The 72,089-nt window shown below is 41.5% G+C and overlaps 1 protein-coding gene and 1 pseudogene across 2 annotated transcripts; one reads left to right on the top strand and one right to left on the bottom strand.

Moving 5' to 3' along the window:
- Positions 1-38,738: 38,738 nt before the first annotated feature.
- LOC147609818 (uncharacterized) lies at positions 38,739-40,530 on the top strand. Its single transcript, XM_086787292.1, has 2 exons — positions 38,739-39,554; positions 39,960-40,530. The coding sequence occupies exons 1-2, from the start codon at positions 38,961-38,963 to the stop codon at positions 40,389-40,391; spliced, it is 1,026 nt and encodes a 341-aa protein (XP_086643418.1). The 5' UTR covers positions 38,739-38,960; the 3' UTR covers positions 40,392-40,530.
- Positions 40,531-46,006: 5,476 nt separating this feature from the next.
- LOC147609817 (bifunctional pinoresinol-lariciresinol reductase 2-like) lies at positions 46,007-47,407 on the bottom strand (annotated as a pseudogene). The gene is made up of 5 exons (XR_015264211.1): positions 47,232-47,407; positions 46,941-47,088; positions 46,458-46,700; positions 46,160-46,363; positions 46,007-46,072 (listed from the first exon to the last, which is right to left on the bottom strand). The product of XR_015264211.1 is annotated as a bifunctional pinoresinol-lariciresinol reductase 2-like (transcript).
- Positions 47,408-72,089: the final 24,682 nt, after the last annotated feature.

The raw sequence follows: 72,089 nt of genomic DNA, 5'->3' as shown, positions 1-72,089 counted from the left end.
GATGGGAGTGCAAGATGCACATCTGGATGAGTAAATGGAAGATATAGAGTATGAGTTACCACCTACCCCAATGTAGGTGAAGGTGTTGCATGCATAAACGCACGACATGATGATGTTGTTGGGGATGATGATATTATTAATTGTGGTGATGATCATGATGCAAAGTCCACCACTAGCAATGTATTAAATCTCTTTGTTGACCCTGGATGGATATAGGTGGCCGCCGATAATGAAATGTGAGTTATCTAGTACATATACTTCTATTATTAATATGAGAAATGATGGATTATTTTTCAATGATATCCTCTTCCTCTGCTCGACGATATATGCTCCGTCTTCTCGTCTCATTGAGCCCACCTTCTAACTTCTTTGTCACCATCCATCTACACTCAACCTTACTCTCCTACTTAGATCAAAACATATTCATCGAGTTCTCTAGTCTCTCGATTGAGGGATCCAGGTGGCCTGGCTACACCAACTGCTTGATCGGCTCGTGACCCATTTGCTATTCCGATAATAGCGATGCAGAGCACACCCACAACTACTAGGTTGTCAATCATGCATGGGTAGGCCTCTATTGTGTTGTGTGTACTAGCACCATCATCATTAGGCCGACTGGTCTCATCTGTGCAGGCACATCCTCATCAACAGTAATCATCTAAGGGAAGAATGGGAAGCTAAGGGTCTGCATTGACTACCACAAGTTGAAGGACTCCACCATATCGGATTCACACAATTGAGCACATCATTGGATAGAGCAAAGGAATGCTAATATTTGTGCATCAACAAATGTATAAACTTATACTTTTTAGAAGCTTGTACGTGGTTGATATTCCTTAGAGAAGATTACCTTAAAAAGACAAGTAAAGTTTTACTTTATATAAAAAACTATTAATATAACTAGTTAAGCATTCAAGAGAGCATACAAGCATACAAGAGAGCAAGCAAGCATACAAAAAAAGAAAGCATTCTCCGGGGGGGGAGGGGGGGTCACTCATAAATATGAAAACGTAGCACCTGGGTTCAATAGAGAGGATTTTTAAAATCCCTTTCTTATGCATTTATTATCACAGGAGGCAAGCAAGCAAGCAAGCATCCTTAGAGGAGGGGGTCACTCATATGTAAGCGTAGCACCTGGGTTCAATAGAAAGGATTTTTAAAATCCTTTTTTACCACATTTCTTATACACACAAGGGTACCATTCATAGATTGAATAGAAAAAATTTTGTTTTATTCATGAAAAGTTCACAGATAAGGGTTCTTTAAAAAAGGCTTTGAACGCACGTGATATAGAGGGTTTACTTAAGGTAAACCCCCTCGAGCAAGGATCTAAGAGAACAAGCTTTACATTTGAGGCAAGCCTAAAACCCTAGAAATTAGTGCACTTTGAAAAAAAAAAGATTAAAGAAAAAAAAGAAGATAAGGATATGGTACATAGCCTGATATGGCTTGCTTGTGATGCTTGTAGAGGATGGGCCTTGCTTCATTGTGAATAGAGAGGAGGGTTTGTTGTGAAGGATGAATTTTTCTTGCGAGAAGGTGGCAAGGTAGAAGGGTAGGAGGCATTGTGAGGGAAGAGAGGAAAAGGGCTTGTGAGGCTTCTGAATGGAGAAGAGGAGAAGGGCTTATGAAATAAAGGGAGGTATTTTTAAGGGAGAAGGGATTGTAAATGGCAAGGGAGGTATTGTGAAGGGCTTGTGATCCTATAAAGTCATAACAGAGTTGTGAAACTGTATAGTGCACAATTGTCGAATTCGTGTCTTCATTGCCTTCCCTGCACTATTCATTATAGGTGCCCCATCCCTAATTGTTTATATCTTGTTGTTGTCATGGTCATATGCACCCTAGGGAGTGGAAGGTGAACCTATGGGTGTGCTATCAACAGATGAGAGCGAAGGATGACACTCACGTGGTGGTGGTGTCACAGCCTCTGTGGCACTACCACCACAACAACCTCCCCCTGAAGACCTACTACGTGAGCAACGTCTATGTGAAGAGGTGGTAGATCAAGCTGTAAGAGGAGTGGAAGGCTGTGTGGTATGAGGTGTGGGAGCTGCTGTCGTACCTACAGGTGTGGGAATTGCCGTCGTGAAGCCAGATGGTGAGGCAGATGTCCCTGCTCCAGAACCCCAATAAGTGTGAGCCATGGCTCTCTGCTCTGGAGTCATGGACGAGAAAAAACTATATAACTGCTCGGGACTCATGCCCTGAGATGTAGGGTTAAATGAGAAATCAGGACTGTAGTTGAGCGGCGGCGGTGAGTCATCACCCATGGCCTGTTAGACAAAAAACCATATGACAAACTTGTGCAAAATGAAAATTACATGGTAAACAATGAAAGAACCATATGACAAACATTAACAATGATAAACAACAATGGTAAACCATATCACTTTGCACCTGCACTAGTGATTATGACGGTAAACATTAACAATGGTAAACAATGAAAGGACCATATGACAAACATTAACTTCCCTAAACAACAATGGTAAACCATATCACTTTGCACCTTCAATGTCATAAAATCATTACAAATATTCATAACTATTTGCATAATCATTAAGATACATCATTTTTAAAATCAATATCTATTCTATCATCCTCATTAAGATCAGTAGCCCCAAAGAGATCTATGTCTATGTACATTTCAGCATCCTCATCATTAAAAGTCCCTTGATGAAGGATGTCCTCATCATCTATGTCTTCTTCCTCAACAGGTTTTCTAGCTTCATTGGTTTGCACCTCTTCTTGCTCTAGTTGCTCCTCTTCATTTGCTTGCTCCTCTTCATTGTTGATATCGTCTTGTTCTTATTGCTCCACCACCCTGTGAATCCACATCACCCTGTTGTTTGTAGCTCTAATTCTTCACAAATTTGCTTACTGCCGGGGGGCGACTTGAACCACAAATAGCTAGCGTGGATCTTTTGGATCCGTTTTAAAGACAACCTGCTCACAATGCTCTGGGTGCACAAAAGTATCTTGCTGATCGGTCCATACCTTTGTGGAGTCCACTTGGATGAGGCCACTCTTGTCTCTACATACAGTTGCATGTGGCCCATTTGTGATTACCTTGAACCACTTCACATCAAAGATAAACAACTCAAAACTTCTAAAGCCAACCTTTAATATGTCTTGAATGGTTCCAAAGTAATCAAGCATTCCACTAATTGTGTTATCATCACTTGCACTTGCACGACTTTCTTGAACAAACTGTGCTGTGACACCACAATCAAAGGTTGCTCTTCTTTGGTCTATTCGTTCTACTCGAAAATGAGGGCCATGTGACCAAAACACTCCATATTTGTGATACTACAAATAGCACATAAAGATTGTTGATGGACAAACAAAAACTGAGACATGTAGAGAAAAAAAAGAGAGACATGTAAAACTTAAACACTTACATGCCAATCGCATCCTTTTGTAAGCTCCTCCTCCTTCTCTGTTATAGTTAAACCAGCACGTTTGGCTTCTAAAATTGTAGCTTCTAGCCATCTACCTGTGGGAAAGTCCGGAAGAGCCTGCAAACCTTCTGGATATGGGGGATTTCTTGTAGTGTAATTCCTTCTGAAACTTAAACGATCTTGTACTCGCTATCGCTTGAGAGCTTCATATGTCTCAATCCACTTATCCATTACATGAGAGTTCAAGATGCAAAATTTGTTGATTTTTTCCCTCAAATTGTTATCCATCTTTCTCTTAATGCCTTGGCCTTGAGCTTCCTCACCAATGACTCGCCTGTTAGACTCTTGAGACCATAGTCGAGGTATCTCTGGATCTGAAGAACTTAAATATTCAGTGATGTAAACAAGGGACTCTTGTATCAGCCACCCTTCTGACATACTTCCCTCCGGGCGAGCCATTTGACGAACAAATCCCTTTAATGTCTTCATGAACCTCTCCAAAAAGAACATCCATCTTGAATGGACTGTTCCAGTAACTGCAACCTCATCTACAACATGAACTAGCAGATGCATCTGGATTTTTAATAAACTTGTAGGGAAAAACTTCTCTACCATGCAGAGTGCCTCTATGGAGTTTAAACGCACTGTCTCCAAACTGTCTCTCTTTATCTCTTTTGAAGAAATCCAACGCACCAATGTGCTAATATTATAGATAGTAGCTCTAATGTCTTCAGTGAGGCAATCCTTTATTGCTATGGGGAGCACAAATTGTAGAAACTTATGCCAATCATGACTCTTGAGGCCACTAAGATCATCATCCTTTGTAAATGCACTTTTCAAGCAATGCAACAACCTGTAGGAGTCCGAAACACTGAAATTGTCCTCTTCACTTGTTGTTCCTCCCCATCTTACTAAAAACCCGGGCTCTTGGAAGTAGCACCTTTCCATTGGGTCTAGTGCGAGCCCACAACTCTTGCATGCAACCTATCTCTTCTAAGTCGTCCCTTTGGCCTTTAGTCTCCTTTTTTCCTGTCATGGTCTTCCACAGAATGTCAGCTACATTCTTGAAAATATGCATCGGCGGGTCAAGCAAATGGTTTATAAGGAGATCACCCCAATAGGGAAGTTGGTGAAAGATAGAGAGCCTCTTCATCCCAGGACATGCCAAGTTGCCACATTCCTCCCATTTGATCTTCCAATCGCTTGCCTTCAGTGCACTTGTTGGAGGAGGTCTTCCTAGATTACCATCTCGCAATTCATGATTTTCTGAAAGATACCTAACATGTCCTTGGCAGACATTCTTTCATAATGCTTTTAAGTATCTTGAATCAAGTCGAGGACCACATAGAGGACATGCATTATAACCCGATATAGACAAACCTGAGCATTCTCCATAGCCAGGCCAATCATGCATTGTCCACATGAGAATACCTTGCACAGTTGCAAGTCTTTGGCCACTCTGCTGCTTTGACATGTCCTTCACTTCAATTCCATTCCACAAGGTGCGTAACTCATCAATAAGTGGTGCCAAATATACATCCATGTTCTTCACCTTATACTTTCCTAGAACTATTAATGAGAGCAACAAATGACCTTTCTTTATTGCTAACCATGGCGGAAGATTATAATTGAGAAGGCAAACAGGCCATGTGCTCCATGAAGAGCTCCTTAAACCAAAAGGGTTTACACCATCCATTGCTAGGCCAAGACGGAGGTTACGAGGATCTTCCCTAAAAGCCGGCCATTTCTCTTCAATGTGTCTCCATGCGGGTGAATCAGCAGGCACACGCATCACTTCATCTTTGAATCGAGTTGTGGCATGCCATGTCATGAAGCTTGCTATAGATTTGCACGTGAACATGCTTTTTATTCTTGGGATGATTGGAAAGTGCCTAAGAACCTTTACCGGGACAGCTTCCCCCTAAAAATCTTCTCTATATCTGTTAAAGCCACAATGGGGACATTCTTGCAAATGCTCATATTCATAGCGAAAGAGGCAACAATCATTGCAACAAGCATGAATATTATTGTAATCCATGCCTATGGATTTCAATAACTTCTTATCTGCACGAGATGGAGGCATCTCGTTGCCGTATGGCAATATCTGGTCTTTCAAAAGCCTGCAAGTATGGCAATATTTGATCGTTACTATTAAGATTTAGTCAAATACAAGTTGAAAATTTATCATTTCAACATTAGGTGTAATCTCCAAAAATCCCTTACTTGAAGAGTTCAGTGACACTTGTATTAGACCATCCAAAAATTGACTGTAAATTTAGCATCGTAAGAGATGCACGCAATACAGATATCTTGGCACCATTGTATAGTGGAAGGCGTGCAAGTTTACGCATGGCCTCTTCCTCTGGTTCATAATTTGACCGTTAAGAATGTCGTGGTTGATGATCTTCATGTTCATGCTCCTTCTTGTTGCTCAATAAAGGCATCCAACATTTCCTCCATTGGATCTTCTTCCATTCCCTGACCTTCTTCCATTCCCTCGGGTGCTGTTAATTGAGCTCCATCTATCACTCCCTCCTTCGATATTCTCATCCTTTGTTGGAGACGAGAATTCATAAGCGCAATGTTATCAAGATGCGGTTGCACACTTGCTTGGTTGTACGATTGAAACCGTAAATTTTGTAAGTGCTCCATTGGAAATATGCCAGCGTCATGAATATGCTAGTTGTAAATCCTTCGTTTTCGAAAGATTTAGTACTTACATCGCATACATGGACACGCTATTCTCTCTTCAAGATTGAGAGGCTCCATCTAGCAGGATAACATGTATATGTAGCTCATTAAATGCAAATCATTATGCATTACACAAAGCATTATGTAGACCATAAAACAAGGCTTCTTTTCCCCAACCGTGAGGGAGATTTTAAAAATAACATTTAAAGCGTCAAACGGGCTTCTTTTCCCCAGTCATTGAGGGAGATTTTAAAAATAACATTTAAAGCGTCAAACGGGCTTCTTTTCCCCAACCGTTGAGGGAGATTTTAAAAATAACTTTTAAAGCGTCAAACGGACTTCTTTTCCCCAGCCGTTGAGGGAGATCAAGTATACATTAGCGATATTTAGGCATATACATTAGCTTATGGATATGTGCTTTAGGCAATTACATTAGAGTATATACATATAGACATAGCGTTCACATGCATGTCTTAGACATTAGATTTCAAGTCGAAAAAGAGACCGAAACGCCTTGGGTATGCGCCAAAAAGAAAATCTCTCTCTCTCTCTCTCTCTCTCTCTCTCTCTCTCTCTCTCTTGCAAAGTGTGTGTGTGTAAAGACAAATATGCACATACATTAATTTCTTATGCACTCACATATATGCTAATATTAGCATATATGTGCATAAAACAACAAGCTTGCATACTCAATTTCAATTAAAAATTACAAATTGAGAACAAATTAAAAACAACAAGCTTGCATACTCAATTTCTAGTAAAAATTACAAATTGAGAACAAAAAGAGAAGTAATAAAACAACATAATTGGTAATATGCTTACCTCTCAAATGTGGATTGGATAGTGCGTGTTCGAAGCAGATCTGCAAGGTAGGACACACGTGGAAGAACAAACCTACACACACATTGCATACATTAGTAATAGATTCACATACACAAGCTCTCTCACTCTCTACATCTCTCACAACACACACATACAAATCTTCTCTCCATACATAATTAAGAAGGTAAGAAGAAGGATGGACAGAGGGGAATGAGATATACACACACATCACACATTTAACCGAATGAGATATACACACACATCACACATTTAACCGAATCTCCATTTACCCTAATCTCTCCACACACACACACACACATAAGAAGATGAGGAGAGAGGGAGAGGCAAAACGCCATAAGAAGATGAGGAGATGGGGAGAGGCAAACCACCCAAGGAGAGAGAGAGAGAGGGAGATCTACACACACACTTCACTAAGTCTCTCCACACACACACACACACACACACAACAAGAGTGGGTTGAATGGAAGAAGGCGAACGCTTGAGGGAGATGGACGCATACCTTCTCTGGATGCAGTTCGACGCCGTGCAAAACAAAGAACAATAGGTTCTCGGCTGTAAAAAACTTACGGGCATCGGTATATCCGTCGGTATATTCATCCGTATATGCATCGGTATATGCGTCAGTATATTCGTCGGTATACCCGTCGGTATAAGCATCGGTATAGGAACTTTTGAAAATTACCTGCCGACTTTTCGCCTCCAAATTTAGGACGTACATACTGACGCTCGACATTTGCGTCGGTGTTCTAACGTCGGTATGCCCTAAACCTCTAGTAGTGGAGGCACTCGTGTGAAGTCAACATGAGTGGTAACGTCAGAAGATTCCATGTCCATGTGAGAGATGCAAGGCAAAAACCGTGTGTTCATGACAAATCACTATAAAGCATGTGCAAGATTACAACCAATTCAAAGATGTACAACGTTCACGTAGTGCGACAAGTGTATATATTCTCTATCTCAAGTTCTAATGCACATGATTTTGGTATTCATAAGATAGTCCATATTTTTTAGGACGAGGACAAGGAAGAGACACGTCATAAAATGAGTGAGTCTATGCCTTATTACTCTTGTTTAGGATGACTACATAAAGGCTTTAGAGACCTCCATGATTCCATTGGGGTGAGCCCGCAAGCTCGATATGAGGAAGAAATGCCTCCACCAATGGCACATGAAGTCGATGAAGATTTGGGCATGGACGAGATGATAGATGACTTCTTTAAGAAACAAGGAGAGGAGATGCCCAAAGCCACACTTGACAAAGATAAATTAAAACAAGCCACTTGCACTCCACTGTACAAGAGATGTGCATACTCCACTATACAAGGGGAAAGTAGGAGAAATAAAGAAAGCAGGTGGATAAGAGAGATCCAAAAGAAACTTGTTTCTGAGAGGAGGGAGGGAGGCTTAATGTTATAGTCACTCTCAGCTAGGTGAATGCTCAAAAAGATACCTTTAGAATCTTCTACCTAAACAGCACCTTGGGTTTTTTCTTATTATTTGTGTGCTCCCACTTGGCCAAGCTGCCTCCCTCACACACGTCTCGAGTGTTTGAAACTAGGAGGGTGCTAGAGGTCTTTGTAAGGCTCATTTACAAAGAAACTTGCCACATGTGCATGTCATCCCACCAGTGCTCCACATTTCTCATTTATCAGTAAAAATAAAGGTCGACAACAAGAATTGATACTTTAAAAACCTAACTGAGAGGCTCAATTTTTAGCACGCCTTTTAAAGGCATCCCCAATATGGACACTCAACATGCAAAATTTGAGATGAATGAACAGGTTGAAACGAATAAGCACTAATATTATATTACTAAATCATATGAGATACAAAAATGATAAATTCATAAGCATGCCATGTGCTTGTTTGCAAGGGCGCCACGGCATGCCTATGCATAGTCAAGCCTACACACACGTCCATGGCTATGATAAGCCTACGCCTAAGCAGAAGCATAGGCTATGGCTATGTATAAGCATAGGCTTAGATATGCATATTCATGTAAATGCTTGGATATGGAGCCACGAAGAAGATGAGAGAGTAGTTTGGAAAGTGCCACAAGGAAGTAGCCTCGTAAGGACGATGGGACAACATGAAACAATGTATCATTACCCGATAAAATTTTAGAAGGAGCCAAACAACATGAAACCTACCATACCCTCAAATGTTGCACAACTACCCACCTTTCCTTCAGGCAGATGGCTTGATTTAACAATAGCACAAGCAAAACATGATGGTGAAGCGATCATTGAGGAGGAGGAGGAGCTTGCAAAAGGCTATGATTGGCATGTAAGTGATCGATCTCCTTGACTACTATCTTGTTAATAAATAAGAAAGTGTATTTATCATGCATCACCTTACAAGCTAATTCTTGGTGTGCTTGTAGTTTGTAAATATGGTGCACTATGGTCATATGGTTGACATTCTTGAGTGGAAAGAATAGATCACAAAAGAATAATGTTTGATGATGATGTCAAGGCTAACTTCATGGAAGAAATCTAGTGAAGTGCAATTGACTTGAATGTCGAAGTTGGTATGCTTAATTATTGTGGAACCACTCAAAAGATAATCAAAGTTGTTTTTAGAAGGTTTGACATGTTTATCTTTGATGTGAAGTGGTTTAAGGTAGTAAACAAATGGATGAAATATAATTGTAAGGAAAGACAAGAGTGGATTTGTTCAAGTTGACTTCATGAAGTTTTGGACAAACCATAGGGACACCTTTATGCTATCAGAACATTGTATAAGAACGAGTAATCATAATGATAGAGTTGATATTATCAAAACTCAAGAGCTAAATAATAGAGTTGATGTTGAAATCCAAGAGCCAATTGCGACTAATATAGTAGCTGTCATATACTAGGCCTGAGGGACAGATTCAAGAGCATAGGGAAGAAAGGTCATCAAGTTCTAATAGAGATCCAAGTATATGCGACGAAGGGCAACAAATAGATGATTTGATCCTACAGAAGAACGAGACATAATTTAACCAATTGGTTCAAAATTCCTTAAGTGATATTGCATTCCTTGAAATTGATCTTTTTGGGACCATGGATCTAGCCAAGAATCATAGAATAGATGATGATCTTTGACTTTGCAATATTAGTTTACATATGCAAGGTTTCACTTCTGTCTCATTGTTGACTCTCTTGCACAACATCGTTTATTCACAGTTTACTCCCTCGTGTGCAGCAATACTAGAATATAGTGATATTTTTTATTTTTCACATTGAAATACACATTTTTAATATCCCAGATGAGCTCAAAAGGACAAAAACTGGTAATTTTAAGTGTAAATATGAGGAGGCTTTTTTCAAAAAACAAATCTTGTATTTTTACCGACACTGATACTGACGTCTATATCAACACCTTTACCAACGCTCGTATCGGTGCTCGTAATTTGGCATCCCTTGCCATGCTTTATCACCGCATATATTAGCGCCCGTCGTCACATTTGCGCCAATATCTGACTGTCGGTACACCCAATGATCAATACTTTACTCATTCTCATCGATCTAATTTGAGTGTTGTGCTTCAATCTATGTCTTTTTCCTTGTTTCTGCATTTATGTGTGTGTTGGTTCTCTGATCTCTATTCCAATAATTGGTATTAGAGAAGCTTATCTTGGCTCTCACCCCCTTGTCATGTTCTCCTAGAGTTTCTCTTTTAATTATCTCATATTGAGCTATCCTCTTAAGTGTAGATGGTATACTCTATATTTGTATGGTTATCTACATTAACAAGGTTTTAGCACATTTCAAAGTGTTTTATGTGCATTTCGGGACTTGTTCGCATGCTTTAAGGTTTCCATATGCATCTCGGGGGAGTCTGAGTGTTGAGGTAAATTTTATATCATACACCGCATTCAGTACATATATTCCAGAGCGAATCTTTTGCCAAGCTCATAATATGGCAATATGCCTACATATCATAGAGCACATGGCTGGTGGTAGTAGTAAACTAAAATTTTCCTCCATGAAAAGTGGATAAAGAAGGGTCATGTGATACTAGCTTTTCTTGTACCCCTAGAAAGTACAAGTTCAAGAACATAGATGTGTGCCTGAAGCCTCTAATCGTGCCCCTGATGCGTTTTGCCCATTTGCTTAATTTATATTCAACCATAGACGTCCCAAATAATTTAGGCACTCACCCACAAAGGTTCTGCTGGATTTAGTAATGCGCTGGAATGTGTGATAGACATCTCTATATTGTGAGCTCCTTCAGGAGAGACGGTACTACGGAGAGAGTCTTGCATACTGCTGGCCTGACTAGTGGTTGTAGTCATGTATACATTAGCTAATCTTGGGCATGTGGGGCAAAAGCTAGTTTTGGGTGAGCCGATGGGAGGACTAGTGTGGACACGGACCGAATTTGGTCCAATTGGCACTCAGTCATTGGAGGCACATTGTAAGGAGCTAATCAAATTGAAAAGTTAAATGTCGTGGTGTTGGGGAGAGCAAAGGATGCAGTTTCTTTCTCTTTGCGTTGGAAGGCTAATCTTGGGTTTCTTTAATCCTGGATTGGATTGCAGAGCTAGAAAGTCTGCATTTTTGTTTAATGTGTGGAGATGCATATGGGCTAAGATTGATTTGTGGATGCGGTTTTGATTAAGGTGGCTGCAGCCAGGCATGTGAACACGGCTCATGGGATATCAAATGATCTACGTCGAGTAGGTAGATTGGAGAAAAGCTAGACCAGAGACACGAATTGTGTGATCAGACTGTCAATAATTTGATTGATTCGAGTTATTACACACATCACGATTTATTTTAAGCTCTTACACATCAAACTAGGAAAGAGAGGCCCTAAAACTTAAGACGCGGCCTAGCTGCTGCTTGCCGAACGCCATTTAATCATCATGAGACAGAGGAGAACACTTTAGACATTGTCTGGCCGTTCTGCTTACTCTACTAGTTAGATGTGTTGTGGAAGTCTAGCAGCGTCCGGCCTGCCTTCTTCAAGCGTTTCTCCCGACGATCTCTGCAGTTAATAATTAGATGTGAGAAAGGTTATTAGCAGGAAGCTGGCAGGGCAAATTGACAGACAGTGATCAGGAGAGACGCTAATAAAATTAAAACATTCCTAATTAATTAAACTTGCAGTGCTCAGAGTTTGCTGATCAAGTAGGTAGGCGAATCAGAGAAGCCTACGACGAGAACCGCGATACGTCGCCGATATTCATGCAGAACGAGCTCGCAGAGATGAGAGACGCATTAAGGTAGTGCCGGTAGTTTGGGCAGAGCATTAAATTAGAGCAAGAGTACTACTCGAGAGCATTAAATTAGGGCTTTGAAAGAGCAGCAAATTAAAGACAAAGACTAGTAGAGGGGGTGGTCTAGTGTCCTGACCCGAGCAGCAGCCAAACCTCCTGAATATCAAGTTGATGAAAATTCGGAGACATCAAGGACAGGAGTCCCCCTTCGTAGGTCCAAGCTCCATCCAATAGAGCACCTTCATGAGCTTGTAAATTATAGTAGAGGTCTTTATAAGCACTCCATGTAAGAAATAAGCTCCATCCAATAGAGCACCTTCATGAGCTTGTAAATTATAGTAGAGGTCTTTATGAGCACTCCATGTAAGAAATAAGTTACTCCATGGTCTGGAACGTAATAAGTTCGAAATAAAGGTCCACAACAACAACAACTCAACCGATACTTTAAAAACCCAACCAATTTTCACCAGGCCTTTTAAAGGCATCCACAATATGGACACTCAAAATGCAAAAGATTGGACGTTTATAAGGCGAATCTAAAGTTTTTGGACTCTGCTTCCCGCCCTTCAAGCTTCCCGCCAAGCTGCATCATCGTCTCTCTTTCTCTGCGGGCGGATGCCCTCCCAAGTGCATGGGCACTGAGAGGAGGAGCCCGTCCCTTGTTCGTCCCCAGCTCCCATCACCTGCAAAATCCATTCAAATGCTCAGCAGTCACTTTACCGGTGCTTCTCCCTCTTCATCTCTGCAAGGTCCTAGGACAAACCAGTGGAACCAACTCCCAGACAAACCCTGGGGAGACGACTCATTAATAGAAGAAATAATGGAAGAAAACTCCCGTCTCATGCAAGAACTCAAGGAAGCTAAAGAGCAGCTGTTATCTTCAAAAAGCAAGGATCAACCAAAAGAAGCCCCCATCCCCCCAAAGGAAGACAGTCACAACACTATTGGCGCGCAACAGAAAGAATCTAACAGCACAGCTGAAAGAGGTATCCCCCAGCCCCTATCGGTTCATGTAAGTCTTCCTATTGAACAAGTCAGGAACAAAGTTGAAGAATACTCTGAAAGATGTCTGGTCGGCCTACTATTTGGCCCGCGCCCGTCTAAGGAAGCAATGAAAGCCTAGATCCAAGACAGCTGGTCTCCCATAGGAGTGGAGGTAACGCTCACGCAAGCCCTGGCCAAAGGATACTACATTTTTATGTTCAAAGAGGCTAGCATGGCTATGAAAGTCATCAGCTCGGGACAATGGATGTTTAGGCACCTCCCATTTTGCTTTATGAGGTGGACCAAAGACTTCAACCCGGATGGCCCAAAATCTTCAGTGTACCCTGTGTGGGTAGAGCTCCCCAACCTACCCATTCACCTTACTCCTTGGATCAAAGCCATCCTAGCTCCTTTAGGTCAAGTTTTAGGCACTAAAGCCTTCACTGACTACAATCCCGCATGGCACCCCCAAGTCCTCGTTGAGCTAGACCTGTCTCTCCCTCTTCCGGAAGAGATCTCCATTGGTTGCGGGGAGTTTTCCCTCACCCAACCTATTCTCTACAAACATCTTCCAAACTCCTGTTTTCACTGTGGGAAACAGGGTCATCTCATTAGGAATTGTCCTATCAAGAACCCTCAAATCATTCTTCCTCACCCAGCTAACAAAGCTCCCCCCCCTCAACCCTTGGTCCAGTCCCCCCCCTCCTCATCCAATCCGCCATCCATTCCCAAAGAGCCTGATGTGCCAGTAGGCAGCAGACGCAAGCCAACTGTCAAACCTAAACCCTCTGTGTCTATAATAAAGCCTAACAGGTATTCAGTCCTGGCTGCCATACCAGAACCAGGGGCTACTGAAGAGGAACAGGACTGCGTGGAAAGTACTCCACTAAACAAGCTGAGACTGGAGAAGGAGGTGGATAACCTTAATGATGCAGAAATGGGTACTGTCTCCAGCCCAACAAAGGAGAACATAACCGATACACAGCCTGCTATACCGAATGACATGGAGATCAGTAAAGAGCTCAAGAGAGGGAGAGCTCAACTTGGAGCCACCCCCCAATCAGCCACCAAGGGAGGAGCAAGCAAACCCCCCAACAAAAGATAATGAAAATAACCAGCTTCAATGTAAAAGGCCTAACTGACTTGAACAAAGCTCAACTGGTCAGACAGTGGCTTAAAACCAAAGGCCTCTTGGACATCATTGTTTTAGTGGAGATTAAGACTACAGGAGAAGAACTGAACAGAAGGCTCAACACTATCTCTCCCGACCATTTCTGGATTCACACCCTGCATTCCCAAGGAAGCGGAGGTTTGGCCGTGGGAATTCACCTCGACCTCAGCTCCGAGCTGAAGGGTTTCCACATAGGACACAACAACCAATGGATTGCAATGTACCTCAACAACTTCACTCTCGTGGGGATCTATGCCCACGGACCCCAAAAACAAAGGACTGAAACCTGGAACTCTCTCCTCAACTTGCAGGCCCCCACCCTCATCCTGGGAGACTTCAACATGGTAGAATCCCTCCAAGACAGGTTCCAAGCCAAGGGGCATGCCCTATTTGGAAGAGAAAAGCTTGCTTGGGAGAAAGTCAAACGTAAACTCAATCTTCAAGACCTAGGCCAGGAAGGAATATTCTCATGGCAGAACTACTCAACAGGGGAGCTCAAAAGGAAAGCCAGGCTGGACAGAGCCTATGCTAGCAACGAAATTGTTGCAAAACATAACAGATGTGAATGTCAGGTTGACACCACGACTTGCATCTCTGACCACTATCCCATTATCACCACCATGGATAACCAGGACACCAGACACAAGGCTGGCTGGTTCCACACTGATCCTACCGTTTTTAAACTACCTCTGGTCAAGGAAGAGATAGCCCAAATCTGGAAATCTTTCTTCTCTTTCAACCTTCCCCCGGCTAAAGCCTGGAACCTCGCCATCAAGTCCACTCAAAACCTCCTAAAGCAAGTAAGGAAGGAAGTCACAGCCCACCGGACCAGTAGGCTCAGGAAACTTCAATCTCAGCTTCGGATGCAAGAGTCTTCTACCAACCCTGAAAACCTTAACCAGATCAGAGCTCAAATCAAAAGGGAGGAGGAAATAGCCCTCCAGCAAGCCAAGCTCTTCACCAGGGACTGGTGGGCAGGTAAAGCTGATAGACCGAGCAAAGAAATGTTCAAGATGCTTAAAGTGAAACAAAGGCAAGAACATCTCCCCCTCCTCTGCTTCAAGAATTGAATCAAGGCTAGCAATCATGATGAGAACAAGCAGCTCCTAACTGAATACTACAGGGATATCTTCCTTGAAACAGGACCCCCCTCTCAAAGCAAGCTAAAGGCCATGCAGACCATTAAAGAGGTAAGGGAAGCCACTGTTCCTCCTAATCTGGCAAAAGTTCTGGAGCGGGACATCTCTCACGAGGAAATAAAAAAGGTAATATTATCTCTCAAGCCTAATAAAAGCCCAGGGGAAGACGGATTGGCTGCTGAATTCTACCAAACCTTCAGGAGGTGTTAGTAGACCCTATCCTCCAAGTGTGGCAAGAAGCGATCAAATATGGAGCATTGCCCTCCCAATCTAATCAAGGTCTTATCAAGCTCATCCACAAAAAAGGTCCCAAGGAGGAAGTAGGAAACTGGAGACCTCTTACAATGCTTAACAGTGTGTACAAGATCATCGCCAAAGCCCTTGCCAACCGTCTATCCGAGCACATGGATAGCTGGGGATAAATAAGGAACAGAAAGGTTTCATCAAGGGTAGATACATCCTAGACGCCATCATAGCACTTTGGGAAGGCTTTGAATATGCTGAGAAAACTAATCAGGATTTTCTCTTCATAAAGATCGACTTTGAAAAAGCATATGACAGAATACACTGGGACTTCATCCTCCAATCTCTAAGGGATATGGGTTTGGGACCCCAATTCACCCATATGGTCAAAACCCTCTTCGGTAATGCCAAAGCCAAGATAATTTACAACGGAGAGCTATCTGCCCCCTTCCCTCTTCAAAAGAGCATCAGACAAGGCTGCCCTTTAGCCCCCCTCTTATATGCCATAGCCTCAGATGGCCTCAACTGGCTCATCAAGGACAAGATGAAAAAAGGAGAGATAGCTGGAATAAAGCTCCCTAATGGAGATCAGATGTGTACACAGATGTTTGCGGATGATACCAACTGCCTGATAGCCAATGAGGAAGGAAGTATAAAGGCTCTCTGGGAATGCTTACAAATCTATTGCATGGCCTCAGGCTCTTCAATTAACCACTGTAAAACATGCATCAAATCACTCATAGATCCACCACCTGACTGGCTTATGGAAGCAGGCTGCAACCTAATCCATGACGGTGAGATTTTCAGGTTGCTAGGAATACCTATGGGCTTTAAGGTCACTCTAAAACAAAGATGGCAGTGGGTCATGGAAAAGATAGACAATAAGCTACTGAGATGGAAAAGAAGACAGCTTACCTTGGCAGGGAGGATCATGATTCTCAACCACTTCATTCTGCCCTATACCATCTTTTTTATCAGCTGTTGGAGGCCTCCAGACTCTGACCTCAGCAACTTTACCAAGCTGTGTAGGAACTTTCTCTGGGGCGGTGATCCCTGGAACAAGAGCATACCCAAAGTCAAGTGGGACATCTGCACCACCACTAAAGCAAAGGGAGGGCTAGGTATCCAGGACATCTGCACCACCACTAAAGCAAAGGGAGGGCTAGGTATCCAGGACATCAGGATCACTGCCAAACAGAATGGCAGCTAAGTGGATCATAAGAGCATGTGCTAACCCCTCTGAAGATTGGGCTCAGCTTCTCCTCAAGGATACCCCCAGATTTGTCATCACGGGCTTCAATAAATGGAATAACCTACCCCTCTCAACCATAGTCATCTCCAAGTTCCCCATCTCCCCCAAGGGCGGTCAACTAGTGTCCTCAATATGGAAAGCTTGGAATAACATCAAAATGTTCCTAAACCCAGCCCCAAACCTTCGCATTTCTAAAGGTGCTCTGGCCGGGGACTCCTGCTGGTGGTCCAGTCTCCCTTTCCCCCCCCTTCAACCAGAGGAAGCCCAATTAGCGCTAAACCTTCACAAGAGAGGCATTGTAACATGGGCAGATCTCAGAGATCAACAGCTAGGAACCTGGCTTTCATGAGCTGATCTAGTGGCAAAATACGACTGCAGGACCCCGGAGCTGGACCTCGTGCAAAGCAGAACCTCGAAGTGGGATCTGCAGGAGACCTGGAAGCTCAACAACCCCTCTGCCTTTAACATCTGTGCTTACCAATGGACAGGTAGCATACCTCTTCTCCCCATCCCTAAGTTTACTAAATCTCCACCGATCCACCTACCTCTCAACCGTAGATGGAACATGCAGTGGGACCGAAAAAAATGGTACAACAGCCTCAGGAACCTCTGGAACCCCCACACTGACCCCAAGAAGTCATGCCTAGCATGGCTCATTGCCTATAGAGCTCTATGGACCCAAAGTAAGGCAGCCAAATTCAATGTGGCATCTAACCAATGTGCCAGATGTGGACTCCCAGAAGACGATATACATATTTTCCTACAGTGCCAGCACATCTCTCAATCTCTCAAAGAACTTCAAAACACAGCAGGTAAATGGGGCACAGCTTTATCCTGGAAACAGATTTTACTGGGAGAAGCCATAGGATGTTCAGACACGCTATGGAACATCATTAGAAGCGAATATCTATGGCATGCATGGATGCTTAGAATAGTAGCAACGTTCAACAATCCAGAAATCAAAGCCCCCTGCTGTCAGTTAGCCTAAGCACAACATGCAGCAGATACTGGTCTAAAAGATTACCTTATCTAATCAGCTTAGAGAAAAAGCTAGAAATTAAATTCAACAAGAAAGCCTCAGACTTCACCAAACACAAACTGGAATCAATCAGAGGAAAAATCAGGTTAGTTATGACCAAAGATAGAGCTCTAATTGACATAATCTGCAGGCAGTAAAGATGATCTTCATACAGTTAACATGCAACAGTATGTCCACTACAAGCCCCCACAATCGGGTCAATGGACGAATGAATCAGGACTCATTCAATGTACAGCACAAATGACAACCAGATCCCTGCAAGTTGACAGAAACAAGGAAGGACAAGCCTCGGAAAGTGACCTGCAAGACCAACTTGTCAGTACCAGTCCATGCATCGACCTCAAGCCTCGCCACATCAGGAAGGTGCAGCTACCCGCGAAGTCCTTTCTACCCCCTGCAAGAATGGTGGAAAACATCAGAACAGAGACGCGGAGCTCTAAGCCAATCATCACCGTAGCGGGGAGGAGCTTGCACCGACACCATCTGAATGGAACTGCATACAGAACAAGGCTCATCAAGCTCAGATGATGATTGAGAGTAAAACAAGGGGACTCAGAAGTTAATACCAAGGGACACAAGCTGCTGCATGACATCAAATCAGATTAATCTGCATGCAAACAGACCTGACTCGAGCCCGCGTGGAAGGTTCACAAAAAGAGAACACCTAAAGAGTATACCAGGAGGAAGAAGGTATCCAGCCAAGAGAAGAGTTCACCCTCTCCGAGTCGCCACCAAAATGGTGGATTGAAAGGATGAGTCCCGCTTCAAGTCTCCCGATGATCAGCATCTGCAGACGGATGACGTGAAGGAGCTCCTACACCTGCAGAACACCTACAGATTGGCGTCTGAGGCAAATACCAAAGGGGTAGCACTTGCTAGTTGTGAAGCCAACAAGCAAACTGGCAGCCAGTGATCAAGGCTCCGCAGAATCGCCTAAGAAAATTCGAAGGAGGAGAGATCACATGCAGCGTGTGATTTGACAAATGGCCAACTGCCTCCCTCCTTCACACGCGTAAGCACATGCAGAAACGTGACTAGTGGTGTCTGACGGTACAACAGACACGTGGCCCCCCTTTTTGTAACCTTGGATTCTCTCTTTATCATCAATATATCTGCCCCTTTTTTGAAAAAAAAAATGCAAAAGATTTATGACCTTTCAGCCAGACACCTTGGGGCCTTTCAAAATTGATGGGTTTGGTGAAATATCTAGCAAGTCTTTTTTTTTTCTATTTAAGTGTAACCATTGATGGGTATTTTGGAATTTTGCAAGTATTTTTACGGCCGCAATGCTCAAAAACAGGCGTTGTCTCTCAAAAACCAACTATGCTTCCAACTACACAAAAACCTTAATATTACAAGAAACCAAAAGATTACAGTATTCTCTCTTTTCTCAAGCACTGCACAAGCCATATGACACCGCCACATGTCTCAAATCAAAAGTCTGACCACTCATCCTCGTACCACTAATCATTAATACAACCTACATTAATAAATATGCTTCCTACAACATCCGGTACTTTTAAGTTAGCTTCCTACATTAAAGGTAGCTAGCTTCCTATACAACAATCGGTACTTTAAAGTGAGGCTCAATTTTTGGCATGCATCCACATGGACACTCAACATGCAAATTTTGTGTAAATGTCCTTACTGCCTTGAGAATAGGAAGACATTGCACAAAAACTTGGTAACCAAAACATTACAATATCAATTGTCTCTCTTCGCAAGCACTACACAAGCCAAATGACACCGCTAGCTTGCACATATTTCAAAGCAAAAGTCTAACCACTCATCTCATAATGCTCATAAATCTTACCTACATGAATAGCTATGGTTACTTAAAAGTTCCTTTTCTTTGTGTGCAAAGAGCATGTATGAAGATTTCCTACCATGAATAACTTCACAATCCAAAAACATTGCAATCCTCATAGCAGTATAAGTAGATTCAATCTCCCTCTAATAAAGGTGGATTTACATTCGCTCTTTGCCTCTTCGAACCCTTCGATTTCAGAGCTGTTCCCACATGGGCACTCAACCTGCAAAATTCATTTAAATGTTGTTAGAGCCTTGAGAATACAAAGATAACACACAAAGTCTATTATTAGTATATTAACCAAAAGATTACAATATTATCTCCGTTCTCAAGCACCACACAACCACATGATGCTAGCTTACATGTGTTTAAAATCAAATGTCTAAACCACTCACAAGGCTTTCATAAATACAAACTGCACTAATAGCTAAGCTTGCGCAAAAGAGTAAGCTTACCAACCATGAATAACTCCACAATCTAAGACATCCATCTCTACAACACAATGGAGGCCTACCAAGCATGATTGATGAGCGAGGAGCCCAGTGTGTTTAGCCAAGCTATCAGCATGGTAACTGCCAACAAGGGAGACTATTGCTAGCACAATAGCGACGCCAGTACACACAACACAATAGAGGCCTACCCATGCATGATTGACAACCTAGTAGTTGACTGTGCTACTCTGCATCACTATTATCAGAATAGCAAATGGGCCATGAGCCGATAGACAGTGGGGCTGTAGCCAAGCCACCTTGATCCTTTAATCAAGACTAGAGAACTCGATGAACATGTTTTGATCTAAGTAGGAGAGTAAGGTTGAGTGTAGATGGATGGTGACAAAGAAGTTAGAAGGTGGGTTGAATGAGACAAGAAGACAGAGCATATATCGTCGAGCAGAGGAAGAGGATATCAATGAAAAATAATCCATCATTTCTTATATTAAAAATAGAAGTATATGTACTAGATGCCTCACATTTGATTATCGGCCACCTAGATCCATAACCCTCCCATGGCCATTCCAAGGCCAACTAAGAGATTTAATACATTACTAGTGGTGGGACTTTGCATCATGATCATCACCACAATCAATAATATCATCATCCCCAACAACATCATCATGTCATGTGTTTATGCATGAGACACCTTCACCTACATTGGGGTAGGTGGTAACTCATACTCTATATCTTCCATTATCCAGATGTGCATCCTGCACTCCCATCTCTTCAATAAAAGCTCCTCAATGTCTTCATCTTCAAAAAAAGCCTTTGAATGAGAAGCAACTTGTAAGAGATAACACCACTTCCTAGCATGCATGTCCAATTAAAGCACAACCTATCAACAAGGAGGGGGACCGAGTATTGAGCATGAACATATAATGTAAATAATGGTGTACAGGTCCAGTTGAAGCACAATCTATTAAACTAGGAGGGGGATTGAGTGTTAAGCATGAATATATGATGTAAATAATGGTGTACATGTTTAAAATGTTAAAGTAGTATGAGGAGTCCTTATCCTGTTACTAGAACTTCCTTGAGTCTATTGCCATGATCACACTTGGATGCCTTCTCACAGTTGCTTGAGAAACACGACACAACACGTTGGACATCCAATAAGAAATTTCCAACCTCAATGCTATTCTCAATCATGCCATTATAATCAAGCATTCTCCCATCCACTTGTCAAAAAACTTTCCATGATCATAATCTTGTGCATTTCTCTCAGAGCATTAAGCACTAATCTTAATGCATTGTGCATTAATGCATAAATACTTGAATGAATAATGCATGAATGTATAAGCATTAAGCTTAATGCATGAACACATAAGCTTAAGCATGCATAATGCATTAAGCCTATGCAATAAGCTTAATGCTTTCATGTATTCATAAGCTTAATGTATGAATGCATAATGCAATAAGATGAATGCATCATGCATAAGATTAATGCCTTGTGCTTAATGCATGCATAATTACTAGAGGCAAAACTTAGGTGAGAAAAAATTCGTGGCACGCAAAGGTGTAAAAATAACAAAGATTGACATCAAGGGGCTTACCTCTTGTGCTTTTTAGAAGCTTGTACGTGGTTGATATTCCTTAGAGAAGATTGCCTTAAAAAGATAAGTAAAGTTTTTATTTACAAAAAACTATTAATATAACTAGTTAAGCATTCAAGGGAGCATTTAAGCATACAAGAGAGAAAGCAAGCAAACAAGAGAAAAAATCATACTCTGGGGGGGGAGTGGGGGTCACTCATAAATATGTAAGCGTAGCACGTGGGTTCAATAGAGAGAATTTTTAAAATCCCTTTCTTACGCATTTATTACAGGAAGCAAGCAAGCATTTATTATCACAGGAGGCAAGCAAGCATCCTTAGAGGGGGTCACTCATATGTAAGCGTACCATGTGGGTTCAATAGAAAGGATTTTTAAAATCCTTTTTTAACACATTTCTTATACACACAAGGGTACCATTTAAAGGGGGTATTCACAGATTGAATAGAAAAAAAAAAGTTTAATTCATGAAAAGTTCAGAGATAAGGGTTCTTTAAAATAGGCTTTGAACGCATGTGATAACAGAGGGTTTACTTAAGGTAAACCCCCCCGAGCAATAAGGATATAACAGAACAAGCTTTACATTTGAGGCAAGCCTAAAACCCTAGAAATTAGAGCACTTTCAAAAAAAAAGATTAAAGAAAAAGAAGAAGATAAGGATATTATGGTGCATAGCTTGATATGGCTTGCTTGTGATGCTTGTAGACACTACAAGGGATCGGGCTCATACCCGCGCTCTTAGCCACTAAAAATGACTTGTGAAAAAAAGTAGCGGGCCCGTGTATCAGCGCGTGTATCATCGCGGCCAGAGACATGCGTGTAAAACCGCGTGTATAGTAAAACTCAGACGCACGTATACACGGGTGTGTAGCCACGGTTTTACACAGACGCATTGATACACGCGTCTATACACGCTTTTTCTTATATTAGACGCGCTTATACACGGGTGTATAGCCGCATCCTATTTAGTTCCAATATCCCAGACGCGTTTATACCTGCGTCTATACACGCGTTTCTTTAATTTAGATGCGCTTATACACGCGTGATTGCCAGTTTTTACGCATTAATACACGCGTAATTTCCAGGGTATCCGCGCAGATACACGCGAGTTTTAGCAGTTCTGACGCGTTTATACACGCGAATAGAGAGCCAAAATACTGTTCCTTCCAGAGAGTGCTATTTGGTGCCTGAATACTGTTCCTTCCAGCACCCAATAGCACTCTCTGGTTTAGGGTTTTTGGTGCATTAGACCGTCCCATTAGACCATCCACGAAGAACATATGCACGAGGGAGATTAAGACAAGAACAACATGAATGCATACATTGTCATTACACGATTCAAGACAGACATGAATGTAATACTATCGATCAATCAATTCAATATTACTATCAAAATTTCATACATGTATACAAGGGAGTCCATATCTCGAAGTAGCCCATGGCTTGAGTTTACAAAAAAATATATACAATCACATCCTCAATATGGAATGTGATACTACAAGTCTGAGTACTACTTAGACCCAGATGATGACTCGGTGCTCCCCCCATGCTCAGATGAGCTCACATCGGTCGGAATGTCCGAGGAGTAGTGCTCACGTCCACCCTCTGCAGAGCGGCGGCCGGTGGATCATCAGCAGCTTGTGCCTGTTCAAGTAATATATAGTATATAAGTATATATATATGCAATTCAATAAACCAAAACCATTCGTTACGAATTTTCAAGTACCTGTCGACCGTATGGTCTCATGGCCAACTCAAACTGCGCGTCCGTAATACGTCCCTCGGCTCTGAAGATGGCCCACGTGTCACGTCTGCTATGCCGGCGAGCATACGCAGTATCGTGGGTTGTGGGCTTCCTCCCCATAACCCGTCGCTGTATCATAATCAACACAATTTGTAAGATTAAAACAATCATAGAATCAATGAATTAAGTAAACAATCAAATAAAGTGGCAGGATACTTACGAACTCTGCCTCCCATGACTCGACGCCGCCAGATCCGAAATGCGAAGATCCAACGGTCTCCATCTGGATCCGTCGTGCCTCCACATGCTGCCTGCTCTTCACGCCACCCTCTGCTCGTTTCTTTGCCTCCTTCCACTCGCGTTTGTGCGCAGTGGTGGCAGGTTTCTCGGCAGGATAGCCACCCCCGCAGCTACATTTAGCCGGTCATCGTACGCGAGTTTTTTAAGGTGAGATCTTTTATTACTTAAGATCTCCCTTATTCGCGTCCTTCCCCATATATCCGAGAATGTAGCATGTGGGGGATTGGGGTACCGACTATGTACAGCCTCTATCACCTCCCCAACTAATCGGCTATTTTGATCTTTAAATTTAATAAAACAATTTCTATATGAGTTTGATACTACCCCACGCATGTACTCCATTACCTCCCTCCCCCTCGCATCCATCACTATCCCGCCCCTATCCGTCACATCATAGCAAACCACTCTCTCCATCTCTCTCATCTCCTCCTCTTCCGAACTGTCTCCTCTAACTCTTCTCCCTCTATCTCCTCTCTCACCGCGTGCCCTACTACCTCCCCCACCTCCCCCACCAAAGCACCTGCCGCATCCTCCACTGCTCCCACTCTTCCTACTGCTGCGGGTGGAGTCACGACTGGGGGATTGTCTACGTGACGGTGGCTGTGAGCCCTGACGTGACGGTGGCTCTGAGGGAGCACGTGATGGTGGCTGTGAGGGTGTACGTGAGTGTGTCTGGGACGAGGTATGTCTCCTCGGTGGACGTGGAAGAGGAGAAGCTGCATGCCGTCTCGTCGGACTCGAAGGAATAGACGGCACTGGAGTGCCCTGGATACTCGCGGTAGGGGTATAGACACCACGCAGGGAAGGAGGGGGATGGGCATACATATACTCTGTAAGCTCAACCGGACCAGGTTGGCGCCCAAAGTGATTCATCATCTCCATCAACCAATTGCTGTATGCAAATGGATCGGATGAAGAACCTGGAATATCCATAAAGAACCTGCAACAAACATCTTCATGTACATCATGGGCTGTCTCTTGACTCACACAAATTAAATCATTCAAGTCAAGAGAAATCTGAAACGCCGTAGTCTTCTGTCTGTAAAAACGCGTGTATACACTCGTCAAAAAACGCATGTATACACCCGTCCAAAAACGCGTGTATATGCGCGTGAACATACTCTGCAGATAGGTTACACGCGCTTCTACACGCGTTCTTACACGCGACCTGCGAAAAAAATTTCTCGAAAAGACCGACCCCCCGACAAAGACAGAATGTCCTTATAAAAGGACCAGCCATTGTCGCCCCTGTCAGGATGCAGTAACCCAATCGTGTGCAAAAAGACAAACCCAAAGAGCAAAGAGCAAAGTAAACAAATCTGACAAAAGAGACAAGGCACAGGACAAAGTGACTCACCTCTGAAAAAGTGAGTCTTCTCTGCTCCTTCTCTGCTCCCTCCTTCTCCCGTGTGTGTGCTCCTTTCTCTGCTCCCTCCTTGCTGTTGGAAGAGGCGAAAACAGGCGCATTGTTGATTTCTTAGTTCAAAAGATGATAGATGACTTCTTTGAGAAAGAAGGAGAGGAGATGCCCACAGCCACACTTGACAAAGATAAATTAAAACAAGCCACTTGCACTCCACTATACAAGGGGAAAGCAGGAGAAATAAAGAAAGCAGGTGGATAAGAGAAATCCAAAAAAAACTTGTTTCTGAGAGGAGGGAGGGAGGCTTGACGTTATAGTCACTCTCATCTAGGTGAATGCTAAAAAAGGTACCTTTAGAATCTTCTACACCTAAAGAGCACCTTCAATTTTTTCTTATTATTTGTGTGCTCCCACTTGCTCAAGCTGCCTCCCTCACACAGGTCTCGAGTGTTTCAAACTAGGAGGTGGGCGCTAGAGGTCTTTGTAAGGCTCATTTACAAAGAAACCTGCCACATGCGCATGTCATCCCACCAGTGCTCCACATTTCTCACTTATCAATAAAAATAAAGGTCGACAACAAGAACCGATACTTTAAAAAAAACTAACCGAGAGGCTCAATTTTTAGCACGCCTTTTAAAGGCATCCCCAATATGGACACTCAACATGTAATATTCGAGATGAATGAATAGGTTGAAACGAATAAGCACTAATATTATATTACTAAATCATATGAGATACAAAAATGATAAGTTCATAGGCATGCCATGTGCCACTTTGCAAGGGCGCCACAACATGCCTATGCATAGTAAGGCCTACACACACATCCATGGCTATGCTAACCCTATGCCTAAGCAGAAGCATAGGCTATGGCTATGTATAAGCATAGGCTTAGATATGCATATTCATGTAAATGCTTGGCTATGGAGCCATGAAGAAGATGAGAGAGTAGTTTGGAAAGTGCCACAAGGAAGTGGCCTCGTAAGGATGATGGGACAACATGAAACAATGTATCATTGCCTAATGAATTTTTAGAAGAGCCGAACAACACGAAACCTACCATATCCTCCAGATCTTGCACAACTACCCACCTTTCCTTAAAGCAGATGGCTTGATTTAACAATAATACAACCAAAACATGATGGTGAAGCGATCATTGAGGAGGAGGAGGAGCTTGCAAAGGGCTATGATTGGTGATCGATCTCCTTGACTACTATCTTGTTAATAAATAAGAAAGTGTATTTATCATGCATCACCTTACAAGCTAATTCTTGGTGTGCTTGTAGTATTATAAATATGGTGCACTATGGTCACATGGTTGACATTTTTGAGTGGAACCAATAGATCACAAAAGAATAATGTTTGATGACGACGTCAAGGCTAACTTCATGGAAGAAATCCAGTGAAGTGCAATTGACTTGAATGTCAAAGTTAATATGCTTTATTATTGTGGAACCATTCAAAAGATAATCAAAGTTGTTTTTAGAAGGTTTGACATTTTTATCTTTGATGTGAAGTGGTTTAAGGTAGTAAACAAATGGATGAAATATAATTGTAAGGAAAGACAAGAGTGGGTTTGTTCAAGTTGACTTCACGAAGTTTTGGACCGACCATAGGGACACCTTTATGCTATCAGAACATTGTGAGCAAGTCATCTTCAAAGCAAATCCAAACGATGTAAGATGGTAGTTTATAGTCCAACTTTCTTCTTTCACTACAAGGGAGGCTCATACCCGCGCTCTTAGCCGCTAAAAATGACGTGAAAAAAAGTAGCGAGCCCGTGTATCACCGCGTGTATCATCGCGGCCAGAGACATGCGTGTAAAACCGCGTGTATAGTAAAACTCAGACGCGCGTATGCACGGGTGTGTAGCCACGGTTTTTACACAGACGCATTGATACACGCGTCTATACACGCTTTTTCTTATATTAGACGCGCTTATACACGGGTGTATAGCCGCATCTTGTTCAGTTCCAATATGCCAGACGCGTTTATACCTGCGTCTATACACGCGTTTCTTTAATTTAGATGCGCTTATACACGCGTGATTGCCAGTTTTTACGCATTAATACACGCGTAATTTCCAGGGTATCCGCGCAGATACACGCGAGTTTTAGCAGTTCTGACGCGTTTATACACGTGAACAGAGAGCCAAAAAAAAATCCAGAGAGTGCTGTTTGGTGCCTGAATACTGTTCCTAATAGCACTCTCTGGTTTAGGGTTTTTGGTGCATTAGACCATCCCATTAGACCATCCACGAAGAACATATGCACGAGGGAGATTAAGACAAGAACGACATGAATGCATACATTGTCATTACACGATTCAAGACAGACATGAATGTAATACTATCGATCAATCAATTCAATATTACTATCAAAATTTCATACATGTATACAAGGGAGTCCATATCTCGAAGTAGCCCATGGCTTGAGTTTACAAAAAAATATATACAATCACATCCTCAATATGGAATGTGATACTACAAGTCTGAGTACTACTCAGACCCAGATGATGACTCGGTGCTCCCCCCATGCTCAGATGAGCTCACATCGATCGGAATGTCCGAGGAGTAGTGCTCACGTCCACCCTCTGCAGCGGCGGCCGGTGGATCATCAGCAGCTTGTGCCTGTTCAAGTAATATATAGTATATAAGTATATATATATGCAATTCAATAAACCAAAACCATTCGTTACGAATTTTCAAGTACCTGTCGACCGTATGGTCTCATGGCCAACTCAAACTGCGCGTCCGTAATACGTCCCTCGGCTCTGAAGATGGCCCACGTGTCACGTCTGCTATGCCGGCGAGCATACGCAGTATCGTGGGTTGTGGGCTTCCTCCCCGTAACCCGTCGCTATATCATAATCAACACAATTTGTAAGATTAAAATAATCATAGAATCAATGAATTAAGTAAACAATCAAATAAAGTGGCAGGATACTTACGAACTCTGCCTCCCATGACTCGACGCCGCCAGATCCGAAATGCGAAGATCCAACGGTCTCCATCTGGATCCGTCCTGCCTCCACATGCTGCCTGCTCTTCACGCCACCCTCTGCTCGTTTCTTTGCCTCCTTCCACTCGTGTTTGTGCGCAGTGGCAGGTTTCTCGGCAGGATAGCCACCCGCGCAGCTACATTTAGCCGGTCATCGTACGCGAGTTTTTTAAGGTGAGATCTTTTATTACTTAAGATCTCCCTTATTCGCGTCCTTCCCCATACATCCGAGAATGTAGCATGTGGGGGATTGGGGTACCGACTATGTACAGCCTCTATCACCTCCCCAACTAATCGGCTATTTTGATCTTTAAATTTAATAAAACAATTTCTATATGAGTTTGATACTACCCCACGCATGTACTCCATTACCTCCCTCCCCCTCGCATCCATCACTATCTCGCCCCTATCCGTCACATCATAGCAAACCACTCTCTCCATCTCTCTCATCTCCTCCTCTTCCGAACTGTCTCCTCTAACTCTTCTCCCTCTATCTCCTCTCTCATCGCGTGCCCTACTACCTCCCCCACCTCCCCCACCTCCCCCACCAAAGCACCCGCCGCATCCTCCACTGCTCCCACTCTTCCTACTGCTGCGGGTGGAGTCACGACTGGGGGATTGTCTACGTGACGATGGCTGTGAGCCCTGACGTGACGGTGGCTCTGAGGGAGCACGTGATGGTGGCTGTGAGGGTGTACGTGAGTGTGTCTGGGACGAGGTATGTCTCCTCGGTGGACGTGGAAGAGGAGAAGCTGCATGCCGTCTCGTCGGACTCGGAGGAATAGACGGCACTGGAGTGCCCTGGATACTCGCGGTAGGGGTATAGACACCAGGCAGGGAAGGAGGGGGATGGGCATACATATACTCTGTAAGCTCAACCGGACCAGGTTGGCGCCCAAAGTGATTCATCATCTCCATCAACCAATTGCTGTACGCAAATGGATCGGATGAAGAACCTGGAATATCCATAAAGAACCTGCAACAAACATCTTCATGTACATCATGGGCTGTCTCTTGACTCACAGAAATTAAATCATTCAAGTCAAGAGAAATCTGAAACGCCGTAGTTTTCTGTCTGCAGAAACGCGTGTATACACCCGTCAAAAAATACGTGTATACACCCGTCCAAAAACGCGTGTATATGCGCGTGAACATACTCTGCAGACAGGTTACACGCGCTTCTACACGCGTTCTTACACGCGACCTGCGAAAAAAATTTCTCGAAAAGACCGACCCCCGACAAAGACAGAATGTCCTTATAAAAGGACCAGCCATTGTCGCCCCTGTCAGGATGCAGTAACCCAATCGTGTGCAAAAAGACAAACCCAAAGAGCAAAGAGCAAAGTAAACAAATCTGACAAAAGAGACAAGGCACAGGACAAAGTGACTCACCTCTGAAAAAGTGAGTCTTCTCTGCTCCTTCTCTGCTCCCTCCTTCTCCCGTGTGTGTGCTCCTTTCTCTGCTCCCTCCTTGCTGTTGGAAGAGGCGAAAACAGGCGCATTGTTGATTTCTTAGTTCAAAATCTATATTTGGGGAAGGCGGGCTATTTTTAGTTTAAACATACTGCCGCGTTTATATTCGCGTTTATAAACGCAGGTATATTCGCGTGTATGTGATTTTAGATGCGTTTATACACGCGTTTTGAGACATTACCCGCGTGAATACACGCGTTTTTTAGGAAGTAGCCGCGTTAATACACGCAATTTTTTAGGAAGTAGCCGCGTTAATACACGCAATTTTCAGGAGATAGCCGCGTCAATACACGCGATTTTGTGCTTTCATTAAAAACATATAATGATTTTGTGTTCTCTGATTTGTACACAGGATGTCATCAACCTCTTCAAGCAGTTCTGGAGAAGATGAGACAATGCGTCATCGTAATCGCGATGTGTGGTTGGGACAACGGATCAAATGTATGTGTAATCGATGTCAAGGATGCATTGTACGAGCACGTCGAATTACCTTGAATCACATCTCCATGTATGGAGAATGGAATCAAACAGGTTTAGAGGTGAGTAGATGTAAATTGATGGTATTCAAATGACTCATGGTATCCAAATTAAATTAATAGAGTTGTAACATATAATTTGATAAATTGAAGCAGGATGCAGTACCACACCCTAACATGGTACCCTACGCGCGACGAGAGCACGTAAAGCGTCGACGAGATGATGCTGGAGCTTCGGGATCTATTGTCAGAGATGAGTGGGAAAGGGACGACAATAGCCCTGCACCCCACGAAGTTGTGGAAGAGGAGGTGCTTGATGATATGGTGCGGAATCTTTTTAAGGATGATCCCAAAGGTATGGACGACGATGATATGGAACAAGAGCATCTTTATAAGGCTTCATCGACACCGGTGTTTGAAGGGTGCATATTCTCAGTTTTACGTGCTTCACTTGAACTACTTAATATACAAACAGTTTATGGATGGAGCAATGCTAGTCTTGACGCATTGTTGAAGTAAGCATTCTAACTTACAAATTTGAATTAGTGGTTTAAGGTTTAGGATTTAAGACTAATTATAATTGATGATATTGGATGCAGGCTATTATCAAACATGCTTCTAAAGGAAAATAGACTACCCACCTCAAGAGACATAGCGAGGCGCTATGTGACATCTCTTGGAGGACTGGATTATGATAAAATACATGCATGCGTCAATGATTGCATTCTCTTTCGTGGGACGCATAAGGAGGCTCTACATTGTCCCACTTGTGGTGAAGCAAGGTACAGAACAGATATGAAGAGTTTTGATGTACCTCGTAAAGTCTTGCGACACTTTCCTATAATTCCTCGCATCAAACACATGTTCAAGTGCAAATCCATAGCAGAGCTCATGTCATGGCATTCCTCGCATCGATCGGATGATGGCATGTGGAGAATTCCCGCAGACACTCCTGCTTGGAAGCATAATGAAGATGAGTGGCCCAGCTTTAAAACAGAGCCCAGAAACTTGAGACTTGGCCTGGGTATGGATGGAGTGAATCCATTTGGTTTCAAAAGCACCGCATACAGCGTGTGGCCAGTTGTGTTGGTGAATCTACCAATGGTACATGACATCAAATGGTGGTACGTCATCCCTATTGCACCACGTTCCAAAGTGATGTATAATACATTCACTGATATGGAGCATATGGAGGATGTAACAAGCTGCAATGAAGATGACGTCGAACATGCCATTGAAGATGTTGTGATCGATGATCAAGAAATAAGAGATGATCATGATAATGAGGATGAGCATGCCATTTCTCATGATCATGAGAATGACCCTACCATTGAGGATGATGGTGATGTTGATGAGGATGATCAGGACATCGATACCATTATCAATGGAGTACAGAATATCGATAGTGGAATAAATTTAATCGTAGCCTTACCAATTGATCAAATGGATATTGATGTTGGTCGTTTGGCAAGGATGGATCTTATTGAAGATGAGATCGAACCCTAACCAATCCGTCACTGTATGTTCTAAATTGATGACATTTCTATCATCTCATATGCATGATTTATTTTTGAATATATTTCATTGTTGTAAATGCATGTAGTGGGATTGTGTAATGATGTATACTGTAATGTACTATGAGATGGTTTAAGGAAAATAGTTTTTAATTTTGTAAAGGAATTCAGTTTTTTTTTCAGTTTTTCTCTGCCATGCGTGTATTAATCCGTGTATAGCAGCGTGTATTTATCCGTGTACAATAGCGAGTATTAACCCGTGAATATTATCGTGTATAGATGCGTGTATTACTGCGTGTATATAAATGCGTTTATACACGCGTTGATAAATGCAAATATACACGCGAACTTAAATGCTAAAATACACGTGCCCGATTCTATTCAAATACAAGCGCGACCATACACGCGTTCGTAATTTATCGTGTGTATGAAACGCGTGTATGGCAGCATTGTCTTGTAGTGTTTTAGCAAGGAAATTTTTGAAGACAAACAGCTAGAATAAGCACGAGTGAATCATAATGAGAGAGTTGATATTGTCAAAACTCAAGAGCTAAATAATAGAGTTGATGTTGAAATCTATGAGCCAATCGCAAGACTAATATAGTAGCTGTCATATACTAGGCCTGAGGGACAGATTCAAGAGCATAGGGAAGACAGGTCATCAAGTTCTAATAGTAGCTGTCATATACTAGGCCTGAGGGACAGATTCAAGAGCATAGGGAAGACAGGTTACCAAGATCTAATAGATATCCAAGTACATGCGACGAAGGGCAACAAAGAAATGATCTTGATGCTATAGAAGAACGAGACATAATTTCACCAATTGGTTCAAAATTTCTTAAGTGATATTGCATTACTTGAAATTGATCTTTTTGGGACCATGGATCTAGCCAAGAATGATAGAATAGATGATGATCTATGATTTTGCAATATTAGTATACATATGCAAGGTTTCATTGCTATCTCATTGTTGTTGACTCTCTTGCACAACATCTTATATTTACAATTTACTCCCTCATGTGCAGCAATATTAGAATATAGTGATATTTTTTATTTTTCACATTGAAATACACATTTTTAATATCCCAAATTAGCTCAAAAGGACAAAAGCTGGTAATTTTAAGTGTAAATATGAGGAGGCTTTTTTCAAAAAACAAATCTTGTATTTTTACCGACACTGATACTGACGTCTATATCAACACCTATACCGACACTGATACTGACGTCTATATCAACACCTATACCAACGCTCATATCGGTGCCCGTAAATTGGCATCCCTTGCCATGCTTTATCACCGCATATATTAGCGCTCATCGTCGCTTGCGCCAATATCTGACTGTTGGTACACCCAACGATCAATGCTTTACTCATTCTCATCGATCTAATTTGAGTGTTGTGCTTCAATCTATGTCTTCTTGCTTGTTGCTGCATCTATGTGTGTTTTGGTTCTTTGATCTCTACTCCAATAATTGGTATTAGAGAACTTGTCTTGGCTCTCACCCCCTTGTCATGTTCTCCTAGAGTTTCTCTTTTAACTATCTCATATTGAGCTATCCTCTTAAGTGGAGAAGGTATACTCTATATTGTATAGTTATCTACATTAACGAGGTTTTTGCACGTTTCAAAGCGTTTTATGTGCATTTCGAGACTTGTTCGCATGCTTTAAGGTTTCCATATGCATCCCGGGGGAGTGTGAGTGTTGAGGTAAATTTTATATCATACACCGCATTCAGCACATATATTCTAAAGCAAATCTTTTGCCAAGCTCATAACATGGCAATATGCCTACATATCATAGAGCACATGGCTAGTGGTAGTAGTAAACTAAAATTTTCCTCCATGGAAAGTCAATAAAGAAGGGTCATGTGATACTAGCTTTTCTTGTACCCCTAGAAAGTACAAATTCAAGAACAAAGATGTGTACCTTAAGCCTCTAATCATGCCCTGGATGCATTTTTCCCATTTGCTTAATTTATATTCAACCATAGACGTCCCGAATAATTTAGGCACTCACCACAAAGGTTCTGCTAGATTTAGTAATGCACTTGAATGTGTGATAGACATCTCTATATTGTGAGCTCCTTCTTCAGGAGATGATAACGAGGGAGTCTTGCATACTGATGAGTCATGTATACAGTAGCTAATCTTGGGCATGTGGGGCAAAAGTTTGTATATATGTATGGAGCTAATTTTGGGGGAGCCGATATGGAAGGACTAGTGTGGACATGGACCGAATTTGGACCAATTGGCACGCAGTCATCGGAGGACAATTGTAAGGAGCTAATCGAATTGAAAAGTTAAATGTCGTGGTGTTGCGGAGGAAAGGATGTAGTTTCTTTCTCTTTGCATTGGAAGGCTAATCTTGGGTTTCTTTAATCCTGGATCGGATTGCAGAGCTAGAAAGTCTAGGTTTTTGCTTAATGTGTGGAGATGCTAAGGTGGCTGCAGCCGGGCATGTGAACACTGCGCATGGGATATCAGATGATCTACGTCGAGTAGGTAGATTGGAGACACAAATTGTGTGATCAGACCGTCAATAATTTGATTGATTCGAGTTATCACACATCACGATTTATTATAAGCTCTTGCACATCAAACTAGGAAAGAGAGGCCCTACAATTTAAGACCCGGCCGAGCTGCTGCTTGTCGAATTACGCCATTTAATCATCATGAGACAGAGGAGACCACTTTAGGCATTGTCTGCCATTCTGCTTACTCTACTAGTCAGATGTGTTGTGGAAGTCTATCAGCTTCCGGCCCGCCTTCAAGCGTTTCTGCCCGACGATCTCTGCAATTAATAATAAGATGTGAGAAAGGTTATTAGCAGGAAGCTGGCAGGACAAATTGACAGACAGTGATCAGGAGACGGTAATAAAATTAAAACATCCTAATTACTTAAACTTGTAATGCTCATTTGCTGATCGCACCACCACTATAAAGTATCTGTCTACGACGAGAACCGCGATATTCATGCAGAACGAGCTCTTAGAGAAAGAGCAGCAAATTAAAGACAAAGACTAGAGGGGGTGGTCTAGTGTCCTGACCCGGAGACTAGTAGAGGGGGTGGTCTAGTGTCCGGGGCCGAGTCCCAAGTCCAAGCTCCGTCGAGTAGAGCGCCTTTATGAGCTTGGTACAATGCGCCGGAAGCCGGTTGCGCCGATCTAGATTGTAGTCAACTAGAACAGCCAACTAGATTGTAGTCAACAAGATTGTAGTTAGACTATAGATTGTAGTCAACTAGATTCTAGTCAAAAAAACAAGCGGCCAAGCCATGTGACACTGCCAGCATCTTGCACATGTCTCCGTCGTACCACACTGATCATAAATAATACCTACAACAACTGGTACTTTTAAGTTACCTTCATACATTAATAGCTATGTTTCCTACATTAAAGGTCGCTAGCTTCCTATACAACAACCGGTCAGTGTTCGAAAAAAACTATTTTCCCAAAAAGTACAAAACCTTCATCTAAAAATTGTGAAATTATTTACAAAGAAAATTTTCAAATTTTGAAGGTTTTTGTTCTACAACCCCTCAAAATCTGCAGGTTTTTGTGCCCTTAAGTTTCAAATTTGAAAGTAATTTTAAAAATCTGCAAGTGCAAATTACACTATACCCGGGTTTTTTTCGAACACTGCAACCGGTACTTTAGAAACCCAACTCAATTTTTGGCACGCATCCACATGGACACTCAACATGTAAAATCTGTGTAAATGTCCTTACCGCCTTGAGAATAGGAAGACATTGCACAAAAACTTGGTTACCAAAACATTACAATATCAATTGTCTCTCTTCCCAAGCACTACACAAGCCAAATGACACCGCTAGCTTGCACATATTTCAAAGCAAAAGTCCAACAACTCATCATAATGCTCATAAATCTTACCTATATGAATAGCTATGCTTACTTAAAAGTTCTTTTTCTTTGTGTGCAAAGAGCATGTATGAAGATTTCCTACACCATGAATAACTTCGCAATCCAAAAACATTGCAATCCTCATAGTAGTATAAGTAGATTCAATCTCCCTCTAATTAACGTGGATTTACATTCGCTCTTTCCCTCTTCAAACCCTTTGATTTCAGAGCCGTTCCCACATGCGCACTCAACCCACAAAATTCATTTAAATGTTGCTACAGCCTTGAGAATACAAAGATAACACACAAAGTCTATTATTAGTATAATAACCAAAAGATTACAATATTATTTCCGTTCTCAAGCACCACACAACCACATGATGCTAGCTTACATGTGTCTAAAATCAAATATCTAAACCACTCACAAGGCTTTCATAAATACAAACTATACTAATAGCTAAGCTTGCTCAAAAGTAAGCTTACCATCATGAATAACTCCACAATCTAAGACATCCATCTCTACAACACAAATGGAGGCCTACGAGGCATGATTGATGAAGCGAGGAGCCGAGTGTGTTTAGCCAGGCTATCAGCATGGTAAATGCCAAGGGAGACTATTGCTTAGCACAATAGCGGCGCCAGTACACACAACACAATAGAGGCCTACCCATGCATGATTGACAACCTAGTAGTTGGGTGTGCTCTGCATCGCTATTATCAGAATAGCAAATGGGCCACGAGCCGATCGAGCAGGGGGGCTATAGCCAGGGCCACCTAGATCCCTCAATCAAGAGACTAGAGAGCTTGATGAATATGTTTTGATCTAAGTAGGAGAGTAAGGTTGAGTGTAGATGGATGGTGACAAAGAAGTTCGAAGGTGGGTTGAATGAGACGAGAAGACGAAGCATATATCATCGAGCAGAGGAAGAGGATATCATTGAAAAATAATCCATCATTTCTTATATTAAGAATAGAAGTATATGTACTAGATGCCTCACATTTCATTATCGGCCACCTAGATCCATACCCCTCCCATGGCCATTCCAAGGTTAACAAAGAGATTTAATACATTACTAGTGGTAGACTTTGCATCATGATCATCACCACAATCAATAATATCATCATCCCCAACAACATCATCATGTGGTGCATTTATGCATGCGACACCTTCACCTACATTGGGGTAGGTGGTAACTCATACTCTATATCTTCCATTTACTCATCCAGATGTGCATCTTGCACTGCCATCTCTTCGATCAAAGCTCCTCAATGTCTTCATCTTGGAAAAAAGCCTTTGAATGAGAAGCAACTTGTAAGAGATAACACCACTTCCTAGCATGCATGTCCAATTAAAGCACAACCTATCAACAAGGAGGGGGACCGAGTATTGAGCATGAACATATAATGTAAATAATGGTGTACATGTCCAATTAAAGCACAATCTATTAACTAGGAGGGGGATTGAGTGTTAAGCATGAATATATGATGTAAATAATGGCATTGTACATGTTTAAAATGTTAAGGTGGTATGAGGAGTCCTTATTCTGTTACTAGAACTTCATTGAGTCTATTAATACTCACTGACATGTGTTTCTTCTATTGATAATGTAAAATAAAAATGTACACATGATGGGAAAAGAAATGTACATGACATTAAGTGCAATTATGAAACATTCATCAGAAGCGAAATGATAGGAAATACAAAATGTACTTGGGTAAAGAAAACAAATGAAAAAAAGCGTAGTTTTTATATACTAGAATCAATTTCACAATCCTCCTTTGACACAAGAAATCCAAATATTTACACTAATAGATATTTGCACTATTATGAAGCAGAAACAATGTGCCAAACAAAGTAACATTGTTTTCAAAGTAAGAAAGCCAACATCACTTGCTCATGTGTTTGTTGTGTTGAGGTGATTAAAAACAATGATGATAAGAAATAAAAGACATACAAGAATAGATGTATAAGAAATTAAATGCATTTACAGGTTAATGTTTGCCATGTTGCATAATAAATTCTATAAACTTAGTTTTATATGCTTCTACATAATCCTCTTCCCATGTAGTTACTCATGTTACTTTTTTCACTAATTATTCACTTTTAAGCTTTGAATTTTTTCTCTTTCTTTCCTCTTAATAAATTATTACAAACCACGCCTTCCCACAGCATCTCTATATTAAAAAAAGTAAAACATGTGATAACAATACTACATAGATGATCAAAACAATATGGGGTATAGTGAATACTAGATATGAAAAAGATTGAGGCACGAAAATTTCTACAAAAGGATCAGAGCCGCAGCTTTCATGGAAGGAAGGAGAGAGATGAGAGAGAGAGAGAGAGAGAGAAAAGGGTCGCATGCTTGTAGGTATGCTAGCAGTCGAGAGCAAGAGAGAGTGAGGCGAAGGGTCCGTGGGGCGTGGGCATGCAGCAAGAGGGCAGGTAGCCCCCACACAAGTCAAAAGAAGGAGAGGTGGTGGAGCAATGAGAGCATGCAGAGAGGGTACTGACTCAAAAGTTATGCAGAGAAAAATAACCTTGATCTAGCAGCTCCTGCACAGAATTATGATTTTGCATATAAAGAGAGCTAGTTTCCTCAAGCTTTTCTAGCTTGTAATAAGATGCATTCCGATATCCAAAAAGGCTCTCCAATTGTCAAAATTTGTATCCATGTTGGATGCGCTCTCTCTCTCTCACTCACTCACTCACTCACTCACTCACTCACTCACTCACAGCGCGCAACAAGCGGGGCAGTAGAGAAGAGACGGGTCCAGCATAGAGAATAAGTTCAAGGTAGCAGGAAGAACAGAGAGCAGCACGGCTCTCTCTCTCTCTCTCTCTCTCTCTCTCTCTCTCTCAGCTGCTATAGCTGTCAACCAAACAACTGGTAAAACTGCTCACAGCTGCCAAACACGTTCACCTCTTACCAAGTTCATAATTTAGCAGTAGTTCTCACGCGTGAACCAACTGTTGTCAAATCAAAGGTGGCCCGCCGCCCGCAAGTTGCAACGCAAGCAATGATCTTGCACATTAATTGAGAAGTACTTCTGTGCGTATAGGTGCTTTTCATGCAGCTAAACATTTCAACACAAGGAGAAAATGCCCATGCCCATGTTCACAAGTGCACATTACTATATATGTGCAGTTGCACTCTTGCGACATTTGCTTAGAGCCGCATTCACAAGTGCACGTGTGTGTGTGTGTGTGAGAGAGAGAGAGAGAGAGAGAGAGAGATAGAGAGAGAGAGCTACTTTTCACTCCACAGGCAAAGCCCGAAAGCCACACGGGAAAACATAAGCTCTGACCATCTTCACAAATGACAATCACTTAAGGCGGGGACACTGCATAGAAAGCGTTTCACTTGATGATTGCAAGCAGATCAGAGTAGGAATACTTACAACAAACAGATGTTGATCATGGGAAGCGATTTCAGTTCCTCGTTGTGGTTTCTAGTGCTGCAGTGGGCGTATGCATTTTGGCAGGCTGTGAGGAACACGAGAGGCTTCAACCTCATATTCTACACCCTGCAATGGCTCGGCTCTCAATGGTTCACGACGCAGGGGGACAAAAAGAAGACTGTGGTGTGGGTGAACAAGGAGCACCATGGCGAGTTGTTCGGGACGGATTGGGAGGCCTTCAGGACGCTTGTACTGCACCAAAACATGCAGGGCATGAATATGGAGTTTTTGGAGTTCAAGGATTACTGGTATCAGGTCAATTACAGAGGCAAGTACTACTGGGTGCACCAAGACGTCTTCTTTGAGTTGTACATGTATGATGATCTGAGAAACTACGTGTTCGTCAAGGATCTTTACGATCTGGATGCCAAGTACGCGGTCGCGCAGAAGATTTCGGAGGAGGAGGCCATGCTGCTTATGTTCAACAAGGATATGCACCTCTACCCTGTGAAGACGAAGCACGTCATCTACGGGCGAGAAATCAACATAGAGTACAACTCCAAGCTGTCCGGCTTCTTGTCCACCATCCCTTTGGTTCTGCAGGCAAGGGCTCCTTTCTCTTGTTTTTCCTTGAATAGTGTTTAGCATCACGGGCTTCTGTAGCTCACAAGAAGCTTGTGGGAAAAACGGTTTGGATAGTCATCAGCTTCTACAGGCGAGGGATCACATACCTAGCTTGGATTGGCTGGGGATGCAATTCGCTGCCACCAACCGCACCTAGCTAGGTGCGTGCTCCCAGCTTCCCTGCACAGCTCATGATGTTGTAGTCCGCAAAGTGGAAATTTGTTTACAACTTCTTGTGCTTTGGGGCAGGGGACCGCAGGCTGGCAATCCCCTGCCCTCAATGTTCGCAGTACTTAGCTGCGCGCGCATACCTCAATTGCGGAAGCTCATGATGTTGTGGTTCGCAAAGTGGGTTGTCTAAAACATCTTGTGTGGGTTCTACAGGCGAAGGGGTGGACCGGAATGTCAGCCTGGGCGTCGCTCATTCTGCTCCTCATCGATCTGCTCAGGACTCCAATGTATCAAGCGTACGACACGTCCTTCTTCCACCTGACCAAGTTTGTGAAGCTTCGCGTGTTCATGCAAACGACGTGGCTCTACACCTTCTTTGGCCTCCTCAGCGATCGCTGGCGATTCTCCGACTTCACAAAGGGATACGCCTACCTCACACACGAGGGAGAGGAGATCGAGGTTACTACCTTCGTTAGCTCCTCTGCCAAGGATGATTGCACCCTCTCCACCCTCCGACAATATGCGGCCAAGTCACCTGACATGCAGCATTTCTGCATTCGCCAAGGGGTCATCACCTCTGGCGGATTCAATTACGGCCCGTATTCTGCAATTTTCAAGGTGAAAAAAGGCATGTTTGTTACCTGACTGACCTTGGGTCTCTCTTTCCCAAAAGGTGATTTCAAAACCTAAAATCATTCATAATGTTTGTTTACTATCTACTCCAGAACCTGTGCAACCTATGTGTGTGTGTTCGTTCACATACAGGATCTATAAGACGTATAAATGTTACGTTTGACAAAACTTCTATGAAATTTTAACACAAAGGTACTCTTGTGTTTTGGAGCGTTTACTTTTTGCAAGATCTTACAATACCAACGTTCTTGCAATCATCCAACTTGCATTGCAAAGCGATCCTATGTGAGCTTGATCCAAAGGCCCCCCCCCCCCCCCCCCCTCCCCCCTCCCCCCCTCCCCCCTCCCCCCCCATGTTAATTGTTGGTTCTCATTTTGGTCGATGTTTACCTACCTTGTTGATTAGCTCACTTGCAAGATTACGGTTGACTTTAAAACGTTTGATTTCATCTATATCTATATCGATCCTTGTCACTTATTTTTCTCTAAATCAGCATTTGAATCTTTAGATCAATCAATCAATCTAGAAATCATAGTGCAAGTTTACAAAATTAAAGTAGCAATGTATATGATGGCACGTGACTCTGTGTGTGTACATGTGTGTGTGTGTGAGAGAGAGAGAGAGAGACTTAGTAGCATAAGTAGCATTTAAGTAAGGAAATGAGGAAACTACACCAGCGTCACAGCGTGTTACCGTAAAGGTACTTTTTCAACTAAAATTAAAAGCTACAAAGCCATTGTCAAAATGGAGAACCACTACCCTAGCAATCCCCTACCATTGTTGATAGTGATAACAAAGAGTAATCTTAATAAGCTCTTCATAGAGGGTTTGATACCTCTTAACGTGCTCAAGGAACTCTTGACCCGACTAGTGAGCTCGAAGCTTTCATTATGAACATCATGAAAAATTATAAATCGAAAATCTCGTGTAGCCCACGTGGCCGCACCTTCAATTATTTTCACTCTGTTCCCTTGCCAGAACACTCCCCCTGCCTATTGGATGTCCTTCCTCGGACATCTCAGGCAGTTGATTGATTCGCATGGTATGCTTGAATTGATGCCAAGGGTGTGTTGATTTCTTAGTGCTGTTGATAACAGTTTGATTCATGAGACGAGGCTATTCTTTTAGTCATCGTCTTGGTATCGGTGTTTGAAAGCGGTGGAAATTCATGAGCTACTTGATATCCTGGAAAAACCTTCAACCTACTTAGTTGAGCTCATAATTTGGAACTCAGTGTTTCAAGCAAAGTGACTTGTTGAATCTTGTTGTAATAATTGACAGTTTAGAATGTCATGAGTTTTGTTCTGCTGGGTCTTTAGTTGATGTAAAACATTGCTACTTCTTGCTCTGCAAAACTTTTTTTTTGCTAGTTCTAGAGTCTTTTTGGAACCTCTCATGCTTTTGTTCCTCTTAAGTTGGCTCACTGTTTGCTTCCTTCCCCCTTGCCTTGGCTTTGTATACACTTGACAGATGTCTTCTCAATGATTGAAATAGTAAAAGAAAAAGTTAAAAACCCATTGAGAGAAAAAGTGCCTTCATCATTTATTCCTGCTCTGTAGCCTAGGAAGTTGAGTTGTGCAAGTGCATGTGCATGGGTGTAAACAATTGAAGAGTGCCCAATGCATATGCCCAAGGGACGAACACCCTATGATGCATGCGCAGAGTTTTGATTGAAAGGTATGAAGAGTATGGATCGGTGCTCTAAGGACTATATGTAGCAAATCTGACACACTTAAGTGTCCAATTAGCTTCCATGAGTCCTGAGAGGGCTTTTGTTGAAGAGGTTTCTCTACTCTTTCCTCACAGTGCATAAGTGTGTGATGTGACTCCACCATTTCCATTGGACTCATTAGACTAGATTTAGACTTAAGACTTTTATGCTCATCTCATCCAGCATATGCGACACAATTTACCTAGGCTCAACTTTCCAGCTTGAGCTTGTTGCACACACAAAAAAAGAAAGATATACATATGCAAACTATATACACTATGTAGATATAACTTGAAGTTCTAGAAGTAATATCCAAGCACATTTTGTTCACGAATGTTTTGAGAGTAGCTTACTCCCCCCTGCTTGTGCTTTGTGTTAATAAGAAGATGTGAAGGTGTTTTCGTTGTCATAGTGTGCATGGGAGTACTACCAAAGCGTGTCTAATGCATTGTCCAAGGTGGGACACTATATGATACACAGTCAATGCATGTAAAAGGTGTATGCTGTGCGAAAAATCCTAAGGGTGCTCAAGACAAAGTCGGGAAATCACCAAACTTTGCTTGAGTGGCATTTGCTGTCGAGGCTGAATGCTCAGATTGTCCTCACCCTAGGATTGGAAAAAGATAAGAAAATATTACAATAATAGCATAGGTAGGAGCCGCAAGATTATTAGCATGTATTTTGTTTGTGGCAACAAAATACATGGCTATGTACAAGTGGTAGATAGACATAATACGGATAGTAGTGAGACTAGCCTCGAAGTACGTTTGGATTGCAGAGTGCTCGACTCTTGTAACAAACCCATCTTCAGTAATAAAGAAATGTTCATGTAATAGATAAATTTATGAGTTTTTATGGTATAAAAATCAATGATTTTATTATTTGAGTCATTTATACTCAGAATCTTCAAATTCTCAGCCCAAATTTAGAATCTGCGCACAATTTTACCCTAATATAGGATTTTACAACATCCAAAACGGACACCGGATCAAGCTTATATACAAATTTTAGTCATTTTAGTTAAAAAGCGACGACCTTTAAACTTTAATAAATACACGACCGGGCGTCAGATTGACGAACGGTCTGAACCCAAACGACCAGGAGAACCTCCTGGACAAAAAAAATTTCGCCTCCCAGGGCGGTCCGGGACGCAAATCGAGACGGGCATCCCAAATTTGGATACCCCGCTCCAAAATTTGGGATGTACACACTTACTAGGGTGCCCGTACAATGGCCGCCCAAGAACCAAAGGACAGCCGCCCACTGTATGGTCCACACATACCCCTACGTGGACACCCATGCTGCCCCAGACCAGATAAGGTACATGCATACCACTCCTTTCTCGGACAACCGACACCGTACCTTTCCCCTAGACCCATGCAGGCCACTGATCCATAGTCTTTGAAGGTACCGTCCTTTCGTCCTTGCTTTGCGCAGCGCCCGTACCCTCACCCCTCAGCTATATAAACCCCTGGTGCTCCACAGACGGCACGCATCTCTGTGCTGCGTATGCCCTGTTGTACCGTCGTCCATACCGTTGTCCGCCCCTGTGTAGCGTACTTGCTGTAGTACAGCCGCCCCTTGCAGCCACCCCTCTCATCACACCCCCTCATTTGCCTCTTCTCAGATAAGCTAATTTTCCTCCATTCCCCTCTTGCTAGGAGGCAGTGTCCTTAACTCTTCTCCCCCCCGTGTGAAGAGACTTACAGCAGCCCCTCACAGCCCTCTCCACGTTTTTTGCCTTAAGGACATCTCATAATCCCCCCCCCTTTTGCGTAGACTTTAATAAGGGTTTTTTGCCTTAAGAAAGGGTTCGTGCGTCATACTCTTTTGCTCATACGGTGAGCAAACGAGCTCAGAATTAAGATCCGACTAAAGCGTTTCGATCACAGCAGCGAGCTCTACAAGGCGATGTCTAAGATGGCCTCTTCTCGGAGACATCAAAATATTGCCTCAAGAGAAGCGCACAATAACGAGATTAAGAAAGATGCTCCCAATGCGGCTTGAGCCCTCCCTTTTCAAGCTCCTCAAGGAAATGGTGGCCAGGTTAGCTTGGTTAATTTTTAAAAGAAGAGATTTTTCTTAAATTAGTGTTAATGAATGATATCTTTTCCTTTTAAAATGACGACATAAAAATTGTATGAAGTTACGAATTATGTGATGCTGTATTCGATAAATTGCGTTGAAATTGTTATCTTCACGAATTGTGAAAGCTATATTTAATAAATTGCATTGAAGTTGTTATCTTTAGAATTCAAGGTTTTTTTCTTGGCTTCAACGCTAACTCCGTTCCGTGCTTGTGTAGCCGGGCGGCGTCGGTAGCGAAGCCTGAGAATGGCCCAAGGTATCCCTCATACCATTGGGAGAATAAGGATCGCCGATTGAGGTGAGAGATTATGAGGCTGCCTAGTTCTGAGGGCCCAGGCTAGTGCGGTAAATAAGCCCACTCTAGTGCGCAGACATCCCTCTGAGGGGCGAGAGAATCAATCGATGGAGCCTGAGAGGGCGACAGGCCGGCTTGAGTCCTCGCGAGTGGCCGACGATGAGGTGTATGGTCTCGTAGGGTTTTGCCTAGCATGTAGAGGTTGGAAGACCGAATTCTAGATCATCGACAATATAAGAATAAGAGAGCCGGTTTGGCTTGTATGGAATTGACTCATGTATAAACTTTTTTTTTATAAATATATCTTGTCTTTGGCATGATTGTATTGTGTAAAAAGGTTGTTTTAACAAACCTTGTGAAAAAGGGCCTTAATTAAGGAATATGTTTATTTATGTCAAACAGTGTGGTAGGATTAATCAGAAAACAAATTGATGCGTGAGTAGGGTGGAAAGTGGGAGGATGGAATGCCCCGACGGCCCCATCCTATGGACGGGTGGACCCGATTAGTCGGGTAGCTTTCCAGCAGATTAAGTGAAAGCCCTACGCTAGATAATTAGGTTCTTTGGGCAACTCTATTCTAGAAGACTAGGCCGGCAGCTGTGCCTTGCATAAGATGAGGAAAAAAGCGTTGTCTCTGGAAATCAAGTCTAGTAGTTGCCCAATTTATGATCAATCGCCCTATGGGTGATTTGATGTTTAGAAAATCACGCTTCCCCTGCGGGATAGAGCTAGGTCATACCTATGAATCGTATCCTTGAATCTCTACAGGGTCAAGGTGTCGCGATGAATAGGATAAAATTCCCAAGATAAGACTTAGTGGACTATCTTAAGTGTTCCCCCCATTTTAAAAGGGAGGAACCTTACAATTGGTATCAGGGCTGATCTTAGCTCCTAAGAATTGTCATTTAAGGATAGTTTTGCAATGAATGTTTTACCTAACATAATGCTAATTAGTAAAAACATCCTACTAAAACAAATAAGTTGAATTGATGTTTGAATGATTGTAGGAAGAGGAAGATGCCTACTCCAAGTTTCTAGTTTTCCAATGCATCTTCGAGATTGCTAGAGTCACTCCTCGAATTTTGAGTTCCGCGACACCATGGTGCAGATACTAGAGAAGATGTCCCTCCCTCATTTAATGTTAATGCATTTTGCAACTAGTTACAACTTCTCTCCACTAAGTTTCTCTCTATAAGAAAAGTTTAATGTTAATGCATTTTGCAACTAGTTACAACATCTCTCCACTAAGTTTCTCTCTATAAGGAAAGTTATTATGAATATTATTTCACCAAATATTCATAATCTTTGTCGGACTAAACCAAAGGAAGGTTATTATGAGTACTTTATCTAATATTTATTATCTTTTGCATACTCAAACATTAACATAACTAAAGGTTATTACTAAAGTGAAAGAAGCTATCGCTTATCGTAACTCAAGAATATAGGTTTTCCTTGCTGTGTCTATTTCGTGAAGGAAGGAGAGAGAACAAGACCTTATCGTAAATACTAGTTGGGAACCCGTGCTTCGCACGTACCCAAACCTCCTCTTCCCCTTCCCGAACCTCCGAATTCTTACCACGTGGCAGCTTTGTGAAACCCTTAAGATAATGTAGAGATGTAGAGATGCATCACAGATTTAGAAAATTCATATAAATCTATATCATGAAGAGAGAATGTATGCTTACCATGCATGTCCTTAAGCCATGTAGACTCAAGAATGTGGGTCTTTTGTAGTGCTGTTCCTGACTGCTCTTCCCAAATGGCCACCACCTCGTTTTGAGAAAGGACGTTTGCTGCTGGGCGAATGTAGACAGTCATGTTTACTACACGAGGATCCTCTATAGTTTTGATCACATAAGCTCCAGCATCCTCCTCTCTCACCCAGATTACTGCAAAGCCTCAAATTATCTCGAAATTAATTCATAATCTAAGGTGTAAACCTTCGAAAAAAATATGGCAAAAATGTTATACATAGGATTTGACCTTTTTGAATGCCATCACCGTAGATGACCACGCTGTCCGTGGGTGGCAAGAACCGGCCATACTGAGCAAGGCCAGCCAGGAAGTAGCCGGCAAAGCAGTTGGCCTAGACGTAGGTGTACGGGATCCCCGCCTTCTCCACAGCTCGCCGGACTTGTCTCTTTTCTGCAAACAAATCACCCACCAGCGCGACGGACAGTCCACCAGATGGTCCGGATCCATCCCATACTCCGAAGGCAAAAAACTCTACACCCACCATTAACACGCATGCAATGCTTCTGAATTAACCTTGATGCCCAATTAATTAATCATGCCTGCTGCATTCATCATGTCACTGCTGATTGCAATAAACAAATCCAATCATGATTATCACCGTCTGCTTTCTATCAGTCATCTACCTATTCCTCGTCGCTATCTAGCTCATGAAAAATTAGTCGTCCTAACTCTCATCATTAAATCCTGCATCTTTACAGCTGCTGATTTTACCTCGATGTTCCCAGCTTCTTTCATGGCCTCTATCAGCTTCAGTTGATCTAGAAGTTTGTGTTCACCCATGGCTGATATCACAATGTCTACTTGCTTCACTGCATCTACCTGGCTGCTATGATCTTCTACGCTGCCCTGCAATTAGGTACTGAAGCACAGAAATTAGTCTCAAAGGAATGGAATAATCATTGGAACATTTACTTTAATTCAAATAAGTAATTTCAAGTATTGCACTGTTCACAACTTTGATTCGAGGCTGAGGGACGGTGCAGTTGGGGTTTTATTTTTAACCTTCAAGAAGGGGATCTCTTGAGGGACATCAAGAGCTGGGCCTTGTGAACATCGAAGGCTATGTTCGGGCGGACAAAGAGAAACGTAGGGTGCCCAGCATCCAAGCTCGCCTGGGCGATGTGCTTGCCAATGTAACCAGTAGCGCCAAATATCAGCACACGACTGGGCTGTGACATTGCTTGTACGAGAGAGTGCGTCGGGAGGGCGCATTGTCTCTAATTACGCAGCCACACACGCGCGCTCGCGCATTGTCTCTAATTACGTAGCCACACGCGCGCGCTCGCACACACACACACACTCTCTCTCTCTCTCCCTCTCTCACACACACACACACTCTCTCTCTCTCTCCCTCTCTCTCACACACACACACACTCTCTCTCTCTCTCTCTCTCTCCCTCTCTCTCACACACACACACACGCACACACTCTCAAGTGGGAGAGCGTCCGACAAAGCGCAGTGTGCTTACACTCCCTAACACTGTGCCTTTCCTTTTGGTGAAATAGATACCCCAACAACACTCACCTTACCTGGCCACCGTGAGCTTGGATTGAGAGACGAACTGCGTGCCGCCGTGAGCGGCGTGGAATCAAAGTTTGAAGCTGCTCTATAGTGCGCGTGAAACGGGCGAAGAAAATGAACACATTTTAGTTTTTTTAAAAATTCGCGATGCATAAACGACCCAAAAAAAAAGGTGGCTTATGCATCGCAAGTTCGATGCATAAACCACTCATTTTCAGTTTGCAAGGGTCGCTACAATGGTGGCATAAACAACTGCAATTTAAAGGTCGCATAAGCATCCACGAAAGCGACCCCCGCTATTTTCTTCATATTTATATGAGGGTCGCTATGTATAGACCATTCTTGTAGTGAGGAGAGGAGTAGAAGCCTTAGGCGTGGTGAGCGAACCACCGAGGGGCCTTAATGGCACTTGATGCAGGACCAGAGACGGAGGAACAGCTCCTTCACGTGCGGAATGCGAGGATGAAGAGGCTCCAGCAAGCACAACGTCCTGCAGAGACATCTTAGCACAGCGTTCCCCCCTCTCGGGGGGAGGGGGAAGAGCGAAGGGATGTTCAGCAGGAAGGACGGAAAAGGGAAGCAGGGCAGGGGCGATGGAGGCTTAGCATGCAGAGGAAGGGGTGCATGGGTGACACCTGGTCGCAAGCAGCGGCTACGCGTCGTTCATGCAACGGTTACTTCCCCCACGATTTATTTTAAGCTCTTGCACATCAAACTAGGAAAGAGAGGCCCTAAAATTTAAGACCCGGCCTAGCTGCTGCTTGCCGAACGCCATTTAATCATCATGAGACAGAGGAGAACACTTTAGGCATTGTCTGGCCGTTCTGCTTGCTGTACTAGTTAGATGTGTTGTGGAAGTCCAGCAGCGTCCGGCCTGCCTTCTTCAAGCGTTTCGCCCGACGATCTCTGCAGTTAATAATTAGACGTGAGAAAGGTTATTAGCAGGAAGCTGGCAGGGCAAATTGACAGACAGTGATCAGGACAGACGCTAATAAAATTAAAACATTCCTAATTAATTAAACTTGCAGTGCTCAGAGTTTGCTGATCGCACCACCATAATAAATTATCTGTTTCAAGTAGGTAGGCGAATCAGAGAAGCCTACGACGAGAACCGCGATACGTCGCCAATATTCATGCAGAACGAGCTCACAGAGATGAGAGACGCATTAAGCTAGTGCTGGTAGTTTGGGCAGAGCATTAAATTAGAGCAAGAGTACTACTCGAGAGCTGGGGGACCGGCTTTGAAAGAGCAGCAAATTAAAGACAAAGACTAGTAGAGAGCTGGGGGGTGGTCTAGTGTCCTGACCCGAGCAGCAGCCAAACCTCCTGAATATCAAGTTGATGAAAATACGGAGACATCAAGGACAGGAGTCCCCCTTCGTAGGTCCAAGCTCCATGATCCATCCAATAGAGCACCTTTATGAGCTTGTAAATTATAGTAGAGGTCTTTATGAGCCAAGTTAGAGTATAGGTTGTAGTCAAATGGAACACTCCATGTAAGAAATAAGTTACTCCATGGTCTGGAACGTAATAAGTTCGAAATAAAGGTCGACAACAACAACAACTCAACCGATACTTTAAAAACCCAACCAATTTTCACCAGGCCTTTTAAAGGCATCCACAATATGGACACTCAACATGCAAAAGATTTATGACCTTCCAGCCAGACACCTTGGGGCCTTTCAAAATTGATGGGTTTGGTGAAATAGCTAGCAAGTCTTTTTTTTTTCTATTTTAGTGTAACCATTGATGGGTATTTTGGAAATTTGCAAGTATTTTTACGGCCGCAATGCTCAAAAACAGGCGTTGTCTCTCAAAAACCAACTATGCTTCCAACTACACAAAAACCTTAATATTACAAGAAACCAAAAGATTACAGTATTCTCTCTTTTCTCAAGCACTGCACAAGCCATATGACACCGCCACATGTCCCAAATCAAAAGTCTAACCACTCATCCTCGTACCACTAATCATTAATACAACCTACATTAATAAATATGCTTCCTACAACAGCCGGTACTTTTAAGTTAGCTTCCTACATTAAAGGTAGCAAGCTTCCTATACAACAACCGGTACTTTAAAGAGAGGCTCAATTTTTGGCATGCATCCACATGGACACTCAACATGCAAATTTTGTGTAAATGTCCTTACCGCCTTGAGAATAGGAAGACATTGCACAAAAACTTGGTAACCAAAACATTACAATATCAATTGTCTCTCTTTGCAAGCACTACACAAGCCAAATGAAACCGCTAGCTTGCACATATTTCAAAGCAAAAGTCTAACCACTCATCTCATAATGCTCATAAATCTTACCTACATGAATAGCTATGCTTACTTAAAAGTTCCTTTTCTTTGTGTGCAAAGAGCATGTATGAAGATTTCCTACCATGAATAACTTCACAATCCAAAAACATTGCAATCCTCATAGCAGTATAAGTAGATTCAGTCTCCCTCTAATAAAGGTGGATTTACATTCGCTCTTTGCCTCTTCGAACCCTTCGATTTCAGAGCTGTTCCCACATGGGCACTCAACCTGCAAAATTCATTTAAATGTTGTTAGAGCCTTGAGAATACAAAGATAACACACAAAGTCTATTATTAGTATATTAACCAAAAGATTACAATATTATCTCCGTTCTCAAGCACCACACAACCACATGATGCTAGCTTACATGTGTTTAAAATCAAATGTCTAAACCACTCACAAGGCTTTCATAAATACAAACTATACTAATAGCTAAGCTTGCGCAAAAGAGTAAGCTTACCAAACCATGAATAACTCCGCAATCTAAGACATCCATCTCTACAACACAATGGAGGTCTACCAAGCATGATTGATGAGCGAGGAGCCGAGTGTGTTTAGCCAAGCTATCAGCATGGTAACTGCCAACAAGGGAGACTATTGCTAGCACAATAGCGGCGCCAGTACACACAACACAATAGAGGCCTACCCATGCATGATTGACAACCTAGTAGTTGAGTGTGCTACTCTGCATCAGTATTATCAGAATAGCAAATGGGCCACGAGCCGATCGACAGTGGGGCTGTAGCCAAGCCACCTTGATCCTTTAATCAAGACTAGAGAACTCGATGAACATGTTTTGATCTAAGTAGGAGAGTAAGGTTGAGTGTAGATGGATGGTGACAAAGAAGTTAGAAGGTGGGTTGAATGAGACGAGAAGACAGAGCATATATCGTCGAGCAGAGGAAGAGGATATCAATGAAAAATAATCCATCATTTCTTATATTAAGAATAGAAGTATATGTACTAGATGCCTCACATTTCATTATCGGCCACCTAGATCCATACCCCTCCCATGGCCATTCCAAGGCCAACTAAGAGATTTAATACATTACTAGTGGTGGACTTTGCATCATGATCATCACCACAATCAATAATATCATCATCCCCAACAACATCATCATGTCATGTGTTTATGCATGCGACACCTTCACCTACATTGGGGTAGGTGGTAATTAAAAAGTTTTCATTATGCATCTTTCTATGCATAGAAATTAATTTTAATAATTACTATCAGTGATATCCATGCATATTCATAGGTGAATATGTACATGGAGTAAATTAGAATATTTCTTTTAGAATGCACAAACGGTGGGAATTACTCTTTTGGAATAACATAAAAATAAACTTTCTTTTTCACAAAATTCTAGAAAATTTTACCATAACCTCCTTTGTATGGCTAACCATTTCTCATTTTTAACATTCTAGTTTCAATTTAAATTAACCCCAATTAGATGTAAAGGACTCTAATCTACATAATTTTCAATTTCCAAGAGAGTAAACAATAAGAAAAGTTTATTTAATCTTTTTGTTAAACATTCTAGGATAAAGAAAGGCTGACTTATAATAATAAAGAAAGGCTGAATTATAATAAAGAAGAGAAGGGGGTGGCCTTTTCATCAAGGCATAGGATTAGAGTTTACTTTAATCAACTATAAAACAAGAAAATTAAGAAACCATAGATTTAAAATTAAAACGTAAGAAAAATTTAGCTTGCATAGAGTTGTAAGCTTTCCTTGGCTTGAGGGATTGAGGGTTCTACTCTTGTTTGAAGCAAGAGTGGCCACCAATTACTTTGGAGAGGATTAAATAAAAAACAATTGAATTATCAAGAAAATTCAATGTAAATGGCTCTAGGTAGGAGAGTAGAGTAACAGTGCATAAACACCATTAAGCTTTTACAAAGGGGGAGGCTTATATTTATAGGAAAAAGTGAGCCTCAAACCAAGAAAACTGGTTCTAGAATTTTTTAGATCACTTTGGTCAATTTTTGAGACCATTTTTGGGTCAGTTCAGCTTACTTTTTGGAACTAGACTTGAAATAGGAGAGAGGAAAGATGCAATATCTCATTTAATTGATTTAAAATTGGGGAGTAATGATGAGAAAAAAGGCACCTCCTTCATGAGGGGGAATCCCTACTCTGAGGTGTCAAAATTTAGTTTTTTTAATGTTTTCTTTGGTCCTTAGTCCACTCTTCATCTTATGTGAGTATTTACTCATTTTTTGGGAGTTTTTCTTTTATTCTTCAATTTATCTTCTCCCTACATTTGGATTAATCTTATTGGTCCCTCAGAACCTTAATCCAAAATTTTTAAAAAATCTGGACCCTTAGGCTAAGGTCTTTTGTGCAGATTATAATTCATTTCTAATGCACCTTAGGATTTTTTTTTAACTTCTGTTTTGGGAGAATTTATTTTAATAAGAAAGGATATTTATTTTAATAAGAAAGGATATTTTTCCATCCAAAGATATCTAAAAATTGAATTATCTCTCTCTAGAATATTTTCTCTCTCTAGGCTAAAACAGGTAGAAACAAGACCTTTTATTATTCTGAAAAGGGGATTGATTACAGGGGAAGAAACTCGACATCTTGAGGGGATGGGGAGGAATCTTACAGCTCTTGTTAATCCTAGAATTGGATTAACATCCCCAACTTCCTGATGGGCGATTGCGTGTGTTGAAGACCTTTGTGTGGGGAGAATGAACAAGATTTGTTGACAGTGTTGATGTTGAGTGATGTTCAATGGTGTTTGTTCCTCCGGAAGGAATAAGAAAAGCTAGTTAATGAATGAATAGGTTAGTGGGTGTATTGGGAATTCCTAACGGGGTGGGGGTAGGATTTTTTGTGAAAGATTGCATTTTTATATTTGTGTGAGTCCTTGTTTTTTGGCTCAATTTGTTTTAGCAATCATCAGCAAGGTTACATGTGATTTTTGTTAGTGGAGACACTAAGAGATGTTAATAATGGGAGAGAAGAGAGGGATTACTAATGGGAGAGAAGAGAGGGAAGGATTTTGGAGGAACGTAGACTTAATCAAAACGAGATGGTGATTCTTAGTTCCTCATTTGATTCATTAAAGAGTGACATTCACCATTTGAAGTAATTGGATTTTGATGATGTCCCTTTGTGCAGCATGATTCTTGTCAAATGTTGTTGAGAAGGACTTGTTCCTGTCTTCTTCTGTCCATGTGCTTTTTATGTTTTTATGTATATTTAAGTGCTCTTATGAAGCAAATTTACATGAAGTACAAGAATTGAGTCATATAGACTCTTATTGAACTGCTCTGTGTTGAAGTAGCCACTTGTAGGGTGAGGATTGAAAGAATTACATCGACTTGCGAGGCTAATATAGAGAGCTTCACTAGGAATTGAAAATCATTGAGTTGTGAAGATTGTGGCGTTGTTTGGAGAGGTTTGTAATTTGAAGGAAAATTCAAGGTGATGGGTTGTACCATCATTGACCAGGCTTTCGCCCACCATGGCCCCCCATCCAGAGATCTACCTGGAAGTTGTCAATGGTGAGGCTTTGGTTCAAATGTTCTCTAGTGCATGAGTATGGATAGGTACTCATGGAGCAATGCTACATTAATTTAGCCAAAAGAATAGTAAGCAATAACAAATATATAACGGCTATTGAAGATCGTTTTGGGAATGTGGTAATGCGTGATATGGCTTAATCCATGATGAGGCTTAAATTGTGAAAGTGCAAGTGCTTAAGCCGTGAGACTGTATTGTTTAGAAACCTGAACTCATGAGATTGGAGGTTTTGACCCCATGAAGTCACAGGTTTTTGGCCCCCTTTTTTTTATTTTTAATTTTATATTGATTTTATGGGACAACTAGGTCCTGACTTGTGAGCAACAGGTTCTTGTGCACTCATTTCTCACTTCCAAAGGGGTGACAAGAGCATTGTTATTTTGTCATGGATGCGCTCATAAGTCTCCGTTGCCGATGTGGGTATTGATTCTTGAATTTGTTGCTCAAATGTTGTCAAGGTAGTAGGGAAGATTGCTGATTGTTTACTTGAATAGACAAGCTCTTGTGTTGGTGCTAAATGCATGAGAGTGGTTGAGTGATTTGCTTGCTGTTGCTTGGGCCTCCATTCTTGTCGAAGTTGTTGGGGTTGAAGTCGGTGGTGAGGTTTTCTTCACATTGTTTGATTTTGGCAACCATATGATGGGATTACCATCATAGTATCCTTGTTGAAGCACAGGCACAGGCACCCATCTTTGATGAACATTGTAAACTGGTGGCCGATGTGCTTGGTGCTGAGGCTTTCTTCTTTGTGCAAGCTTAGGGGACTTTGTGATATGCTTGGGGACCCAAGCTTTGGTATTTCTTTGGTAGAACCCTTGTGCCTGTAGAGCAGCAGTGTTTTTGGTACCCACACTTGACTTGGTGGAGTTTTTTGATAAACTGGCTTAGGCTTTTGTGGACTGTGTTGTGGAGTACTTTTCTTTTTCCTTGGCCTCCGAGTGCTACGTTGAGGAAGAGGTTTTGATTGTCGAGGCACCCAAATGTGATTGGCACCTTCATAGTAGCCTTGAGCTCCAAGTAGCTGCTTCTCCACCCACATTTTGATACTATTAAGATATCGTGATTGTGGGAGTCTTGGTGGAGTTTTCTTTTGGGTTGATGTGGAAGGTTATGGTCCCTCCTTGACTTTGGCTGGTGCTGAGGCTGCAGGTTTAAGACTCATGGGCAGTGTTGATGATGATGAGGTTAGAGTCTCTTGTGGAGTGGATGTCCGATGACGAGGCCTTGAGCATGTGGTTGTCTCCTTTGATGAGGTTTGTTGATGAAGATGCATAGGTTCTGGGGTCTTTCCTTTGAGTTCCTTGTTAGAGATAGATGGTTTAGCTGTGGGAACTTCTTTTGGAATAGCTACTGATTGCGAGGTTTTGGCATTGAATTTTGTAGGTAAGCATGGGGTTGAAGGAGTAGATGCTTTATCGGATTCGGTTGTTTTGACACGCAGATGGTAGGTCATTGTGTAGGTGAGCATGGGGTTGAAGGAGTAGATGCTTTATCGGATTCGGTTGTTTTGATGCAGATGAGGTCATTGTGTAGAGGGGCTTTTGCATTCAGCACAGCATCATAGATATCCATTAAAGTTGGATCCTCTTCCTTGCACTATGATATTGTCAACTTTTTGTCATTGACCACCATCATGATGACTCTATCGCTATAGCAAAGCACAATGGTGCTTGGGCAACAATAGTCCATTTACGCCCCAAGATCAAATCTACTTCCGACACATACTCAACCACAAAAAACTTGCAAGTAAGGGGGTTAGTTTCAATATACATTATATGTTCAAAATACCCCAAACATGCCATGTTCAAGTCTTGTGTAAAGGTAATCCTTTTAGGATGTGCTGTGAGTGTTGGTTGACCTAACAAATCCCATAGCCGGAGGGTCATGAGACTATGTTATCGTGTTGGATAAAGCTGTGCTTGAGCTATGGTGATTTTATTTGAAAGTTCCAATCCCACCAAAATCCTAGGGATCTCTTCAGTAAGATATTTTGGAAGTTCCAGCTCTTGCAAGGTCTCTTCTTCCCGTGATAGCAATTTTACATTGCTTGTAAGAGTGTTCAAGGTGACTGTTTGCATGGATTCATCTATTGCTTGTAAGAGTGTTCAAGGTGACTGTTTGCATGGATTCATCTATTGAACACAACGATTCACCTATCCAAGTTCCGCCAAGGATGACATCATACTTAAGGGAATCTAGGGTAACATGGAATGTAAATTCCATATCGCCATTGATTGTTTGAGTAGTGTATCTAAAGTAACCTGGAACGTCAATGTTTTGTCCATTGGCTCATCTTGCAACACCGGTTGTTGTATAGGAAGCTAGCTACCTTTAATATAGGAAACATAGCTATTAATGTAGGAAGCTAACTTAAAAGTACCAGTTGTTGTAGGAAGCATAGCTATTAATGTAGGTTTTATTTATGATCAGTGTGGTACGACGAGTAGATTTCGGGGTGCCACTATACGTGGCACCCCATTGACCCCGGTAGCCGGTCATTTGGCTTTGGGACTTAGAAATTTTTCTAAGTCCCAGTGCCATGTCCAAACATTGGTCCGTGCAAAATATTATGAACATATGTACAGACACATGTTTAGACATCACGTGTATAGATATGTGGGAGGTGGGATTCAAACCCAGTACCTTGCTCATCCCAAGCATGTGCCTTACCACGTCCACTATGGCACAACCGTGACCAATCCACGTCTGCACATGTATATAGCCCGGTGTTTATAAGCTTGCGAGCGGGGTGTAAAGATGTCTATCACACATTCAAGCGCATTACTAAATCCAGCATAACCTTTGTGGTGAGTGCCTAAATTATTCGGAATGTCTATGGTTGAATATAGATTAAGCAAATGGGCCAAACGCATCAAGGGCAAGATTAGAGGCTTAAGGCACACATCTATGTTCTTGAACTTGTACTTTCTAGGGGTACAAGAAAAGCTAGTATCACATGACCCTTCTTTATTGACTTTCCATGGAGGAAAATTTCAGTTTACTACTACCACTAGCCATGTGCTCTATGATATGTAGGCATATTGCCATGTTATGAGCTTTGCAAAAGATTTGCTTCGGAATGTATGTGCTGAATGCGGTGTATGATATAAAATTTACCTCAACAGTCACACTCCCCTGGCATTCATATGAAAACCTTAAAGAATGCAAACAAGTCCCGAATCGCACATAAAATGCTTTGAAATGTGCAAAAACCTTGTTAATCTAGATAACTATACAATATAGAGTATACCTTCTCCACTTAAGAGGATAGCTCAATATGAGATAATTAAAAGAGAAACTCTAGGAGAACATGACAAGGGGGTGAGAGCCAAGACAAGCTTCTCTAATACCAATTATTGGAGTAGAGATCAAAGAACCAACACACACATAGATGCAGCAACAAGCAAGAAGACATAGATTGAAGCACACACAACACTCAAAATAGATTGATGAGAATGAGTAAAGTATTGATCGTTGGGTGTACCAACAGTCAGATATTGGCGCATAGATGTTGATATAGACGTCAGTATCAGTGTCGGTAAAAATACAAGATTTGTTTTTTGAAAAAAGCCTCCTCATATTTACACTTAAAATTACCAGCTTTTGTTCTTTTCAGCTCATCTAGGATATTAAAAATGTGTATTTCAATGTGAAAAAAAAATATCACTATATTCTAATATTGCTGCACACGAGGGAGTAAACTGTGAATAACTGATGTTGTGCAAGAGAGTCAACAATGAGACAGTAGTAGTAGTGAAACCTTGCATATGTATACTAATATTGCAAAGTCATAGATCATCATCTATTCTATCATTCTTGGCTAGATCCATGGTCCGAAAAAGATCAATTTCAAGTAATGCAATATCACTTAAGGAATTCTGAACCAATTGGTCAAATTATGTCTCGTTCTTCTGTAGGATCAAGATCATCTATTTGTTGCCCTTCGTCGCATGTACTTGGATCTCTATTAGAACTTGATGACCTTCGTCGCATGTACTTGGATCTCTATTTGTTGCCCTTCGTCGCATGTACTTGGATCTCTATTTGTTGCCCTTCGTCGCATGTACTTGGATCTCTATTTGTTGCCCTTCGTCGCATTTACTTGGATCTCTATTTGTTGCCCTTCGTCGCATGTACTTGGATCTCTATTAGAACTTGATGACCTTTCTTCCCTATGCTCTTGAATCTGTCCCTCAAGCCTAGTATATGACAGCTACTATATTAGTCGCAATTGGCTCTTGGATTTCAACATCAACTCTATTATTTAGCTCTTGAGTTTTGATAATATCAACTCTATCATTATGATTCACTCGTTCTTATTCTAGCCCTTTGTCTTCAAAAATTTCCTTGCTAGAAGAAGAAACTTGGACTATAAAGTGGCATCTTAGATCCTTTGGATCTGCTTTAAAGATGACTTGCTCACAATGTTCTGATAGCATAAAGGTGTCCCTATGGACTATAAAGTGGCATCTTAGATCCTTCGGATCTGCTTTAAAGATGACTTGCTCACAATGTTCTGATAGCATAAAGGTGTCCCTATGGTCAGTCCAAAACTTCGTGAAGTCAACTTGAACAAACCCACTCTTGTCTTTCCTTACAATTATATTTCATCCATTTGTTTACTACCTTTTACCACTTCACATCAAAGATAAACATGTCAAACCTTCTAAAAACAACATTGATTATCTTTTGAATGGTTCCACAATAATAAAGCATACCAACTTTGACATTCAAGTCAATTGCACTTCACTGGATTTCTTCCATGAAGTTAGCCTTGACGTCGTTATTATCAAACATTATTCTTTTGTGATCTATTCGTTCCACTCAAAAATGTCAACCATGTGACCATAGTGCACCATATTCACAATACTACAAGCACACCAAGAATTAGCTTGTAAGGTGATGCATGATAAATACACTTTCTTATTTATTAACAAGATAGTAGTCAAGGAGATCGATCACTTACATGTCATTCATTGCCTTTTGCAAGCTCCTCCTCCTCCTCAATGATCGCTTCACCATCATGTTTTGCTTGTGTTATTGTTAAATCAAGCCGTTTGCTCTTGAAGGAAAGGTGGGTAGTTGTGCAAGATCTAGAGGGTATGGTAGGTTTCGTGTTGTTTGGCTCCTTCTAAAGTTTTATCGGGCAATGATACATTGTTTCATGTTGTCCCATCGTCCTTACGAGCCTTGTGGCACTTTCCAAACTACTCTCTCATCTTCTTCATTGCTCCGTAGATAGCCAACCATTTACATGAATATGCATATCTAAGCCTATGCTTATACATAGCCATAGCCTATGCTTCTGCTTAGGCATAGGCTTAGCATAGCCATGGATGTGTGTGTAGGCTTGACTATGCATAGGCATGCCCTGGCGCCCTTGCAAAAACTAGCACATGGCATGCCCATGAATTTATCATTTTTGTATCTCATATGATTTAGTAATATAATATTAGTTCTTATTCGTTTCAACCTGTTCATTCATCTCGAATTTTGCATGTTGAGTGTCCAATTAGCTAGAAGATTCTAAAGGTATCTTTTTTAGCATTCACCTAGATGAGAGTGACTATAACATTAAGCCTCCCTCCCTCCTTTCAAAAACAAGTTTTTTTTGGATCTCTCTTATCCACATGCTTTCTTTATTTCTCATGTTTTCCCCTTGTATAGTGGAGTATGCACATCTCTTGTATAGTGGAGTGCAAGTGGCTTGTTTTAATTTATCTTTGTCAAGTGTGGCTTTGGGCATCTCCTCTCCTTCTTTCTCAAAGAAGTCATCTATCATCTTGTCCATGCCCAAATCTTCATCGACTTCATGTGCCATTGGTGGAGGCATTTCTTCTTCATGTTGAGCTTGCGGGCTCACCCCAATTGAATCATGGAGGTCTCTAAGGCCTTTATGTAGTCATCCTGAATAGTGAGTAATGAGGCATAGAGTCACTCATTTTATGACGTCTCTTCCTTGTCCTCGTCTTGAAAAATATGGACTATCTTATGAATACCGAAATCATGTGCATTAGAACTTGAGATAGAGAATATATACACTTGTCGAGCTACGTGGATGTACATCTTCAAATCGGTTGTAATCTTGCACATGCTTTATATAGTGATTTGTTGTGATTACACACGGTTTTTGCCTTGCATCTCTCACATGGACATGGAATCTTTTGATGTTACTACTCATGTTGACTTTGCACGAGTGCCTCATCATCATCAGAAGGAGAAGGCATCAGAAATTGTCTATGCATGGTGGGTATGTAAAAAGCAACACACGGGATACAAGTGCATGAATACTCCATTCCACTTCATCAAACACAAAATAAGCTATTTGGAAATTATGCAGCTATAGGTGTGGCTAATCCTGTGCCCATAGCCACGTGTATAGTCAAACGTATAGGTGCGTCCTTGAATAAATTGGATACCTTCCTCCCATGTGCTATATCGCGTGCTTTCTTGTTCTTGAGTTTACTATTACAGTGAAGGAGCTATGGTGCAAGCTACCTAATCTCTTCACCTCCCTTACCCTTCACAACCCATCCCTTGTTGCCATTCACAAGTGCGTCTCCCTTAACAAGCCCTCCCTTATTTTCATAAGCCCTTCTCCTCTTCTCCATTCGCAAGACTCACAAGCCCTTCTCCTCTTCTCCCTCACAAGACCTCCTCCTCTTCTATTGTGCCACCTTTTGCAAGCAAAACCTTCACCTTTAAAACCCTAAATTCTTCACAACAAACCCTCCTTTCCATTCACAAGGAAGCAAGCACTACAACACATCACGAGCACAACAACATTTTTTGCAGCGTTTTTTGAAGGAAAATATTGGGGGTTTTCACGATGCTCAACAACGATCTATCGCTGCTTCGTAGCACTTTTTCGCTACCAAGCAGCACTCTTAGTAGTGAAATAGGATATTTTGCTTCCCAGTAATGAAAAAATGCTGCGTAGCGGCGGTGAAAAAATGCTACTATACTGTAAAAATATCTCGCTTTTTTATAGCCGCGTAGTTTTATCTTTTGAATACACTAAACTTATACTCTTAGTTTTTTTTTGCAGATTTATGCCTTGTCTATCACTTCTACGTCTCCTAGCCTATCCTCCTTAAGCTGAAGTAAGGTATGTCTACTGTTTTCATTTATCTCCTATGCGTTTGAGTATTTCCTTTATCTTTCCTTTGTTTTAAGTTTTTCTTTTCTTCTTTCTCCCTTCTTCTTCCCTAATTAAGATCTCTCCATTAAAGCTTCATATGGTAAGAGATCTTCATTTTTCTTAATACTTTTTTTTCTTGACTTGGTTTAATTTTGTAGATTTTCAACACATACCAGCCTCACAAGAGATATCTTTCTGAATTGTTGAAGGCAAAAATAGAGTTGCCAAAGTACTTTAAAAATACAGAGAGAATAAAGTCTATACTTACTCGGAAACCTCTTCCCCTGGAGAACCCCTACACATAATTTTTATTCTCACAGACACCCAAGGGAAAGAGTATGCTTCCACCCAGAATGCAACCACATGCAAGTGTCAACACATGATAATGGAGCACCGGAGAAGCAGTAGCAGAAAGAGAAAAAATTTCCTTCTTCATATAATCCGGTAGAGTATGAGGAGGCTGCCCAGGTTGAGCCATGTGCATAGTCCGACGTATAGCTGCGATGCACTTGGAAAACATATTGGATACCTCTCTCCCGTGCACTATATCGTGTGCTTTGTTATTCTTGAGTTTACTATTAGAGTGAACGGGCTATCGTGAAGGCTACCTAATCTCTTATCCTTCCTTGCCCTTCACAAGCCCTTCACAATACCTCCCTTGCCATTCACAAGCCCTTCTCCCTTAATTTCATAAGCCCTTCTCCTCTTTTCCCTTAATTTCATAAGCCCTTCACAATACCTCCCTTGCCATTCACAAGCCCTTCTCCCTTAATTTCATAAGCCCTTCTCCTCTTCTCCATTCAAAAGCCTCACAAGCCCTTCTCCTCTTTTCCCTCACAATCCCTCCTGCCCTTCTACCTTGCCACCTTCGGAAGAAAAACTTTCACGTTTAAAACCCTACATCCTTCAGAACAAACCCTCCTCTCCATGCACAATGAAGCAAGGCCCATCCTCTACAAGCATCACAAGAAAGCCATATCAAGCTATGTACCATATCCTTATCTTCTTTTTTTTTTGTTATCTTTTTTTTTTTTCAAAGTGCACTAATTGCTAGGGTTTTAGGCTTGCCTCAAATGTAAAGCTTGTTCTCTTATATCCTTGCTCGGGGGGGTTTACCTTAAGTAAACCCTCTGTATCACATGCGTTCAAAGCCTATTTTAAAGAACCCTTATCTGTGAACTTTTCATGAATAAAACAAAATTTTTTCTATTCAATCTGTGAATACCCCCTTTAAATGGTACCCTTGTGTGTATAAGAAATGTGTTAAAAAAGGATTTTAAAAATCCTTTCTGTTGAACCCACGTGCTATGCTTATATATGAGTGACCCCCTCTAAGGATGCTTGCTTGCCTCCTGTGCGTAAGAAAGGGGTTTTAAAAATCCTCTCTGTTGAACCCACATGCTACGCTTACATATTTATGAGTAACCCCCCCTCCCCCCTGGAGTATGCTTTCTTCTCTTGTATGCTTTCTTGCTCTCTTGTATGCTTGTATGCTCTCTTGAATTCTTAACTAGTTATATTAATAGTTTTTTATAAATAAAAACTTTACTTATCTTTTTAAGGCAATCTTCTCTAAGGAATATCAACAACGTACAAGCTTCTAAAAGGCATAAGAGATAAGCCCCTTGACATTAATCTTTGTTATTTTTACACATTCAGGTGCCACGAATTATTTCTCACATAAGTTTTGCCTCTAGTAATTATGCATGCATTAAGCACAAAGCATTAATCTTATGCATGATGCATTAATCTTATTGCATTATGCATTCACACCTTAAGCTTATGAATACATGAATGCATTAAGCTTATTGCATAGGCTTAATGCATTATGCATTCACACCTTAAGCTTATGAATACATGAATGCATTAAGCTTATTGCATAGGCTTAATGCATTATGCATGCTTAAGCTTATGTGTTCATGCATTAAGCTTAATGCGTATACATTCATGCATTATTCATTCAAGCATTAATGCACAATGCATTAAGATTATTGCTTAATGCTCCGAGAGAAATGCACAAGATTATGGTCATGGAAAGTTTTGGACAAGTGGATGGGAGAATACTATCATTCAGGTTGGAAATTTCTTATTGAATGTCAAATGTGTTGTGCCATGTTCCTCAAGCAATTGTGAGAAGGCATCCAAGTGTGATCGTGGCAATAGACTCAATGAAGTTCTAGTAATAGGATAAGGACTCCTCATACCACCTTAACATTTTAAACATGTACACCATTATTTACATCATATATTCATGCTTAACACTCAATCCCCCTCCTAGTTTTAATAGATTGTGCTTCAATTGGACATGTACACCATTATTTACATTATATGTTCATGCTCAATAATCCGTCCCCATCCTTGTTGATAGGTTGTGCTTTAATAGGACATGCATGCTAGGAAGTGGTGTTACTCCCATGCGCTATGTCGCGTGCTTTCTCATTCTTGAGTTTACTATTGCAGTGAAGGAGCTATGGTGCAAGAAGCTACCTAATCTCTTCACCTCCGTTACCCTTCACAATCCCTCCCTTGCCATTGACAACTGCGTCTCCCTTAACAGGCCCTCTCTCACTTTCATAAGCCCTTCTCCTCTTCTCCATTCGCAAGCCTTACAAGCCCTTCTCCTCTTCTCCCTCACAAGACCTTCTCCTCTTCTCCCTCACAAGACCTTCTCCTCTTCTATCATGCCACCTTTTGCAAGTAAAACCTTCACCTTTAAAACCTAAATTCTTCACAACAAACCCTCCTCCACAAGAAAGCAAGCACTACAACACATCACGAGCACAACAACATTTTTTGCAGTGTTTTTCGAAGGAAAATATTGGGGGTTTGCACGATGCTCAGCAACGATGATCTATCTTGCTGCTTTGCAGCACTTTTTCGCTATCAACCAGCACTTTTAGTAGTGAAATAGGATATTTTGCTTCCTAGCAGCGTAATAACGATGCATAGTAGCGTGTAAAAAATGCTACTATACTGTAAAAATATTTGGCTTTTTTACTGCCGCGTAGTTTTATCTTTTGAATACAATAAACTTGTACTCTTAGTTTTTTTTTTGCAGGTTTATGTCTTGTCTATCACTTCTATGTCTCCTAGCCTATCCTCCTTAAGCTGAAGCAAGGTATGTCTACTGTTTTCATTTATCTCCTATGCGTTCAAGTATTTCCTTTCTCTTTTCTCTGTTTTAAGTTTTTCTTTTTCTCTTTCTCCCTTCTTCTTCCCTAAGTAAGATCTCTCCATTAAAGCTTCATATGGTAAGAGATCTTGATTTTTCTTAATACTATTTTTCCTTGATTTGGTTTAATTTTGTAGGTTTTCAACACATACCAGCCTCACAAGAGATATCTTTCTGAATTGTTGAAGGCAGATATAGAGTTGCCGTAGTACTTAAAAAATGCAGAGAGAATAAAGTCTATACTTACTCGAAAACCTCTTTCCTTGGAGCACCTGTACACACAATTTTCATTCTCATAGACACCTGAGGGAAAGAGTATGCTTCCACCCAGAATGCAACCACATGCAAGTGTCACCCAGCATGCAACCACATGCAAGTGTCAACACATGAGAGTGGAGCACTGGAGAAGTAGTAGTAGAAAGAGAGAAAATCCCTTCTTCATATAATCCGGTAGAGTATGAGGAGGCTGCTCAGGTTGAGCCATGTGCATAGTCGGACGTATAGCTACGATGCACTTGGAAAAAATATTGGATACCTCCCTCCCGTGCGCTATATCGTGTGCTTTGTTATTGTTGAGTTTACTACTACACTGAAGAACGGGCTATGGTGAAGGCTACCTAATCTCTTATCCTCCCTTGCCCTTCACAAGCCCTTCACAATACCTCCCTTGACATTTACAAGCCCTTCTTCCTTAAAAAGACCTCCCTTAATTTCATAAGCCCTTCTCCTCTTCTCCATTCAGAAGCCTCACAAGCCCTTTTCCTCTCTTCCCTCACAATCCCTCCCGCCCTTCTACCTTGCCACCTTCTCGAAATAAGAAAAACTTTCACCTTTAAAACCCTACATCCTTCACAACAAACCCTCCTCTCCATTCACAATGAAGCAAGGCCCATCCTCTACAAGCATCACAAGCAAGCCATATCAAGCTATGTACCATATCCTTATCTTCTTTTTTTTCTTTAATCTTTTTTTTTTCCAAATTGCACTAATTTCTAGGATTTTAGGCTTGCCTCAAATGTAAAGCTTTTTCTCTTATATCCTTGCTCGCGGGGGGGGGGGGGGGGTTACCTTAAGTAAACCCTCTGTATCACCTGCATTCAAAGCCTATTTTAAAGAACCCTTATCTGTGAACTTTTCATGAATAAAACAAAATTTTTTCTATTCAATCTGTGAATACCCCCTTTAAATGGTACCCTTGTGTGTATAAGAAACGTGTTAAAAAAGGATTTTAAAAATCCTTTCTGTTGAACCCACATGCTATGCTTACATATGAGTGACCCCCTCTAAGAATGCTTGCTTGCCTCCTGTGATAAATAAATGCATAAGAAAGGGAATTTAAAAATCCTCTCTGTTGAACCCACGTGCTACGCTTACATATTTATGAGTGACCCCCCCTTCCCTCCCGGAGTATGCTTTCTTCTCTTCTTGTATGCTTGTATGCTCTCTTGTATGCTTGTATGCTCTCTTGAATGCTTAACTAGTTATATTAATATTTTTTTGTAAATAAAAACTTTACTTATCTTTTTAAGGCAATCTTCTCTAAGGAATATCAACCACGTACAAGCTTCTAAAAGGCATGAGGTAAGCTCGTTAATGTTAATCTTTGTTATTTTTACACATTAGGGAGCCACGAATTATTTCTCACATAAGTTTTGCCTCTAGTAATTATGCATGCATTAAGCACAAAGCATTAATCTTATGCATGATGCATTAATCTTATTGCATTATGCATTCATACATTAAGCTTATGAATACATGAATGCATTAAGCTTATGAATACATTAATGCATTAAGCTTATTGCATAGGCTTAATGCATTATGCATGCTTAAGCTTATGTGTTCATGCATTAAGCTTAATGTGTATACATTCATGCATTATTCATTCAAGCATTTATGCGATTAGTGCTTAATGCTGCTCTGAGAGAAATGCATAAGATTATGGTCATGGAAAGTTTTGGACAAGTGGATGGGAGAATGCTTGATTAGTATGGCATGATTAAGAATATCCTTCAAGTTGGAAATTTCTTATTGGATGTCAAATGTGTTGTGCGTTGTTCCTCAAGCAACTGTGAGAAGGCATCTAAGTGTGATCATGGCAATAGACTCAATGAAGTTCTAGTAACAAGATAAGGACTCCTCATACCACCTTAACATTTTAAACATGTACACCATTATTTACATCATATATTCATGCTTAACACTCAATCCCCCTCCTAGTTAATAGATCGTGCTTCAATTGGACATGTACACTATTATTTACATTATATGTGCATGCTCAATACTCGGTCCCCCTCCTTGTTGATAGGTTGTGCTTTAATTGGACATGCATGCTAGGAAGTAATGTTATCTCTTAAAAGTTGCTTCTCATTCAAAGGCTTTTTTCCAAGATGAAGACATTGAGGAGCTTTTATTGAAGAGATGGGAGTGCAAGATGCAAATCTGGATGAGTAAATGGAAGATATAGAGTATGAGTTACCACCTACACCAATGTAGGTGAAGGTGTTGCATGCATAAACGCACGACACGATGTTGTTGTTGGGGATGATGATATTATTGATTGTGGTGATGATCATGATGCAAAGTCCACCACTAGCAATGTATTAAATCTCTTTGTTGACCTTGGAATGGCCATGGGAGGGGTATGGATCTAGGTGGCCGATAATGAAATGTGAGGCATCTAGTACATATACTTCTATTATTAAAACGAGAAATGATGGATTATTTTTCAATGATATCGTCTTCCTCTGCTTGACGATATATGCTCCGTCTTCTCGTCTCATTGAGCCCACCTTCTAACTTCTTTGTCACCATCCATCTACACTCAACCTTACTCTCCTACTTAGATCAAAACATATTCATCGAGTTCTCTAGTCTCTTGATTGAGGGATCTAGGTGGCCTAGCTACAACCCAGCTGCTCGATCCGCTCGTGGCCCATTTGCTATTTCAATAATAGCGATGCAGAGCACACCCACAACTACTAGGTTGTCAATCATGCATGGGTAGGAGATCTTAATTAGGGAAGAAGAAGGGAGAAAGAAGAAATGAAATACCTAAAACAGAGAAAAGAGAAAGGAAATACTCAAACGCATAGGAGATAAATGAAAACAGTAGACATATCTTGCTTCAGCTTAAGGAGGATAGGCTAGGAGACGTAGAAGTGATAGACAAGGCATAAACTTGCAAAACAAAAACTAAGAGTACAAGTTTATTGTATTCAAAAGATAAAACTACGCGACGGTAAAAAAGCGGGATATTTTTACAGTATAGTAGCATTTTTCACCGCCGCTATGCATCGTTATTTCGCTACTACACTGGGAAGCAAAATATGCTATTTCACTAAGAGTGCTGCTTGTTGGTAGCAAAAAAGTGCTGCAAAGCAGCGATAGATCATTCCTAAGCATCGTGAAGACCCCCAATATTTTCCTTCAAAAAACGCTGCAAAAAATGTTGTTGTGCTCGTGATGTGTTGTGCTTGCTTCCTTGTGAATGGAAAGGAGGGTTTGTTGTGAAGAATTTAGGGTCTTAAAGGTGAAGGTTTTACTTGCGAAAGGTGGCACGATAGAAGAGGAGGAGGTCTTGTGAGGGAGAGGAGGAGAAGGGCTTGTGAGGCTTGCGAATGGAGAAGAGGAGAAGGGCTTGTGAGGCTTGCGAATGGAGAAGAGGAGAAGGGCTTATGAAAGTGAGGGAGGGCTTGTTAGAGAGATGCACTTGTGAATGGCAAGGGAGGAATTGTGAAGGGTGAGGGAGGTGAAGAGATTAGGTAGCTTGCACCATAGCTCCTTTAGTGCAATAGTAAACTCAAGAATGAGAAAGCACGCGACATAGTGCATGGGAGGAAGGTATCCAATTTTTTCTAAGGACGCACCTATACGTCTGACTATGCACATGGCTTTGGGCACATGATTAGCCATGCCTATAGCTGCATACTTTCCAAAAAGCTTATTTTGTGTTTGATGAAGTGGAATGGAGTGTTCACGCACATGTATTCCGTGTGTTGCTTTTTAGATGCCCACCATGCATAGACAATTTTTGATGCCTTCTCCTTCTGATGATGATGAGGCACTCGTGTGAAGTCAACATGAGTGGTAACGTCAGAAGATTCCATGTCCATGTGAGAGATGCAAGGCAAAAACCGTGTGTTCACGACAAATCACTATAAAGCATGTGCAAGATTACAACCGATTCGAAGATGTACAACGTCCATGTAGTGCGACAAGTGTATATATTCTCTATCTCAAGTTCTAATGCACATGATTTCGACATTCATAAGATATTCCATCTTTTTTAGGACGAGGAGAAGGAAGAGACACATCATAAAATGAGTGAGTCTATGCCTCATTACTCTTGTTTAGGATGACTACATAAAGGCTTTAGAGACCTCCATGATTCAATTGGGGTGAGCCCGTAAGCTCGACATGAGGAAGAAATGCCTCCACCAATGCAACATGAAGTCGATGAAGATTTGGGCAGCATGGATGAGATGATAGATGACTTCTTTAAGAAAGAAGGAGAGGAGATGCCCAAAGCCACACTTGACAAAGATAAATTAAAACAAGCCACTTGCACTCCACTGTACAAGAGATGTGCATACTCCACTATACAAGGGGAAAGCAGGAGAAATAAAGAAAGCAGGTGGATAAGAGAGATCCAAAAAAAACTTGTTTCTGAGAGGAGGGAGGGAGGCTTCATGTTATAGTCACTCTTAGCTAGGTGAATGCTCAAAAAGATACCTTTAGAATCTTCTACCTAAAGAGCACCTTGGGTTTTTTCTTATTATTTGTGTGCTCCCACTTGCCCAAGCTGCCTCCCTCACACACGTCTCGAGTGTTTGAAACTAGGAGGGTGCTAGAGGTCTTTGTAAGGCTCATTTACAAAGAAACTTGCCACATGTGCATGTCATCCCACCAGTGCTCCACATTTCTCATTTATCAATAAAAATAAAGGTCGACAACAAGAACTGATACTTTAAAAACCTAACTGAGAGGCTCAATTTTTAGCACGCCTTTTAAAGGCATCCCCAATATGGACACTCAACATGCAAAATTCGAGATGAATGAACAGGTTGAAACGAATCAGCACTAATATTATATTACTAAATCATCTGAGATACAAAAATGAAAAATTCATAGGCATGCCATGTGCCAGTTTGCAAGGGCGCCAAGGCATGCCTATGCATAGTCAACAAGCCTACACACACGTCCATGGCTATGATAAGCCTACGCCTAAGCAGAAGCATAGGCTATGAGTGCCACAAGGAAGTGGCCTCGTAAGGATGATGGGACAACATGAAACAATGTATCATTACCCGATAAAATTTTAGAAGGAGCCGAACAACACGAAACCTACCATACCCTCCAGATGTTGCACAACTACCCACCTTTCCTTCAAGCAGATGGCTTGATTTAACAATAACACAAGCAAAACATGATGGTGAAGCGATCATTGAGGAGGAGGAGGAGCTTCCAAAAGGCTATGATGGGCATGTAAGTGATCGATCTCCTTGACTACTATCTTGTTAATAAATAAGAAAGTGTATTTTTCATGCATCACCTTACAAGCTAATTATTGGTGTGCTTGTAGTATTGTAAATATGGTGCACTATGGTCATATGGTTGACATTCTTGAGTGGAATGAATAGATCACAAAAGAATAATGTTTGATAATGACATCAAGGCTAACTTCATGGAAGAAATCCAGTGAAGTGCAATTGACTTGAATGTCGAAGTTGGTATGCTTAATTATTGTGGAACCACTCAAAAGATAATCAAAGTAGTTTTTAGAAGGTTTGACATATTTATCTTTGATGTGAAGTGGTTTAAGGTAGTAAACAAATGGATGAAATATAATTGTAAGGAAAGACAAGAGTGGGTTTGTTCAAGTTGACTTCACGAAGTTTTGGACAAACCATAGGGACACCTTTATGCTATCAGAACATTGTATAGGAAGGAGTGAATCATAATGATAGAGTTGATATTATCAAAACTCAAGAGTTAATTGCGACTAATATAGTAGCTATCATATACTAGGCCTGAGGGATGATGTTGAAATCCAAGAGCCAATTGCGACTAATATAGTAGCTATCATATACTAGGCCTGAGGGACAGATTCAAGAGCATAGGGAAGAAAGGTCATCAAGTTCTAATAGAGATCCAAGTATATGCGACGAAGGGCAACAAATAGATGATCTTGATCCTACAGAAGAACGAGACATAATTTGACCAATCGGTTCAAAATTCCTTAAGTGATATTGCATTCCTTGAAATTGATCTTTTTGGGACCATGGATCTAGCCAAGAATCATAGAATAGATGATGATCTTTGACTTTGCAATATTAGTATACATATGCAAGGTTTCACTTCTGTCTCATTGTTGACTCTCTTCTTGCACAACATCGTTTATTCACAGTTTACTCCCTCGTGTGCAGCAATATTAGAATATAGTGATATTTTTTATTTTTCACATTGAAATACACATTTTTAATATCCCAAATGAGCTCAAAAGGACAAAAACTGGTAATTTTAAGTGTAAAGATGAGGAGGCTTTTTTCAAAAAACAAATCTTGTATTTTTACCGACACTGATACTGACGTCTATCTCAACACCTTTACCAACGCTCGTATCGGTGCTCGTAAATTGGCATCCCTTGCCATGCTTTATCACTGCATATATTAGTGCCCGTCGTCACATTTGCGCCAATATCTGACTGTCGGTACACCCAATGATCAATACTTTACTCATTCTCATCGATCTAATTTGAGTGTTGTGCTTCAATCTATGTCTTTTTCCTTGTTTCTGCATTTATGTGTGTGTTGGTTCTTTGATCTCTACTCCAATAATTGGTATTAGAGAAGCTTATCTTGGCTCTCACCCCCTTGTCATGTTCTCCTGGAGTTTCTCTTTTAATTATCTCATATTGAGCTATCCTCTTAAGTGGAGAAGATATACTCTATATTGTATGGTTATCTACATTAACAAGGTTTTAGCACATTTCAAAGTGTTTTACCATATTGGAGGCACATTTTAAGGAGCTAATCAAATTGAAAAGTTAAATGTCGTGGTGTTGCGGAGAGCAAAGGATGCAGTTTCTTTCTCTTTGCGTTCGAAGGCTAATCTTGGGTTTCTTTAATCCTGGATTGGATTGCAGAGCTAGAAAGTCTGCATTTTTGTTTAATGTGTGGAGATGCATATGGGCTAAGATTGATTTGTGGATGCGGTTTTGATTAAGGTGGCTGCAGCCAGGCATGTGAACACGGCTCATGGGATATCAGATGATCTACCTCGAGTAGGTAGATTAGAGAAAAGCTAGACCAGAGACACGAATTGTGTGATCAGACTGTCAATAATTTGATTGATTCGAGTTATTACACACATCACGATTTATTTTAAGCTCTTGCACATCAAACTAGGAAAGAGAGGCCCTAAAATTTAAGACCCGGCCTAGCTACTGCTTGCCGAACGCCATTTAATCATCATGAGACAGACGAGAACACTTTAGGCATTGTCTGGCCGTTCTGCTTACTCTACTAGTTAGATGTGTTGTGGAAGTCTAGCAGCGTCCGGCCTGCCTTCTTCAAGCGTTTCTCCCGACGATCTCTGCAGTTAATATTAGACGTGAGAAAGGTTATTAGCAGGAAGCTGGCAGGGCAAATTGACAGACAGTGATCAGGAGAGACGCTAATAAAATTAAAACATTCCTAATTAATTAAACTTGCAGTGCTCAGCGTTTGCTGATCGCACTACCATAATAAATTATCTGTTTCAAGTAGGTAGGCGAATCAGAGAAGCCTACGACGAGAGAACGAGCTCACAGAGATGAGAGACGCATTAAGCTAGTGCTGGTAGTTTGGGCGGAGCATTAAATTAGAGCAAGAGTACTACTCGAGAGCTGGGGGGACCGGCTTTGAAAGAGCAGCAAATTAAAGACAATGACAAGTAGAGAGCTGGGGGGTGTCCTGACCCGAGCAGTAGCCAAACCTCCTGAATATCAAGTTGATGAACATCCTTCGTAGGTCCAAGCTCCATCAAATAGAGCACCATGTAAGAAATAAGTTACTCCATGTAAGAAATAAGCTACTCCATGGTCTGGAACGTAATAAGTTCGAAATAAAGGTCGACAACAACAACAACTCAACCGATACTTTAAAAACCCAACCAATTTTCACCAGGCCTTTTAAAGGCATC

This window comes from Cibotium barometz, chromosome 50 (genome assembly GCF_041138505.1).
Source record: "Cibotium barometz isolate CiBa-2024 chromosome 50, ASM4113850v1, whole genome shotgun sequence".
Lineage (NCBI taxonomy): Eukaryota > Viridiplantae > Streptophyta > Polypodiopsida > Cyatheales > Cibotiaceae > Cibotium > Cibotium barometz.
Note: the sequence above shows the minus strand (reverse complement) of the source record. Positions and strands in the feature narration are given on the sequence as shown.

Coding starts and splice junctions, on each gene's coding strand:
- LOC147609818 (XM_086787292.1), top strand. CDS start 38,961: ATGTTGATCATGGGAAGCGATTTCAGTTCCTCGTTGTGGTTTCTAGTG. Junction 39,555..39,959: donor CCATCCCTTTGGTTCTGCAG/GCAAGGGCTCCT, acceptor TGGGTTCTACAG/GCGAAGGGGTGGACCGGAAT.